This window comes from Chrysochloris asiatica, unplaced genomic scaffold (assembly GCF_000296735.1).
Source record: "Chrysochloris asiatica unplaced genomic scaffold, ChrAsi1.0 scaffold00116, whole genome shotgun sequence".
Classification (NCBI taxonomy): Eukaryota; Metazoa; Chordata; class Mammalia; order Afrosoricida; family Chrysochloridae; genus Chrysochloris; species Chrysochloris asiatica.
Genome location: NW_006408634.1, coordinates 4,522,047 through 4,593,193, shown reverse-complemented (window position 1 = coordinate 4,593,193; position 71,147 = coordinate 4,522,047). Strand labels below are relative to the sequence as shown.

Here is a 71,147-nt window from a genome sequence, read left to right as displayed (position 1 = left end):
AGAAAGCTGCTCCTTGATACTAGTGCCATGACAGAAAGTCGCATTGGTACGCGATGACCAGATGTGATAACCGACACCCTGCATTGTTCTCTCTTGAAACCCACTCATGCATCCCTGAATTATAGTCTTGTTTGTCTCTCCCCTAAGAACATTTCCTTAATCTGTATAATGTCAAAAGACCTCTTTGATATCAGTGATGGACGGCATCCTGGAGGGATGAAAAGGCTGGAGGGTAATAAATACGGAGTGCCGCCATGTCTCGGGGCTCTTGATCCCAGAGATCATGAGTTCTGCTGGGCTCTTGATCCTAGAGGTCATGAGTCTTGTGGTCTCCCTTAATTCCTAACTTGTGTCTGTGTTTTCTTTCTAAACTGCGTCGTCTCTGCTGCTCTGGTGGTGAGCTGGACTCACACAACCACCAAATCGCCACAGTATGGCAAAGTGACAAAAGAGAGGTGGGGTCTTCCTTAGGTAGCACAATTGGTTAAGTGCTTGACCCCTAGCTGGAAGGTTGGCAGTTTGACCCAACCCGAGGTGTCTCAGAAGAAAAGCCTGGCAGGGTGCTTCTAAAAGGGTCCAGCTAACTACTGCATGACCACCAAGGACCAATGAAGGGGTGTCATCGTTCTATGTGCACACTTCTCTCTAGAATGGGAATAGCTAGGGATTAGGGTGGAAGGGCTCAGACTCAGGGTAAAACTTGATGAGATACATGCATCACTTTATCACTTTTATTTTCACATTCTCCACACGACCCTGTTGACCGGTGTCACTGTGTTAAAACTGTATGGTGGCACCACATCTCATCTAACTTCATGAAGGGCAAGAGAGAATCAGTATCAACATCAGACCAAGGCTGAGCCTTGAAGGGGCTTCAAAAAGTTCATGGAAAAATGGAATTAAAAGATAATGGAATTTTTCCATGAATATTTTGAAACCGTCTCATACCTCTACCCTTCACCATTTTCTTTAACCACCATAAAGAACCAACAGATCTGTGTTGGAAGAAGTGCAGCCAGAGTGCTCCTTGGAGACCAGGATGGCCAAACTTCGTCTCTCATACTTCAGACATATTGTCAGGAAGGACCAGTTGCTGGAGAAGGATATCATGTTTGGTAAGTTGGAGGGTCAGCGAAAAAGAGGAAGATCCCCAGCGAGATGGATTGGGAAAAAGTATGGCAACAATTATGAGGTTGGCCCAGGATCGGGCAGTGCTTCCTTCTGTTGTACATAGGATCGCTATGAGTCAGCACCGTCTCGATGGCCCCTAACAACAACAACAACCTTCAGACATCCCTTCCTTGGCACTCTCTACTCTCCACTGGGTTTGATACTTTGTTGCAATGGCCACACAGAACAACCTGCAGATCTATACCATGTCCCCCGACCCCATCACTTACTGTATCTATCTAGTCTGTCTATAATGGGCTCCCCCCGCTCCAGATGAAAATTCAGTCACTGACAGTACTGACCTTTAGAAAACCCTAAGGAATGGACCACAAGATTGCCAGAGGATTCTGAAATATTGTCCCCCACTCACTGGCATGATACAGTGTTCTAGGGGGTGCTGTTAGCCACTTTCCACAGGTCCCCAAAGCATCAAGTAATGCACTGTAACTGGAAAACCATCACTGATCTACTCAACTGTCAATCACTACGTCCCACACAGAACCAGACAGTGGCCAACCCAGACTGCAACACTCCCTCACCACCCAGAAAGCAGTGCGGTCGGACTCACGATTCTCCTCCATCACTGATTCCCTAGGCCTAGAGGTAAAGTCGGAGCGCTGTTGAGGCACTGGACAATCAGCACTGGGCTGCTAACCAACCACAAGGCATCTAGCTTTCACAAGGACGCCAAAATACGTATGCAGTTGTTGTTAACGTGCCATGGAGTCTGTACTGACTCATAGCGACCCCATACACAACGAAGGAAACACCGCCCAGTCCTGGGCCGACCTCACATAAAACACACAAAGGGGACGCTGAGGAGTCATGAATCAAAACATCAATTTAATTTTGAAAATACCACTCATCCTATAGTCCAGACCTTCTATTACCCACACCCCACAACCGTACCATCACTGACCTTGCCAGCTGCCATAACTCAGCCAAAGACCTAATCACTCCCTGGATCTAGAGACTTCCCAAGTCATCCCACCGTTGTTGTTGTTAAGCGTTATCGAGTCGATTCCGACCCATTGTCGTTGTTGTTATGTGCTGTGGAGTCGGTTCCGACCCATAGGGACCCTGCTCAGGGTTTCCGAGTCTGTAAATCTTTACGGGAGCAGAAAGCCTCATCTTTCTCCCATGGAACAGCTGGTAGTTTCGAACTGCTGACCGTGAGATTAACAGCCCGATTCGTAATCACTGTGCTGCCAGAGCTCCTTATTCCGACCCATAGAGACCCTGTATAGGGTATCCGAGGAGCAGCTGGTGAGCTTGAACCACTGACGTTGCAGTTCAAACGGCTTTGCATCTGGTGCATTAACCCACAGCGCCACATCAGGATTCCAAGTAATCCCACATTGTTGTTAAGTGTCATCGAGTCGGTTCGGACCCACAGCGACCCTGAACAGGGTTTCCGAGGCTGTAAATCTTTACGGCAGCAGAAAGCCTCATCTTTCTCCCGCGGAGCAGCTGGTGGTTTAGAACTGCTGACCTTTCGGTTCGCAGCCCGATTCGTAACCACTACGCTACCAAAGCTCCTTAGTCATCCCATAGATGTCTCTAAATCTCACTCTACATAGCCCCCTACTCACCCACGAGCCCCTATCACTACTCATCCCAGACACCTTCATCATTCATCACACAGATGTCCCTCCACTCGCCCCCCAGACCACCCCCTTCATTCATCCCAGAGCCCCTACACACCCCACGAACATTCCACTAAGCCCACTGATCCCATCATTCACGCCACAGATACCGCTAGATGCCCTGATGCTTACCCCCATAGACTCCTGGTCACGCATCCCCCATCATCCACCCCACAGAGCGCCAAGGACGCCCTGAATGCTCTCCCACAGACCCCCACGACTCACCCTACAAATGTCCTCTCACTCATCCCGGGATCTCATCACGCACACCCCAAACCGCCCACCACTTACCCCATAGAGCACAAACTCACCCCAAAGACGTCCTACTCACCCTCGGACTTACCATCACTAAATCAACAGACCACCCCACAGACATCTCACAGTCCTTATCGTTCACCTCAAGCCGACAACTTTCACCAGTACCACCCCCAAATCATTTCAGCATTCCTCAAACCCTACATGGGCTACAAACTGGCCACATTAATGAAACGGTCGCTATGGCCACTTAAGCTTTGACTCATTTCCTGTCATGCCTTCTTGAGCGGAGTGATTTTTTTTTAGCGCATGCTCACTATCATTTTTGACGCTATAATGGCCAACAGTTGTCATGGCGCATAATGAGATTGCGCTATTCTCGTTCTTCGGCTGCTTTGTCAGTAGAGCGGCATGGCCGCGCCCAGATAGAGCTAATTATTGGAGGCCGCCATCTTCAAATAACTTACATTCCGTACAACCGAGGGAGGCGTAGCCCGTCTCAGAGAACATAGCCTGTGAGCTGTCACACGTTTGGCAGAGGATTCATTCAACGCTGTACTTGCATATATGTTTTCATAGAACAAACTGGCATTGCATATTCTAAAAAAAATCCTTGTTCTATAATTTTACACTTCTTTAAGTGCTTCCTTTTTTCTGAACTACGAGAGATTTCACTATAACTAATAAGTGTTTTTTAATTTTTAGCTTCTTAAGAAATGTCATCTTTGCGATTTTTGCACAGTTGAAGTTGTTTATTAACACACAACTGGAAGAAAGCATTTGGGGCTTTCGGACATGTTATTAAAAGTTACAGGAAATTTCTGAGAGTCCAACTCTGAATTTTTCTAATTTAAGACAGATCTGTTGAAAAATAAAAACATCTCCAGTTGAGGAGGCAGTAAATTTTATGAGCCGCCCCACTGAGGCACGGAGTGACAAGAGACTGGTGGTGGTGGTTATGTGCCATGGAGTCGGTTCCGACCCATAGCGACCCTGTACAGAGTTTCCGAGGCTGTACATCTTTACAGGAGCAGAAAGCCCCATCTTTCTCCCGCGGAACAGCTGGTAGTTTCGAACTGCTGATCTTGAGGTTCGCAGCCTGATTCATAGCCACTATGCTCGCTACCAGAGCTCCTTGACCAGGATTTATAAAGGCACAAAACACAGGCCCCTGGGGTACAGCTGAAACACTCTTCATTGGTAGATGAACAATTAGGAAACTAAAGGTGGGCTATGCCAGAAATGAGACTTGGATAAGTACACTATAGGTACCTGGGCTGGCAAGAATTCGTTCAGGTGAGGAAGTTGGGGTGCTTTTCTGAGAATCACTGACCACTATCTATTTGTGGCTGCAGCTGTTTCCTGGAACATATGAAAAAAAAAAAAAAAAAGTGAACGAATGTGCCCAGAAATAGATGAAGAAGGAACCACTCTTGTTCCCTTGGCATGAGTCTGAACAACAGGAAAAGAAAAACAGCAAACCTACTGTGGTTCTGACGCATAGCACCTCTATAGCAGCAGAACTATTGCCATAAGATTTCCAGGATGGTAAATCTATAAAATCAGACTGTCTTATCTTTCTCCCATGAGTGACTGGTGGGTCCAAACTGCCAACTTTTGGCTAGCAACGCTATGCTTAACGAGGTCCTTGACATGAGTCTACGCTGGGTCAAAAGCTTGTTTTGAATTATTTCCATCTCAGAGAGAATACCATTCATTACTCAGTACGATGCCAGGGGCTAGGAATCTGGACTATATGAAGACGAATGTGGCATCGGGATTGGAGGAGAGTTTAATAATAACCTGCAGTATGGAGACGACACAACCTTGCTAACTGAAAACAAAGAGGACTTGAAGCACTCATTGAGGAAAATCGAAGACTACAGTATGAATTGCAACTCATTGCAAAGAAAACAGAAATTCACATAACTGGACCAATAAATAAAATCCTGATAATTTGAGAAAAGATTGAAGTTGTCAAAGATTTCATTTTTTTTTAGATCCACAATCAATGCCCATGAAAGAAGCAGTCAATAAATTTAAAGATGTATTACACTGGACAGGTCTCTCCTGGAAAAGATCTCTTTTAAAGTGTTAATGACAAAGATGTCACCTTGAGAACTAAGGTGCACCTTACCTAAGCCATGGTATTTTAAATCATCTCATATGCATGTGAATGCAGAACAATGAATAAGGAAGACCAGAAAAGAATTGATGCATTTGAATTATGATGTTGGTGAAGAACATTTAATATACTATGGACTGCTAGAAGAATGAACAAATTATCCTTGAATAAGTATAGCCAGAATGTTCCTTATACCAAGGAGAATGAGACTTTTTCTCACATGCTTTGGACATGTTAAAAGGAGGGACCAAAATGGTCGGAGGGAGGCCTACAAAGGCAAGAAGTGACTGGCTTACAAGCTTTCAGGAGGGAGCCTAGTTCTGGAGAGGGTTGGGGAAGGTAGAATTTCCACTGACTAGTATCCGATCTGGTAGCGTAGTGGTTACAAATCGGGCTGCGAACCTTAAGGCCAGCAGTTCGAAACTACCAGCTGCTCCGTGGGAGAAAGATGAGGCTTTCTGCTCCCGTAAAGATTTACAGCCTCGGAAACCCTGTACAGGGTCGCTATGGGTCGGAAAGGACTTAACAACAACAACAGTATCCGATCTGTCTGGGTGGGGCTGATGAAAGGAGATGGGGATAGGAATCTTGTGGTGCAATAGTGACTAATTGCTATCAGGACTGACTGTGCGGGTCAGATATGTAAAAGCAGATGTAACAAAAAGAGGGGAATGGTTGATTTTGCAGTCCGGGAGTGGAGGTCCCTGGGACCATCAAAGGAGAAGAACAGAGTGTGGGACCCTACCCAGAGAAACAGTGATGCCAGGATAATGTGGAAAGATGGAGCAGCTGGGGACTCTGGGCCCAGGGAGGAAGAGGGGCTGTGTGCTGACAGCCGGAGGGTGGGGGCGGGCAGGCAGACTTGTGGGGTATAGCCTTTGGTTGTTTGATAATGCATGGAGAGGATTGTAATCATTGCAGTGAAATGAAATACGATAGGATGAATGTAAAGCTGGTGTTCTCCCATGTAAAGTATCACATAATTCACACTAAAAACTTGAAAAAAAGGAGAGACCAGTACCTGGAAAAGAACATCATGCTTGGTTAAAAAAAAAGAGAGAGAGAAATCAACAAAAAAGAGGAAGACCCTCAGTGAGATGATTAGCACAGTGTCTGCAACAATGAATTGCAACATAGCAGCAATTATGGGGTTGGTGCAGGACCACACAGTCGTGTACAAGGGTCACTATGAGCTGGAACCAGTTGATGACACCAAAGAACCTAGCAACAGAGCTGCAGAGAGCTCTCTCTGGAGAAGACAGACAAGGCCACTCTCTCCTTGGAAACTGGGGGCTTGGTTATTGGGTCCTTCATTTGAGGAAGAGGCTACTCATCTAGTATAGTAGAGCCAAGTGAGTCCATTTGTTGTTGTTAGGTGCCATTGAGTCAGTACTGACTCATAGAGAGCTTATGCACAACAGAATGAAACACTGCCCGGTCCTGGGCCAACCTCACTACTGTTGTCACATTTGAGCTCGCTGATGCTGCCACTTGGCCAATCCATCTCGCTGGGGGTCTTCCTCTTTTTCTCTAACCCTCCACCTTATCAAACATGATATCCTTCTCCAGTGACTGGTTCCTCCTGACAAGATGTTTGAAGTATGAGAGATGAAGTTTGGCCATCCTGGCCTCTAAGGAGCACTCTGGCTGCACTTCTTCCAACACAGATCTGTTGGTTCTTTTGGCAGCCCATGGTACTTTCAATATTCTCCTCCAATACCATAACTCAAATGCGTCAATTCTTCTACAGTCTTCCTTATGAGTGCATAGGTGAGTGCAAAGACCACAAAGATTCAAAGCCCAGCGGGTGCAGAGCACATTGTTGTATAGAGTTAATACAGTCACCTGAGGTTGAGGAGAGAATCAAGTTTGTCTCCCAGACCTCATTATGCCCACAGCCCCACCTTCAGAATTGTGATCTTTCCTCCACCTAGGATTCACTCTGCATAGAAGGACTCATGAAGATGTGGGATCCCAAAGAATGCTGAGCTCAGCAGAGGAATTCTCCTCCATCTCCAGCCTCTAATTATGGTCATTCCAGGATCCTGGGGCTCTGAAGAATGAGAGCGACTCAGGGCTTTTCCCTCCTGGGTCCACCTCAGCCTGGCAGGGGGAGTGCTATTAGTAGACAGATCAGACACAGAGACTGTTCCACCAGGAGGAGACATTCTCCAGGGCTGGAAGTAAGAGAGGAGCAGGGGAGAGAAGGGGAAAGGAAGAGGGGAGGGGAGGAGAGGGGAGGAGATAGGAAAGAGAGACAAAGTCAGGCTTAGTGTTCAATAGGGCACTTTGTCTGAATGGTTACCGATGTAGGGTGAGATGATGGGGTAGCTGGGCAGACCCTCGCCACTGATGTCCACAGGGTGCACCTAGCTGAGGTTGGAGTAGATGTCCTCGTAGGGGATTCCTGGAGAGGAGACTTGAACCCAAAAGGGCAGCTCTTCTTCCCCCTCTGACCTGTCTTGTATTAGAAGGCACAGAAAGGAGATGAAGCCATGTAAGAAATCGTTTTGGTAGAAGAAGAGCTCCACCAGCAGTAGTTGCACCCCTAGTAATAATAACAGGAGCCCCCTCTTCCTTTACAGTCTGGAAAAGGAAACAGAGGTTCATTCCTTCCCTTCTATAAACTCTGCACTTCTGCCCATAGTCCTATGTGCTGACCTCCTGTGCCCACCCTTCCCTGAAGGACTTCCTGCAGAATCTACAGAGGGGAGACCCATGTGAGAGACTGACCAAGACCACTCAATGCCACACCACCTGTGGAAAGAAGCTAACTGTCCAGGCTCCTTTCTTTCAGCTTGCTCCCCTCTGACATTAGCTGTCCTTCTCCCAGGGCGATTGACTTTATCTCTCTAAGTTCCAATGTCCTTGTCTGTAAAATGGATCTTATAACTGAATCAGCCTCATTGTGTGGATGTGCTAAGGTTTGGATTGGGTATATAATTCAGGGAGTGACATAGGATCAGTATTATCCCAGGGCTAGGACATGTTCCCTCCAGATGGGACCTGCCCCAAACTTGTTTATCATTCTGGATAACCCACAAGCATCAAGTAGCCCGTTGGGGGCTTCCACAATCCATGTAACTCCTTCTACCACAACCTGATGGTCCTGGATTGTGACTGTGCATGCCAGTCTCCCCCATCAGACTGGAAGCTTGCTGAGGGCAGGTCCTAGAATAGATTAGACTTTGGGTGTCTGGCATTTCCCAATATAGGGGCTGGTACAGAGTCCCAGGAAATGGATGGTGAGTGAGTGAATGAATGAGTGGTAGTTAGATGCTCCAGACAGAACACAGATTAAAAAACTTGGAGAAGACTCCCCTAAGACAAGGAGAAGTTGAGGGGTGTACAGGAGCTTAACAGAAGGACATCTTGAAGAGAAGCATGCTGTTTACAATGAAAATTTACAATCTTATAACAGAGAATGGGATGGAACCAGAACTCTGTTCTCCAGGTATTCATCCCAGGGGATGCTTTTGGGCTGAAAGGAAATGGGTCCCGAGGATAGAAATGAGTAGGATCTGTGCTGATCTATGCTGATCTCCGGGAGTCCTGGTATGGCGCTATGGGCTAATGCGTCAGACTGCAAAGTGGTTTGAATGGCTAGGTCGGTGGTTCAAGCTCATCAGCCACTCCTTGGAAACCCTATACAGGGTCACTATGGGTTGAAACTGACTCAAAGGCACTTCACAACAACAACAATGCTGATCTCAATTGTTATACTGGAGTCCAAGCTGGAGACTACGAATAGATGCATAATGAGCTTGTCAAAAGACAACTGGAGAGTTACCAACTGTTGTCCTTGTAATTAAAGCCCTGATTATTTTTAGATGAACTAGAAAATGCTCTCATCACAGTTGCAGCGTTGGGACTAAATCTCAAATCTGGGGCAAGACAGTGCAATCAGGGATAGAACATCTTTAAATGTGGGGTCAGTTGAAACACTGAAACAGCAAAAATCCAGGTTCACCAGCAAATTCTGTTGTGGTGTGGGCACAAGGAAGAGTTAACTGCCAGTGGAATTTCTCCTGGCTTTTCAGCTTCAAACACAGCTTACGAAGGTACACTCTTTACGGAATATCCTTCAGACTTTTGATTGGCAATCCCAGATTCAGACACCATTCCTTTAAGTGAAACAAGAAGAAAACTACACCCCAGATGAGGTGGGCAAGCGCCTCATTCCCACTCAGAAGACAACCAAGGGTCAAGGAGAACTGCTCAGGAATTTGGATTAGATTTGATCATCAGTGACACCAAGACCAGTTCTTGAAATATCCTGGCGGCCAATGGTGTTTTCTAGATGAGGTTGCTGGACTGGAAATAGTGAGGATTATAATGGTCCTGCAGCTGTGAATCTGCAGGTTGAGGCCTGAATCTGAGTCACGCTTTGCTGGCCAGGTGCTCAGCTGTTCTAACAGCACAAGTTACCAATGATGGATCTACTTCCGTTTCCTGTACAGGGCGGTGTGCAGTCCTTGGTTGATGCAGTTAAAGTGCTTGACTTCTAACCAAAATGTTGGAGACTAGAATCCACTCAGAGAATCCTCCGAAGAAATGCTTGAACATCTGTGTTAAAAACGTCAGTCATTGAGAAATCCTACAGAGCGCTGTTCTGCCTTCACACACATGGGATGGTCATGCATCAGAGCTGACTCAGTGACAACTGGTGGAAGGAGCAGTGATTTTGGAGGAGTGACACTATGGCTCTTCATGAGGAAGTCAGATGCTTTCAGTGGTTTCCATGGAAACATCAACCAAGAGGAGGTGTGTGGGCTGCATGTCACCTGACTCATACTTAACTGACTTCCTGGTGGTGTTAGCATAGGAAAGGCTGATGTTCTCAAAGTGTGCTTCTGCCTACTAGAGAGTCCGTTGAAAAGGACCTCTCTGATTCTGCAGCTAACTTATGAGAAGTATGTTAGAACCCGAGATTCTTGCAGTGTCTGAATAAATGCTAGTTTATTTATTCTTAGGTTTCTGTTTCCTATTGGAGTCCTGGTATGGTGCTGTGGGTTAATGCACTGGACTGCAAGGTTGGCGGTTCAAGCTCACCATCTGCTTCTGGGAAACAGATGGGTCTGAACCAACTCGATGGCACTTAACAGCAACCACATTGTAATCATAGGCATTATGACTTAAGACACAGGTTTACTATATGTGAGATTTGCCTTAGGCTGGGTTCTCTAGGAAAGCAAAACCAGTGAATCCTATACATGTGTGTAGATAGATAGATAGACAGACAGACAGATAGATAGTTCCCAGTTCTCACCATACTTCAGACCAACCAGACCTTTCTCTTCTCTCTCTCATCTCTAAGTCAACAGGAGTCTATGGAACGTGGTCAAATTCAGCCCATGTCTTCATTGCTGCCTTTCCCCCACGTCCACTCACAGGAGACCAACGTGGTCATCAGCAAGCTTACATGCCTGCTCCTATGTTCCCTTTGAAGCCATGATATATTCAATTGCTTCATATGCATATGGAAGTTGGATGACAAATATGGAAGACCGTAGACGAATTGATGCATTTGAATTATGATGTTAGAGAAGATTATTCAAAGTACCATGGACTACCAGAAGAACAAACATATCTGTCTTGACAGAAGTACAACCAGAGTGTCCTTTAGAAGTGGGGAAGGTGAGATCACCTCTTGTTCTTTGTTGTCAGGAGGGGACAGTTCCCTTTAGCAGTCATGCTTGGTAAAGTGGAGGGTGGGCAAAAATTAAAAGACCTCCAAATGAGATGGATTGGCATAGTGGCAGCCACAATGGACTCAAATATACCAACTGTGAGGCTGGCACAGGACTGGGCAGTGTTTCGTCCTGTTGTATTTGGGGTCGCTATGAATCAGAACCGACTCGATAGCACCTAACAACAACAATGGAAACAACAAAACTCATTTAAACTTGTGTTGAAACTTTTCAGATTACAACCTAAAATGAGTGAGTTGGTGCCATTTTTCACAAGTGTTTTTGGGCTTCATAAGCAAAAACATTTTCAGTTCACTAGGAGTCCTGGCGATCCTGTAGGATAGGCACTAGACTGCTAACCACACATCAGTGGTTCAAACCCACCAGCTGCTCCTTAGGGGAAAAGATGAAACTGTCTATTCCCGTAAACAGTTCCACTCTAGGAAATTCTACACAGGATTTGCGAAGTCAAAATAGAATTGGCTAAGTAATATACATACACACACATTCAAACCATAAACATCCCTACCCGAAAGACACATATTCAGCACTCTTGATTCTTACTTATCTACTTTCTAGACCAGTGAAGCACTGTTTTTATATTCCTCTAAATTATATAACAGAGGCTCGTGAGAAATTTTGGATTCGATGAAAAGCTAATTTACTAAGCTTATTTGTTGAAGTTTCCTTGTCAAAGCAAGGCACGGTAACGTCACTATTTGCTGAGACTTGCATGTGATCTACAGCAATGCTTTCCAACAGAAATCTAACATATATATAATTAAAATGTTTCTAGTTGTTGCTGGCGAGTTGATTCTGACTCTTGGCGACCACACGTGTAGAAACCCACCAGCTGCTTTTCAAGGTTGTGACCTTTAGAAACAGATGGTCTATTTTCTGAGGTGCTTCTGCTGTGCTTGGCCAGCCAACCTTTGGACCCGTGGTCAAAAACTCAACTGTTTGGACCTCGATGTTAAGTGCCATCAAGTCAGTTCCGACTCATAGTAACCCTGTATAGGATTTCTGAGGAGCTGCTGATGGGTTTGAAAGGCTAACTTTGTGGTTCAAACCGACTTATGGTTGATTGCTTATCCTACAGCGCCACACTAGGGCTCCTTGTGGTTAATAGCCTCGTGCTTATCCTACAGTGTCAGACCATAGTTTATAACAAAAAAAAGGTGTAATTAATTTCAATATTTCATTTAATCCAATAGATCAAGAATATGATCATTTCAACATGCAATCAGCATAAAAACTCGTGAGATAACTCACGTTCTTTATATAATACCAAGTCTGGAGAGAGACAGCTGTCCCCAGAAGACACAGCCTAGCACACCTGTTGTTCTTAAGTGTCCCCAAGTCATTTCTGACTCATAGAGAACCTGTTTGCTGAGTTTGAACCGGTGACCTTACGATCGAATGCTTATCTTACAGCGCCACACCCGGACTCCTAGCGACCCTGTATAGGGTTTCCGAGAAGCAGCCGGTGAGCTTGAACCGCCGACCTTGTACAGTTCAAACGGCTTTGCAGTCTGGCCCATTAACCTACAGCGCCAACCAGGACTCCCTAGCATACAGTATGCCCCATTGGAAGGCTGTGTCCCATCAACCTGCATCATCAACCCTCCCTATCAAAGACCTCACAGGGGTAGCGACGGAGGCTCTCAGAATGTGCAGAAGGGAATCGTTTGGAGAGACGGGATGTGGCAAGCACGTTCTATTCCTTCATCTTTGGAGCATGTGATCCCTGCAACCCTGTTTCACTTTCTCTAGATCTACAGCTCTACCTTCACCACCACCCGGCAGGTGTGCCCCAGTCACTGTCCGATGCCTGCAGTTAATTAAACACAAAGCCTCAGCCATACCGCCCCTTAGCGCCTCTGCCTTTTGCTGCAGGCGCGTGCACAAGTTCCACGCCTGCAGCAGGCATGCGCACAAGCCCACCCTCGCACAGCTTGATACATGCTGGTCGTGAGTGCAACGAACGTGCTCTCTCCTAACGTGGCGCTGTAGGATGAACTAACCACAAAGTCAGCAGTTTCACCCACTAGCCGCTCCTTGGAAACCCTATGCTGTTGATAAGTGCCGACTCCTAGCGACTTTGTATAGGAACGGCTGGTGAACTTGAACCGCCAATCTTGCGGCCCAGTGCATTATCCTGCAGCGCCACACCAGGACTCCCAGAAGCCCTGTACAGGGTCGCTATGAGTTGGAACCGATTCCACGGGGCACTTAGCGTGATGAGTTGAAGTCCGACTGACTACGTTTTACAACTACAGCAGCGCCTCTATGCAGCCGGAAGCAGAGAAAAAGATTCTCAAGCTACACGTGTTGGCGCGCAGACGCAGACCGGAAATAGGGAGTGCAGCTCAGGACACTCTGGGAGTTGTGGGCGGAGGGCGTGGCGTCACCGAAAAGTTCGCAGGGAATTGTAGGCCCAGCTTGTCCCCAAACAGCAAATGCTTTAGGCCAAACAGCCGCGTGGACTCCTGGGAGTCGTAGGCAGGTAGCCCCATAACCTTCTGGGAGTCGTAGTCCTCTCACACGTTTCCGCGTTTTCCTGGATCCTGGACCTCCCCGCGCGGTGTTTTGTCCAAGTGAGTATTCCCTCTCGAGGTGGGCCGGTGCTCGATCTTTATCAAATTGCCACTTAGGAATCGAGGGGTCTCCATTGTTTCTCTCCCACGCAGTCCAGCAGGCATCTCTGGAGAGGTGACACGCGTCTCCGGATTCCCCAACGTCAGTTTCCCCATGGCTTTCCGGGCTGTAATGGCCTAGGCAGGTGCTGACCGCACTGCAGCCACCTCTGACTCCTCGCTCCCGCCCCTCCAAACTTAGTTCGGTCCGAGAGCACCCTTCTGGGTCTAGTTAGAATCCAAGAAGGTCAAGGCTCGCCTGGGGGCGGGGAGGGGGCACTTAGGCGCCTGTGTAATCCCAGGACAGGGATCATTTCACTTTCCAGAGCACAGGACCTCAAATCTAACATACCCAAACGAAATTCCAGATTCTCTGATTCTCACAACTCTTTGCCCTCTTACCCCCAAGTGGTTCCAGTTTCTTCTTAGACGTCTGACCACAACTTGAAGGTGACCCGAGCCCTTGGTTTTGTTCATCCACACTTCTCCCCTATATTTTTGCCTCATGTGTTCAAACTGCAGACTAGACCTCAGAATTCTATTTCTCACCACTTCCATTTTTCTAAACCCCCATTATGCTCACCTGGATCATTTCAAACCCAGATGGTGCAAATATTTTTTGCTCTAGTACGCAGTGGCTAAAGCGCTCAGAGGTTCGAACCCACCATCTGCTCATTGGGAGACTGATGTGGCAATCTGCTTCCATAAAGATTAACAGCCTTGAGACCTCCACGGGGCAGCTCTGTTCTGTCCTTTAATGTCATTATGTGTCAGAATTAACTTGACCGCAGTGGATTTGGTTTCTTTTTGCGCTAATCTAAAGGTTAGTGATTCAAGCGCACCCAATGGAGCTGCAGATGAAAGTCTTGGTGATGTTTCTTTAGAGCATAAAGCCAAGAAAGCTACACGCTGGGGGCAGTTCTACTCATGGGGTTACCACGAATCAGAATTTCCTAACTTATTCAGTGCCAAAGGCTTTGGTTTGGATCACTACAGCGGTCTTTCTCTGTCTTTGCCACCACCCCACCCCTCTACCAGTGTGGCGCTGTAGGATAAATACTGGACTGCTAACCAAAAAGTCGGTAATCCAAACTTACCAGCTTCTCCTTGGAAACCCTATACAGGGTTGCTGTGAGTCAGACCTGACTTGACCCCACGTAACAACAAATCACTCCAACGCCAGTCATGTTCACACACAGCTGGAGGAACCCGGTTAGACTATAAACCAGATCCAGTCACCCATAGCTTAAAACCTTCCAGTGGTCCCCAGCTCATTCAGAAAAAAATACAAACTCCTCACTCTCCCAAACTAAATGCTTCTGAGGTCTTGAGCCATACACTTTCCAAATGAATACTGCCAAACCCTGTTCTTCAAGTACTTTTGCATTTCTTATGGGACAGTCTTTACACTCTTGGTCCAATACTGGTTCCTTCTCCTTTTGATGGCTTCAGCCTCCCCATTCCCTTGCAGTTACTCAGTGACCCTGTGTGACGAAAATAGGAATTGCCACATAAGGTTTGCTATGCTGTAAAGGTGACACTGTAGGATAACCACAAGGTTGTCAGTTCAAACCCACTAGCTGTTCCTAATAAACCCTATACAGCATTACTACGAATCAGAAGCAACTTGATGGCACTTAAGATGACCGCGTCTTTCTCTTCTGGGTGGGCTGAAACCACCAGCATATCTGTTAGCAGCCAAGCGCTTAACTGTTGCACCACCAGTAATATCATCTAGGATAATTGCTTTATGATGGTGGTGGTGGTGGTGGTGTGCCGTGGAGTTGGCTCTGACTCATAGCTATCCTGCATAGGGTTTCCGAGGTTATACATGTTTACAGGAGCACAAAGCCTCATCTTTCTCCCACTGAATGGCTGGTAATTTCAAACTGCTGACCTTGAGGTTAGCAGTCCCACTCGTAACCACCACCATGCTACCAAAGCTTCTTAATTCCTCCATATTACTCCCCATATTTGGAAGCAGTCTTGGTTGTTTACTTATCTATGGCTGGTCTACCTCCTCCACGAAAATACTAGTGCCCTGAATGCTGCATACTTTCCTGTCTCCTTCACAGCTGTGTCCCTAGTGCTTAGAGCATTTTGGCTACAGAGGAGGTGGTGGTAGTGGTTATTTGCCGAGGAATCGGTTCCGACTCATAGCGACCCTGTACAGGGTTTCCAAGATTGTAAATCTTTACGGGAGCAGAAAGCCTCATCTTTCTCCCGCGGAACAGCTGGTAGTTTCGAACTGCTGACATTGCAGTTTACAGCCTGATTCGTAACCATTACGCTACCAGAGGTACTCAGTGATCATTGGCTGAATGGATCAAGAGTTCAGGCTGTGACGTGAACTGCCCAACATCCGAGGCTGAGTGTTCCACACAATGGAAACGGCTGGGCAAAGTGAAACATTGGAGGATCTGAAAAGTCCACCCAATTGATCCTGCAGGGCGAGTTTCTAGCAGAAGTGCACTAAGTCCAGCGGTGGGTGATGAGTCCCAAGTCACTGTGTCCAGTCCTGTGAAGGAGCTGGGTGGAGGTGATGGTATACATTTGTGTAACACAGCCTGTCTCCAAAAGAAGCCTGCTTCTCCCACACCCACCTCTCATGGATTTATTCATGCCGGGGACGCTATCGGGGTGGTCTCTCTGGATGTGGCGAATCTACGTGTAACCTACCTCCCTTCTTCCTGTCCAGGAGAAGCAGATCTTGGGGACCCCGCAATGCCAGCCCCGCCATGCGCCGTCTGCCACGCTGCACGTGCCGCCCTCCGCCGCCCGCGTTCGGGACAAGCGCTGTGCGGTCCCTGTTTCTGTGCCGCCTTCGAGGCCGAAGTGCTGCACACAGTGCTGGCGGGCAGTCTGCTGCCCCCCGGGGCCGTGGTGGCCGTAGGCGCCTCGGGCGGCAAAGACTCCACAGTGCTGGCGCACGTGCTGCGGGAGCTGGCGCCACGCCTGGGCATCTCGCTGCAACTTGTGGCTGTGGATGAGGGCATCGGCGGCTACCGGGACGCAGCGCTGGCGGCTGTGCGGCGCCAGGCGGCGCGCTGGGAGCTCCCGCTCACTGTCGTGGCCTATGCTGACCTCTTCGGGGGCTGGACAATGGACGCCGTGGCGCGCAGCACGGCGGGTTCGGGCCGAAGCCGAGCCTGCTGTACCTTCTGTGGAGTGCTGCGACGCAGGGCGCTGGAGGAAGGAGCACGCCTCGTTAGGGCCACGCACATCGTGACAGGTGAGTGCGCATGTGTGGAGAGTTGAGCGCATGTCCAAGAAGTCAAGGAAACCCTGGCATATCCTAAGGGGAGGAGCCAATAAGAAACCAGGTATACATACAAGCCAGCGCCAGTATTGGTCCTGTTCCCTTGAAGGTTCAGGTATTCAGCTTGTGTGCATCCCTGGGGTGGGGCAGGGCGGGGCAGGCTTTACAAGCTTTTGAATCCCCATCCTCTTATTGGTGCACACCTTGGCAGAGGGACAGAGGGGCCTAGGACTGTGGTTCTCTGCATCTGTAAAAAAATGACATTCTTTGTGCCTGATTTCATAAAGGGAGGAAGTGAGGGCTGCCTCCCTTCAGAATCCATTTCTAGTTTGAAATGCAACTGTTTCTCCTAACTCCTTTTCTCTACCAGTTTTCCTCTCTGGCAACGCTTTAATTCTCTCCCAATGATCATTTCAGCACGTATTTGTTGTGGCTGTTAGGTATCATCCAGTCAGTACCGGCTCATAGCGAGCGACCCTGTGTACAACAGAACAAAACACCGCCGGATCCTGGGCCAACCTCACAATCGTTGCTCCGTTTGAGCCCATTGATGCTGCCACTGTGCCAATCCATCTCGTTTTCTCCGACCCTCCATTTTACCAAACATGTTATCTTTCTCCAGTGATTGGTCCCTCTTGACAATATGTCCAAAGTATGAAAAACAAAGTCTAGACATCCCGGCTTCCAAGGAGCACTCTGGCTGTAATACGTACCACTTATAAAGTCGTTTGAACTGCAAAGTTGGTGGTTCAAGCTCACCAGCTGTTCCTTGGAAACCCTATACAGGGTCGCTATGGTTCGGATTCGGCTCTATGGCACTTAACAACAACAACAATTATATATTTTGGAGTCCTGGTGTGGTACTAGAGTAATGCACTGGTCTTCAAGGTCAGGTTGAGACATAAGGTTGGCGGTTCAAACCCACCAGCCACACCTCGGAAACAAGGTCTCTGTGAGTTGGAATTAACTCTACGGCTCTTAACAACATTATGTATTTTGGAGTGTGGTGGCTAAGAAAAGCACTGGGCTACGAACCACATGTCAGCAGTTTGAGCTCACTGGTCGCTCCAAGGGTAAAAAATGAGACTTTCTGCTCCCGAAAAGATTTACAGCCTCAGAAACCCTGTTCAGGGATGCTAGGAGTCCTGTGTGTGATGCTATACAATAAGTACTGGACTGGAAGGTCTGTTTGAACCTCAAGGTCAACTGTTCAATTCTACCAGCTGCTCCTTGGAAACCCTATGCAGGGTCACTGTGAGTCGGAACCTACTCAATGGCACTTAACAACCATGAGTCGGTACTGACTCCAAGGCACTTAACAGTAACAACATAGCCTGATAAAGGAGCTGGAGAAAGGTGCGCGTCTCGTCACAGCCACACACATCGTGAAGAGTAGCGCGGTGTTTACATGCTGGGCTGCTAACTGAAAGGTCAGCTGTTCAAGTCTACCAACCACTCCATGGAAGAAAATGAGGCTTTCTGCTCCTGTAAAGATTATTTACAGCCTTGGAGACCCTATACAATGTTACTATGTGTCAGTGATGTACTACCATACCCTGATACACCACAGAAAGCCATTCCACAGGAGAAAGATGTGGCAGTGTGCTTCTGTAAAGATCACAGCTTTGGAAACCGCGCAGGGCAGTTCTACTCTGACCCATCGGGTCGCTCTGAGTCGAAGTCAACAGTGACAAGTGTTGGATTTATACCAGTGGTGTCCTGGTGAGGCAGTAGCTAAGAACTAGGTAGTGGTTCAGACCAACCCAGTATCTTCTCAGGAGAAAATACCCAACAATCTGCGCCAATAAAGTTTGTTGTTATCTGCCGTTGAACAGATTCCAACTCCTAGGAAACTCTGTGTCCTATATGGTCGTTATGAATTGGAAGCAACTTAAGAACACACCATAACAACATTGTGTTCTAGCTGTGTGGCCTAGAACAAACTAACTAACCTCTCTGTGCCTCCACTTCTTTTCTTTAAAATGAGTATATTGATCTTATTGAGTTCCTAGAGAGGTAGATGCATGTTTCTTAGAAGCGAGGATGACAGGACTTCATCTCATGCACTTTGGACATGTTATCAGATGGGACCAGTCCCCAGAGAAGACATCATCTCCTAGAAGTTGAGGATCAGAGAAAAAGAGGAAGAGTTTCAATACGTTGCTGTCACGGTGTGCTCAAACAAAGCCGTGACTGGGATGATGATACATCACTGGATGGTATTTCCTTCTGTTACAAGTGTGGTTGCTGTGAGTCAGAACTGACATGATGGCACCTAACAACAACAGGTGGATTATTATGTATAAAACACTTAGAGTTTGGAGAACTGGAAACACTACATAAATGTCCTTCTAATGACACACATGACAGACACGATCTATGCTCTTGCTTGAGTTTCACACGCTGCACTACACAAGGCTTGTGAAAAGTAAAGTCACATGATTTTTGCAAACCAAGCAGCCCCCTCAAGGGTTAGTTCTCTCTGTGTGCTATGTGGGTTGTATGCATTTGCCCATTACTTACTTGGGCGCGTTATATGCGAAAAACACACTCTAACCAACAGTTGGCAGTTTGAACCCACCCAACCTTCTGAGGCTCCAGGAAACCTGCTTCTGAAAGGCTACTGCCATTGAAAACCCAATGGACCAAAGTTCTACTCGGCACACATGGGGTCGCCATGAGGAAGAGAGCATCCTGGGAAGAGGAAACAGCTGTGCCAAGGCCCTAATGAGGGGATAGATCATCAAGCTGAGAAACTTGAAGAAGACCAGTAAGAGGAGCCCTGGTAGACCAATGGGTTAAGCATTGGACTGCAAGGCAAAAAGGCAGTGGTTCAAATCCACCGCCTGCTCCTTGAGAGAAAGATGAGACCATTTGCTTCTGTAAAGATTTACAGCCTTGGAAACCATATGGGGCAGTGGTACTCTATAGTATCCTATGTTGTTGTTAAGCGCCATTGAGTCACTTCCGACCCATAGCGACCCTGGATAGGGTTTCCAAGGAGCAGCTGGTGAGCTTGAACTGCCAACCTAGCAGTTCAAAGGACTTTGCAGTCTGGCGCATTAACTCACAGTGCCACACCAGGGCTCTGTAGTGTCCTATAGGGTCATTGTAAGTCCGAATCAACTTGAAAGCCGTCAGGCTGTTGTGTTTTAAGAAGAGCAGTATTTCATTATGTGGGCTCAACTGTACAATGACAAGATTCAGAGTTAAGTGTAGGTTTAACTTAAATATATGGAACTGGGGTGTACATGGAGCCCAGGTAGGGTAGTGGGTTACTCGGTGGGGTGCTAACTGAAAGGTCAGAAGTTCGAGTCTACCAGCTGTTCTGCGAGAGAAGGATGAAGCTTTCTGCTCCCGTAAATATTTACTCTCTCAAAAACCCCAGATAGGGTCACTAGGAATTGTAACTGACATGATGGCACACAGCCACCACCAGTGTGTAAATAACTCACTTCCCGATCTTTTTAAATCTCTCTGAGCCACATACTCTTGGGCACTCAACTCCAAAGCCCTCTTGAGCATCTCCATTAAAGACCATTTTGACTTATGCACAGTTTGAACTATAGTTTGAACTGAGACCACAATGGTATTTTCAGCACAAAGCACATCTACTGTCTACATGAAAGGACACCTAGCTCAGGATTTGGTCTGCAGTAGGTGGGCAGCCCCCAAGATGATCCATGGGAGGCTGTGTGCGTGCTCTGGTCTCATGTCGAGAAGCCCAGTTCACCTCCAGCCTCCACTTGGTTTCCCTACGTGCTAGAGGATCTCCATGACTCCAACCCCCACTCATCTCCACCTGTACTCCGTCTGTGTGTCCTGATTGTCCCAGGTGGGGGTGCATAGAAAGGGGTTCTCCATGTATGACCCATGCCCCCCACCAACCACCTGCTCCCTATCTATGTGTTGGCTGCCTCAGATGCCCAGAGATCTCCATGACACGCCTCCATCATCCCACCTGTGCCCCCTCTTGTGTCCTGGTCACCCCAAGTGCTGGGTACAGTGAGGTGAGAAAGGAAGGAGGTCTCCATGACCCATGCCCCCCACCTCCTCACCATCTCTATGCGCCCTGGTGTGCGTAGGGGGGGAGGAGTAAGCAGGGGTCTCCATGACCTCCTGATGCATCCACCTTATGTGATCCGTCTCTCCCCCCAGGCCACAACGCTGACGACATGGCGGAGACCGTGCTCATGAACTTCCTGCGGGGCGATACCGGGCGGCTGGCACGCGGCGGAGGCCTGGGCTCTCCGGGCGAGGGGGGCGCGCTGCCCCGCTGCCGCCCCCTACAGCTGGCCTCGCAGAAGGAGGTGGTGCTGTACGCGCACTTTCGCCGCCTGGACTACTTTTCGGAGGAGTGTGTGTACGCGCCCGAGGCCTTCCGCGCCCACGCCCGAGACCTGCTCAAGAGCCTGGAGGCTGCACGGCCATCGGTGGTGCTGGACCTCGTGCACTCGGCCGAGCACCTGGCACTGGCCCCCACCGCGCAGCCCCCGCCCCCCGGCGCCTGCACCCGCTGCGGGGCGCTGGCCAGCCGCTCCCTCTGCCAGGCCTGCGCGCTGCTGGACGGGCTGGACCGGGGCCGGCCGCGCCTGGCCATCGGCAAGGGCCGCCGAGGGCTGGACGAAGGGGCACCACGAGCCCGGGCCCAGCCTCCTCCAGCTGCTGTTCTGCCTGACTTCTAGCGCTTGGGGTGCTCCGGCCGGGGTCCTCACTTCTCTGGAGGGTGAAGACTGCCCTTGAGAGCTGCAAATAAATCCGGGTTCTCTTTGTCCCACTTCTGTGGTGATGGGAGGGGAAGAGCCAGTTCCTATAACCTTATAGAAGCTGGGACCCCAACATCTGGGCCAGAGCGAGGGACAAGGGACCCCTTAAACTCCTGGGTCTGAGGGAAGAGGGGCCTGGTTTCTGGACTCCTGGGTCTTAGGAAGGAGCGCCTGGGGGTCTGGACTCTCGGGTCTGAAGGATGAGGTGGCTGGGGGTCAGGACTTTTGGGTCTGAGGGAGGAGGAGGCTGGGGACCAGAGTCCTAGGTCTCAGGACGAGGCGTTAACCCTGGATTCTTGAGTGAGGGGATTTGAGAGCAGCTGCTTGCCCAGTGCCTCTGCTGGGATCCAGGGTCGCGCATGATGATCCTCCCATTTCTTATGCACTTACAACCTGCCGGGTGTGTCCTATCTGCCTGTGGTTGTTGTTAAAGTGCCATCGAGTCGATACCAACCCATAGTGACCCTGTATAGGGTCTGAGGAGCAGCTGGTCAGTCTGAACTGCCTGTAGGAGGAGGATCAAAATCACCGCTTCATAGCCACGCCCCCTTTGCAGTCATCACCTAGACAGCTTATCAAAAGCTCCAGTAACAGGCGCTGAGTTGCGCATGTGCCATGCACCATCCCTGCTGCGACCTGCGTCACGGAGCTGCAGCCAGTAAACCAGGGCTTAGACAGATGTGGTTAACTGATTCTAGGTGACTCAGCTGCACCGCCCCGCCCTCAACCCTACCTTCTTCCACATCAGCTGACTCTTCTGTGTTTCTTGTGATGGTCAAGGAGCAGCTGGGTCCCTGACCTCGGGCTTTGGAGGCTGACCTGGTAAGCCTGGGTCATTGACTTAACCTTTCTTGTCTTCCGTTTCCTCCTGGAATAGACGAAACTGGTGATAAAGTGCTCAGTAAATGGTGGCTACGTTAACCAAATCTGTCTTGGAAGAAGTACAGACAGAATGCTCGTTAGAAACAACCATGGCAAAACTTCTCCCGGGTATCTTGGACAAGTTATGAAGAGGGGCCAGCCCCTGGAGAAGAACATCATGCTTGGTAAACTAGAGGGTCAGCAAGAAAGAAGACAGCCAATGAGATGGATTGGCATAGTGGCTGCAACAATTGTCTCAAATGTACCATCAGTTGTGAGGATGACGGAAGACCAAGCAGCATCTCGCTCTAATATATAGGATGATACTTAAGCAGTCTTGGTTGTTAAGGGTTACCAGGGGTTCTGAGGCTGCAAGAAGGTGTGAGATCCCGAAGCTTCCCGCTTGACTTGGGGAGGCTTGGTTTTTCAATTCCATCTCCAGGCTCTTGCTGGGCTGCACCCTTATCAGGGGTCCCCCCGCACCCTCTCCCATCTTCCTGCTCCAGTCTTCCCAGGTTTCCTTTCCCACCCTACCACTGCTCTCAGGACAGACAGCCATCAATCTTACATCTTCACAGCCACAGCAGAGATGGCTGTGAACTCGGTGGGGGACCCCTGACATTACCTGATCTACTGCTTCCAACTTGGGGTCAGGGCAGCCACAGAAGCCGGAGGAGCGGACAGCTAGAGACTCACTGTGGATTGGGCTGCCCCAAACCCTTCTCAATCCTGAGCTTCAGTTCTCAGGTACTTCATCCTGCTGTATCAGACATAACCACAGTGGGTGGTTACAGAAATTCACTCCCTCACAATTTAGGAGACTAGGATTCCAAATTCAGGGTGTCAACTCTAGGGGAAAGAGTTATGTGCCTGTTGGCTCTGGGAGCAAGTCCTTGTCTCATTTCACCATCAGATCCTCAGTTGTATACCCTGAATCTCCCCCTCTGTGATTCCTCTCTTTGTCTAAGTTTCTTTTACATGTCAAAAATGCATGAACTTCACAAACACCCTCCATTTGTAAGACCTCTAACATAACAAGAAAACTCTATTCCCAGATGGGATTATATCATGTTTGGTATAATGGAGGACCAGTGAAAAAGAGGAAGACCCCCAATGAGATGGATTGGCACAGTGGCAGCAGCAGTGGGCTCAAATGTAGCAACGATCGTTAGGAAGGTGCAGGACCAGGCAGTGTTTCCTTCTGTTGTGCATAGAGTCACTTGGAGTCAGTACCAACTCGATGGCACCTAACAACAACAGGGGGTTAAGATAGAGAAAACATTCGGGGGATACACAATGCAATCCCTAACACCTTCCCCTTCACCTAAACAATTACCAGGGAAGTAAGAGGCTATGACTCCAGGTCTAGTGATAACCTATCAGAGTTGTTAAGTGTCATCAGGTTGGTTCCAACTCATAGCAACCCTGTAGAGGGACCAATTGCTGGAGAAGGATATCATGTTTGGTGGGGTGGAGGCTCCGAGAAAAAGAGGAAGACCCACAGCGAGATGGATTGACAAAGTGGCAGGATCAATGGGCTCAAGCATGGCAACAATTGTGAGGTTGGCCCAGGATCAGGCAGTGTTCTGTTCTGTTTCGTTCTATAAGTCAGTACTGACTCAATGGCACCTAAGAACAACATAGGGCATCTGAGGAGCAGCTGGTGAGCTTGAGCCATTGACCTTGCAGTTCAAACCAACCTTTATGGCTGAGTGCTTATCCTACAGTGCCACACCAGGACTCCCTCCACTTGCAAGGCGATACCTCCCATTTAACTCCTCCCTGTGATGCTGCCTCCCCCAGAGTTCTACCCTCTGGCCCCTAGGAAATGAGTAGAGTTTTGGTTCCTCTCTGTTCACTTTAAAGTCTTATGATTTCTGGGGCAGGAATATCTGGGAGTCAGGATCTACCTGAAAGAAAATTATTTATTCTGGTCCTCAGCCCAGACACAAGAAGGGATGGCTGATTGAGGCAAGTGGTCAGGTCCCCTCAGGGCAAGCCCCCTTTCATGACTAAGACTCAAGGGGAATAAACAATCAGGCATATGGTCTTGCTGGTGACCATGTTGGTCACCAGTAAGAGGAAGTGGGGGAAAAACAGCAATGAAGTTGTGAGCTAAGTCCAACCATGTTCAATAGACTCCTATCAACCCGGGTTGAGACCTAGTTGGCCAGCAGTGTGGCAAGACCTGGGGACTCCTAGACCCAGAGACAGGGACATGGCCATAGAGGACTAGAGTGGAGAGTGAAGCGTCCAGCTGATAGGAAGTGAGGGGAGATGCACAAGAACACCCTTACTTGCAGATTGTACCCACTTGACCTGGCTTCAATGGCTGGATGATCAGAACTCTACTAGAAGAAAGAAGAGGGAAAAAAGAGTAATCCATTACAATTTGATGAACTTGACCTACACTTATGGATGTAGTAGCTCACAAGAGGGAACAAATCTTTACAGTGAGGATCATTTCCACCCCCTCAGTACACAGGTTGACAGGGATGGGACACTTAGACATTGCTACCCAAAATGGGTACAAAGGCAAGAAGTGACTGTCTTACAAGCTTTCAAGAGGGAGCCTAGTTCCAGAGGGTGCCAGGCAGGTAGAATCTCCACTGAGTGGTTTCCAACCTGTCTGGAAGGAGCTGATGGAAAGAGATGGGATACAACTCTTGTGGCTCAATAGTGAATAATTGCTATCAGGACTGATTGTGAGGGTTGGAAGTGTAAAGGTAGACATTTTGTAACAAAAGGAGAGGAATGGTTGATTTTGCAGTCCAGGGGCAGAGGTACCTGGCACCATCAAGGGAGAAGAGCAGAGTGTGGGACCCTATCCAGAGAAGCAGTAACACCAGAGATGGAGGCAGAGACAATGACATGAAGAGATGGAGCAGCTGGGGACTCTGGACCCAGTGTGTGAGGGGCTGTGCGCTGACAACCAGGGGGCAGGCTTGCAGGGTATACCCTTTGGTTGTTTGATGATGTGTGGAGGGGATTGTAACCATGGCAGTGAAACAACAGACAATAGGATGAATGTAAAGCTAATGTTCTCCCATGTAAAAGATCACATAATTCACAATAAAAACGTAAAAATAACAATAATAATAAAAGAAAAGGAAAAATAAAAGAAGGGATGGCTGAAGTTGAATTTATCTCCAAAAGGTGACTGTATGGTTAGATACTTTCCCCAAATTTTTATCCTGGCAGTCCCCCAATTTTTTTTAGGTTGTCTATAGTCTTTAAAATGAAGTGGGAGTTTTTTTTCCTATTCATTTTATCAACAAAGGTTCTATTGTTTTCAGTTTGAGACTTGACAAGACTCTGTGGCTACCAAAGTGATGTCGTGACTGGACTTCTGGCTTTGGTACTAAAATGGGATTTGAGGAATGGATGTTCGAGACTAGTGTTCTACCAGTATGGGGATCATTCACTGATTTCCTGATGACTGCTTTCTACAATGGTTGTAGTAATATGGTAGTTTTTCTAGGTTTAGGTCCTGCTGGAGAACTTTTGACTTTTCTTAAGTGCTTTTCTTTCCTTTCCACTAGCTCAGCTTTAGAGGAGGAAGAGGATGAACTCTTTCTTCAGTCTACCTTCTCAATTCAAGTCTTCCTATGAACTCAGACAGGTTTGAAGAACAAGATGGTGTAAGGCAGGTGAAAGAAAGGTGGCCTGACCTCCTGAGGAGGATCTCAAAGTGCAAAGCCAGTGAAGCATGAGCCCACGTGGAAGTTTAAGGAAGGATGTACCAAGAGGTAAGGATAGAGGAGGAGATAGCAGATAGGTCATGAAGGACTTTAAATGGGCGAGGGGAGATGCTTGTCTAAGGCCAAGAAGCCATGACTGGGCTTTGGACAGAAGAGAGTCAGGGCCAACTCTCTAGATTTTGGAAAGATCCCTTTTGGAACCCATATTTGAAATGGGGGAGGAACTAGAAGCCAAACAGTGAGAGAATATTCTGGAAGGATTGACAGAGGTAGATGACCCTGGGAGGTAATGAGATGCCATATCCTGAACAGAATGCCAAGCTGAAGAGGCTTTGAAGTGTTCTGACAAAGGGACCGTCACCAATATGTTGTTGCCCTGTTCTTTGTGCTTGGTCATCTCCAACTTCAGAAGAACTTGCTGGTGGAACTTTCTACTCAAGGACTGTGTTGCAGAACCTCTGTTAGTTGACCTTCGTATGGTAACTTCTTTAATCTTCACAATAGCCTTTGTTTAAAGTACTTTTTATTCACAATAACTTTTGAGGTAGTACACATAATCTCTGGTTTACAGAGAGGGATCCAAGGCACAGAATGATGAAGTGAATTCTTGATACCAATGCCTTAGAAAGTGGTGGAGCCGAGATTTGTGCCTGAATCTAACTCCTCCATCACCTAAATCCTTTATGCTTCACCTGGGGACACTCATACATCTATGGTTGTGGTTAGTTGCGGTCAAGTCAGCTGTAACTATTGGTGATTGTGTGTATGAGAGAATGAAAGGTTGCCTGGTTCTACACCACCTTCCGATGGTTGCTATGGTTGAGTCCATTGTTCAGACCATGGTGTCAATTCATCTCATCAAAGACCTCCCTTGCCTTCACCACCACACTACCAACCACGATGTCCTCATACAGCGGTCCCATTAAGATTATATTTAGGGTGCCCGAGTTTTTCATCAATTAAAACCCTGACTTTTCCTTTCTCCCAGACAGGCTGTGATTTCTCAAGCCAGGGCTGGGCTCTGAATGAATCCTCATTTGCTTGTCTTGATCTCTGAGTATTCAGTGGTGCTGGTGGCTGTCTGGTCTTTAGGCTCCTGTGGCATTGTTCCATGAAAGGTAAGGGAGGCATAATGGAGCTCCAGTTCCTCTGGCAAGGGAGGAGTAACCCCAGAGGGGGATTCTTGCTCAGGGGGGTTCTCTGGCCATGACTTTTGCCTGTGACTCTGAGTAAAAAAAGAGAAAAGAGAGTCAGAGAATGTTCTCCAAGGGAGAATAAGGGCTTTACCTTATTCATTATTCTATTCTCCACATGTTTTCTGCAGACTCAACTATTCACTCATTCATTTTAAAACCTGCAATACTATTTACACATTTTTATTAGATTAATATACACAAACAGTACAAATGAGACACAAAAGCACACTAAACTTCTGTTTTGTTAGGTGAAAGGTAGAGACCTGGAGCTAGAAAACCAAAAGGGGAGAGCACAGTTGACATTTTTCAAGCTGAAAGAACTGAAGAAAAAAAACAATCTAAACCTCAAATTGAAAAATTGAAGGATTTTATGGGCAAATATCAAAGGATGAAGGAAGCAACAAAACAAAGGGGGAGGGGAAAGGAATACACAGAACCACTATACCCAAAAGAATTGGTCACCATTCAACAATTTCAGGAATTAGCATATTATCAAGAGTTGTTCATTCTGAGAGAAGAAATCCAGGATGCACTGAAGTCATTGTAGAAAAACAAGGTTCTAGGCATTGACAGATGGAATACCAATTGAGATGGTTCAACCAAAGGAGGCAACACTGGAAGGCCTCACTCATCTATGCCAAGAAAATTGGAAAGCAGCTACCTCATCAACTAACCTTGAAGGGATTCCTATTTGTGCGCATTCCAAAGAAAGATGATCCAACAGAATGTAGACATTATCTAATAATATCATTACTATTACATGCAAGTGAAGTTTTGATGTTGTTGTTAGGTGCCATCAAGTTGGTACTGACTAATAACAGCCTTATGCACAACAGAACAAAATACTGCCTGACCCTGGGTCAACCTCACAATCACTGCTATGCCTGAGCCCATCACTGTTGCCCCTGTGCCAATCCATCTCATTAGGGGGTCTTCCTCTTTCACTTCGACCCTCTACTTTACCAACAGTGACTGGTCCCTCCTGATAATATATCCAAAGCATGAGAGACAAAGTCTGGTCATCCTGGCTTCCGAGGAGCACTCTGGCTGTACTTATTCCAGCACTGAACTGTTTGTTCTTTTGGCAGTCCATTGTACTTTCAATATTCTCCTCCAACACCATAACTCAAATGCATCAATTCTGCTATGGTCTTCCTATTCACTGTCCAACTTTCACACACATGAGGTTATTGAAAATACCATGGCTTGGGCTCAGGCACACCTTAGTCTTCAAACTGACATCTTTGCTCTTCAACACTTTAAAAGGTCTTGTGCAGCAGATTTGCCTAATGCAATACATTGTTTGGTTTCTTGACTGCTGCTTCCGTGCGTGTTGATGGTTGGTCCAAGCAAAATGAAGTCTTTGACAACGTCAATCTTTTCACCACTTATATGTATGTTATTTATTGGCCCAGTGGTGAGAATTTTTGTTTTCTTTACATTGAGATGCAACCCATACCGAAGGTTGTGGTCTTTGATCTTCATCAGTAAATATTTTAAGTCCTTTTCACATTCAGCAAGTAAGGTTGTATCGTCTGCATATCACCGGTTGTTGATGAGTCTTCCTCCAATCCTGATGCCATATTTTTCTTCATATAATTTTCTTCTCAGATTATTTGCTCAGCATACATATTAAATAAGTATGGTGAAAGAATACAACCCTGATGCACACCTTACCTAATTTTAAACCATTCGGTGTACCTGAGTTCTATTTGAACAATTGCCTGTTGATCTATGTACAGGTTCCTCATGAGCACAATTGAGTGTTCCAGAATACTCATACTTCTCAATGTTGTCCATAGCGTGTCATGATCCACACAATAGAAAGCCTTTACGCAGTCAATAAAGCATAGGTAAACATCTTTCTTGTAACCTCTGCTTTCAGCCAAGATCCATCTGACATCAGCAATGATATCCATTATGATGAAGATCATTTTAAAAGGGCTTCAGCAATATATCAGCAGGAAACTGCCAAAAATTCAAGCTGAATTTAGAAGATGTGGAGCAAAGGATACCTTTGCTCATGTCAGATGGATCTTGGCTGAAAACAAAGAATTCCAGAAAGATGTCTACCTGTGTTTTATTGACTATGCAAAGGCATTTGACTGTGTGAATCATGACAAATTATGGACAGCATTGTAAAGAATGGAAATTCCAGAACAGTAAATTGTGCTCGTAAAGAACCTGGCTGGACACAGACCAACGGGAAGTTGTTTGACCAGAACGAGGGAATGTGAAATTATTTTAAATCCGGGACAGTGTTTATCAGGGTTGTATCTCTTCACCATATTTATTCAATCTGTTTGTTGAGAAAATAATCTGAGAAGCTGGACTATATATAAAGAAGATCGTGGCTTCAGGATTGGAGGACGACTTATTACCAACCTATGATATACAGTTGACACAACCTAGCTGGCTGAAAGTGTAGAGGACTTGAAGCATTTACTGATGAAGATCAAAGTCTTCAACATAAAAACAAAAATCCTCACAACTGGACCAATGACCAATATAATGATAAACAGAGAAGAAGATTAAAGTTGTCAAAGATTTCATTTTACTTGGATCCACAATATACAGCCATAGAAACAATAGTCAAGAAATCAAAGGACATGTATTGGGCAAATCTATTGCAAATGACCACTTTAAACTCTTATAAAGCAACAATGTCACCTTAAGGACTGAGGTATGCCTGACCTGAGCCTTGGTATTTTCACTCATCTCATGTGAACAATGAATAAAGAAGAATTGATGATTTTGAATTACGGTGGTTAAGACTATTGACTATGCCATAAACTACCTAAAGAACAAACAAATCTGCCTTGGAAGAGTACAGCTAGCGTGTTCCTTAGAAGCCAGGATGGTGAGACTTAGTCACACTTACTTTGATCATGTGATCAGAAGGGAGTCATCCGTGGAGAAGGACATCATGCTTGGTGAGGTAAGGGGTCAGAGAAAAAGAGGAAGACCCTCAATGACATGGATCGACACAGTAAGTACAACAATGGGCTTTGACAACAGGCCTATTCTGTTGTATGTGGGGTCACTATTAGTTTGGAACTGACTCAACAGGTTGTTGTTGTTAGGTGCCATTGAGGCGATTCTGACCAATAGCTACCCTATTACATACAACTCAATGAAACATCGCCCAGACCTGCACCATCTTCATAATTGCTGCTACACTTGAGCCCATAGCTGCTGCCACAGTGCCAATCCATCTCACTGGGGGTCTCCTTATTTTTCACTGACCCTTCACTTTACCAGGCATGGTTTCCTTCTCCAGTGACTTGTCCCTCATGATAATATGTGAAATCTGGCCATCTGGACTTTTAAGGAGCATTCTGGTTGTACTTCTAACACAGATTTGTTTGTTTTTCTAGCAGTTCATAGCACCTTTAATATTCTTCTCCAGCACCACCATGCAAACGAATCAATTCTTCTATGGTCTTACTTATTAACAACAACATAGAGATGTCAATTTTTAAATAAGAAATGAGAAAAATTAAATATTGGAAACGTGAAACCAAGTGAAAGTAAAAGATAAAATGGTAGGAACAAATTTACATCTATCAACAAACACAAATAGAATAAACTGAACAGTAAGAGACATACTGTCAAACTAGAGTTTTGGCAACCTACTAAGGAGCTCTGGTAGCGTAATGGTTATGAATCAGGCTGCGAACCGCAAGGTCAGCAGTTCGAAACTACCAGCTGCTCTGTGGGAAAACGATGAGGCTTTCTGCTCCCGTAAAGATTTACAGCCTCGGAGACCCTGTTCAGGGTCGCTATGGGTCGGAACTGACTCGACGGCACTTAACAACAACAACAACAACTTATAGACTGGTTTACAAAAATCACTGCTAAAACATAAACCCAAAACCAAGCCACTGCTATCAAGTTAATTCTGACACATAGTGACCCTAAAGGATTAAGTAGAACTGCTTCTTGGATTCCCAAGACTGTAAATCTTCATGGGAATGGACAGCCTCATCTTTCTCCAGAGGTGTAGCTGGGTGGGTGAGCCACTTATTGAACTGCTGAATAGAACATGAAAATTGTTAAAAAGAAATAGTGGGCAAATATCAGTCATTTGCTGCTGTTACTGTTTGCCATTAAAACAATTTTCATATACGGTGACGTCGTACAGAGTAGAACTGAGTTCCATACTTTTCTTGGAGTCTTGGTGTTGCACTGCAGGTTAAGCACTGGACTGCAAGGCCATTTGAACCGCAAAGTCGGCAGTTCAAATTCACCAGTTGCTCCTCAGAAAGCCTATGTAGGGTCACTATGAGTAGGAATCGACTCGACCGCACTTAACAACCATCTCTATGGGGGCAGATGTCCAGGCTTTTCCTTCAGGAAACTGCTATATGGGTTTGAACTATTAACCTTTAAGTTACTAGCTGATCACAAACCACTGTCACACTTTCACCACCAGGGGTCCTTAGACATCTGCTGTTGTCCACTCCCAACTCTTAGTGGCCCCATGTGACAGAATTTCCTATATGCATGTGAAAGCTGGACAGTGAATAAGGAAGACCGTAGAAGAATTGATGCCTTTGAGTTATGGTGTTGGAGGAGAATATTGAAAGTGCCATGGGCTGCCAAAAGAACCAACAGATCTGTGTTGGAAGAAGTGCAGCCAGAGTACTCCTTGGAGGCCAGGATGGCCAGATTTCGTCTCTCATACTTCAGACATATTGTCAGGAAAGACCAATCACTGGAGAAGGATATCATGTTTGGTAAGATGGAGGGTCAGAGAAGAAGAGGAAGACCCCAACAAGATGGATTGACCAAGTAGCAGCATCAATGGACTCAAGCGTGGCAACAGTAGTGAGGTTGGTCCAGGATCGGGCAGGGTTTTGTTCTGCTGTGCATAAAAGGTTGCTATGGGTTGGTACGGACTCAATGGCACCTAGCAACAACAATCTTTACATAGGAGTCCTGGTGTGGCACTGTGGGCTAATGGGTCAGACCATAAAGTCGTTTGAACTGCAAGGCTGCAGTTCAAGCTCACTAACTGCTCCTTCTTACAGATCAGCTGGTAGGCTTGAACTGCCAACCTTCAGGCTATCAGTTGAGAGCTTAACCACTATGCCACCAGGGTTGCTTAGATGGTTAATGTACCTGGGTGCCTATCTACAGTGTAGCAAAGCTACACTTGGCATTCTAGCAAATAGACTTTAAAACAAAGAGTTATCAGTAATGACAGAGAAGATCACTATGTGTGGTGAGTTCCGTTCCTTGAGAAGGTATCGATTTCTAAAACATGTAGTTGTAACTTAAAAGTATGTCAAAGATTAGAAAAATAATTTATAGAATAACACAGAGAAAGTGGCAAATACACTATAATAGTGTAAGAGTTTAGCACATCTCTTTCAAATATTGATAGGCCAGGAAGCCTATCAGTAAAGATATAAATTTGAACAATAAAACAACACACTGGCCTGTTAATTGTATATAAACCTTACATCTAGTAAATGCAAAATATACTTTCTTCATCAACACACAGGAAATATTCACAAAAATTAATCACTTTTTGGAACACAGATCAAGTCTCAACCTATCTGAAATTTGTTGTGGTTGTTAAGTGCCGCCTAGTCAGTTCTGATCCATAGTGACCCTGTATAGGGTTTCTGAGGAAATATAAGTATCATAAAAATTGTGTATTATGACCAGATTATGTGGACTCCTGGTAGGGTGCTGTAGGGTAAGCACTGGACTACTAACCACAAGGTTGGTGGTTCAAACCCACCAGCTGCTCCTCAGAAATGCTATACAGGATCATTATGAATTGAACCAACTCAATGACACTTGACAACCAAAACATGACCAAAATACAATTGAGTTAGAATTTAATTATGAAAAGGTTTTAAAATCTCATTCATTTTGAAGTTTAAAAAAAAAAAATCCTAAACAACATAAGATTTAAAAAATTATGGGGGTTTAACAACATTAAGAACTGAATGATATTAAAATGACACATCAAAATATGTGGGATGGAGTAAAACAATGTTCTTAGAGAAATTTATGCATAACTATTTTTCTAAAGCAAGAAGAGTTCTGTGCATTGATAAGTATCCTGCTTCAAAGATTAGCCAAAGGAAATCAGAATAAACCAATAAACAAACCAAGAAGTAAAGTGCTAATAAAATGAGAATTAAAACATGAGAGCAAAAGAAACAAAGATAAAGGAAGAAATTCAACAATCCCCAAAGCTGTTTCTTTGAAGCTAGTAGACAATTAATAAGATTTATCTTGAAATAAGAAGTGTCTCTGTGGTTTAAATGGTTCAACACTTAGCTGATTATCAAATTCACCCAGCGGCCCCTCGGGAGAAAGGTTTGAGGATCTGTTTCTGCAAAGTTTACAACCAAGACAACTTTATGGGGAAGTTTAGCTCTATCACATGGGGTAACTATGAGCCAGAACTAGCTTGATGGCACCCTACAACCACAACACAACATCTAGAAATAGGAATCACTCAACTGCTAACTGAAGATTCCAATTCACCCAGAGTCACCTTGGAAGAAAGTTGGAAGCATATATGATTGATTAAAACTGTAACCATTAAGATAAAGTTTAAAAAAAAAAACAAAAACCGTAACCATTTGATTTAAAAAAAAATTTTTTTTTTTTGCTGCATCTTCTGAGAGAACAAAGACCATTCCTAGCAGCCACACAGTTAACACCCCCCAAAATAGGTGAATGCCACTCAGAAGATAATTTGTTATTGTAAAGACATTAGGGGGACCCAGTGGAAGGATGTAACCCCATCAATACAGGGCAGAAAAAAAGAGAAGCTCTATTTTAGTATATGGTGAAGAATAAGAAGGAACTGGTTAAAGTTAAATTTGTAATCACATATTACACACAATGAGGTGTTACACAAACTTCCCTTACAAGATAAGATTTGTGGGTGCTTAGTTCCCCATAATGGGATTGTTTAGGAGAGTGAGTCATTTGTTGATATCTGAGTTCTCTTAGGGAAAAAAATATCCACCTTCAGCATTTGCATGAGGCCAGATATTTCTTGTCTAGTTAAGTACCTGAAGCTTGGCGCTGTGGGCTAATGAGTCAGACTGTAAATCCTTTTGAACTGCAAGGTCAGCAGAGTTCAAGCTCACCAGCTGTTCTTTGGAAACTCCATACAAGGTTGCTATGGGTCAAAACTGACTCGACGGCACTTAACAACCAAACCAACTACCTGAAGCTTAAAAGGGTAAGCTAATTCCTGAAGGAAATTACAGGAAAAGAACAGTCCATTAAGCTTATAAATGAAAATCCAATATCAAATTTGTTTCAGAGCAACCCTATAGAACAGAGCAGAATTGGGTCATGTGGTTTCCAAGGCTGTAAATCTTTCCAGAAGCAGACTGCTATGGCTTTCACCTGCAGAGCAGCTGGAGGGTCCAGAAATCAGCAATGGAGAGTTTAATCAGTAAGCTACAAGGATTCTTTTGGTTTCTGAAGAAGATGTAGGAATTCCTCAGTAGCCATAATAAAAGGATTCTGATGACACTCAAAATGAATTTGTGATTTCCCCCACCCATTGGAAAAGATCTATTAAAATATTCTAATTTCTACATACCATCAATAAACAATCAGAAAGGAGAGCATTTATAACAGTAACAAAGAGTCCTTGAGCAGTGCAATCTGTTAAGCACTCAACTACTAGTGAAGAAGTGAGTGGTTCAAACCCACCTAGAACACCTTGGAAGACAGGTCTGGAACTCTGCTTCAAGGTGATCTGCTCCTTGAAAACCCCTATGGAGCAGTTCTACTCTTTACACATGGGGTGACCATGAGTTAGACTCGACTCTACAGCAACAATACAATGAGACTTGAATAAGATTGTTCATAATCACAAAATCTGTAAACAACAGGAGCATTCATCAGTGCAAGTTTAGGTAAACACTCTGTGATGTAATCATGCAATGAAACATTGGACAGTGGGGAAAATGAATGAACTACAGTTTGGGGCAGCAACATGGCTGTGTCTTCACAAGATAAGGCAGAGTGCAAAAGCAAATCCAAGAAAAGTGTATGGAGAATACTATCCTTTGGAAAGGCAGAAGGATAAGCTAAGCACTGAACTGCTAACCACCAGCTCAGTGACTCCACCAGCCGCTCCTGAGGAGAAAGATGAGGCTTTCTGCTCCTGTAAAGATTTAGTCTTGGAAATACTGTACTGTTCACTATCAAATGCAAATAATCCAAGAAGTTGAATTATATGAAGAAGAGCATGTGTGGCATCCAGATTGGAGGAAGACTCATTAACAACCTGTAATATGCACAGACGATACAATCTTGCTTACTGAGGACTTGAAAGACAACAAAGATCAAAGATCACAGTCTCCACTATGGATTGTACCTAACATAAACATGGTACCTTGAATTGACTTGATATGGCTTGTCTATCCAGTGTCTTAATTCCCACCAAGTGATTGGATGAGACCATGCAAATAAGGTATACAGGACTCTAAGGCTGGGATTGGTTAGTTTTGCCATCCAGCTAGGTTTAAAAGGAGTCATCTCAGAAGCAGGAACAGAAGATCCCAGGACCATCAGGAAGGAAGAGAGTGAGTGGATCATGAGAAAAATGATGGCAGACATGGTGGCATGGAGAGACAGAGCAGCTGTGGGCTTCAGGCCCATGGAGTGAGGCAGAAGCCAAGGGGTCACATGGCTGAAAGGCCAAAGACATAAGCCTGGTTAATGTACAGCAAGTACATTACATGTACAGGTTGTAGAGATCATCAGGTGAGACTCCAACATCGAGCCAAGAAATGTGGTCTTTATTCTCCAAGCAACAGGAGCAAAACAACCATGAAACTCGAGACTGGCTAGAAAGCAATAATTTTGAGGAGATGATTCTGGCAGCCCATGTGGGGATAAGAGATAGAGAAGGTGAGGTGAGCACAGTGGGCTACAACTCAGTGGTCACCATCTTTCATTAGGGCCAGTTCCAGATGGGGAGCAGAGGGTCAGCATTAGCCTTACTTAGGTTGGAAGAGGATTGGAGTATTTTGTTGGCTTTGGGAGATGAAGGGTGAGCAGAAAGGAGGATTACTCTCAGGTGTCCGCTCAGGTAACTAGAGAGACAACAGTGCCAACAGGAAGATGGAACACCAGCAAGAGAAGTAGATTGGTTGAAACATAAAACAACTTGCTCTGAACTCACCTCATGGATAGACATCAAAAGACACCCATGTCACTCACCCAGGTGACTGTATCCATGACAGGATCTTCATCATCAGTGATGCCTGACTTCTCTGCTGCTTGCTTCCTGCGGACTTTGACGCTAAGGGAAGAGACCAGCAGTTTGCAGCTGGGATGGCTAGGGCACAGGTAGGGAGGCTACCCCTGCTCCCTGTAATATACCGAGAATGGTAACTGAAGGACCAAGCCCTAGAACTCATCTTGGAGCCCAGGCTCACATGGAGTGAGTTCTCTTCCTTCCTGGTTGACCAGGACCTGAAAAAGACCACACTCCTGGCCAAGGTAGCTGTATTTCCATCTCTGAAGACTTTGTACACTCTTATGTGCACAATCATTATAACAGCATTAGTCACAATAGCTCAAAATTGAAAGTGATGTGAATGTCCATCTACAGATAAATGGATAAACAGAATGTCACATATCCATACAATGGAAATGTGCTCAAAAATACAAAGAATTGAAGCCCTGATATATAGTACAACGTAGTTGAACCTGGACATCACCATGCTAAGAGAAAAAGGCACGTGTTGAGGGATTCCACTGACATGACATTTCCAGAATCGATACATCCGCAGAGACAGAAATCAATGAGTGCTAATTGTCTAGGGCTTCAAGGGATGGGAGCACAGGAAAGGGATTGTTATAGGGGGCAGCGTTGTTTTTCCGTTTTATATTTTGAGGCCAATGAAAAAGGTTCTAGAACTGATGGTGGTAAAAGTTACACAACTCTGTGGATATCCTAAAAGCCATGGAATGAAATGCACACTGTAAATGGTTTGATTTTGTGCCAGGGAATTGGATCTCAGTAAAATAAACAAACAAAAAAAAGACATTCTGGATCCGCTAAGGTCTTTTTTTTTTTTTTTTTTTCAATCAGGGCTGCCCTGATCTCTCTGCCCACTCCATGCTGCATACCTCCCTGTCCCTCCCCAGGACCAAGACTTACATGAAAAAGACGCCAAGACACAGACACAGGGAGAGCAGGGCCATAGTACCAGCACCTCCAAGGGCGCCCAGAACCACTTCTGCCCTGGATGCGGATTTCACTGCAGAGAAGAGGGATGTAAGGAGACTCGCTCAAGGATCCAGCTTCTCATCCTCCCACCTCCTTGGAGACTCCTGGTGTGGCACTGTTGGATAAGCACTGGCCTGCTAGCTGCTAACCCACCAGCCACTCCTCAGAAACCCTATGCAAGGTCACTGTGAGTCGGCACCAATTCAGTAACACTTAGCAACAGCGCCTCCTGGGGAACTTTCTCCAGGTGGCTACTTAGCTTAGCACGCTGTTCTCTAATCACCATCCCTTCTTCCCTTAAGCCTCTCCCCCACAAGAGACCCCTCACCTGGCAGAAGCAGGACAGTGATCCTCTTGTGCTCATGGTCATTCTGGGCCTCACAGCAGAGTCTGAGGACAGAGCTGAGCTCCGTGTGGAGGCTCAGGGAGCTGTTGATCCACGGTCTGGTGAAGCTGGTGGTGACCATGAGGGAATCATTGCTACTGTTTCCCTTGATCAGCCTATCCCCAATCCACCAGTTCAAGGAGGAAGCTGGCCAGGCTTGGACAGAGCAGTTGCAGTGCAGAATCTTGGCATCCCAGGAGCAAGAGGGCCCCAGTAGCTGTAGGGGGTCTGTGGAGGGGAAAGAGAAGGTTCAGAAAGTGCCTGTGTCCTCCCCAGGACCCGGGTGTCCTGCCCTCAGGAGTCACCACACTCACAGAGTACAGAAAGGCTCAGAGACACATTTTGCGAGCCCAGTCTGTTCTTGGCTCTGCAGGTGAACTCTCCTTCATTTTCAATTCTCACTTGATGCAGCTCCAAGTCCACCTTGTTTAAGAAGGAGGAGGCATTCAGGGCTCGGGATCCCTGAAACCAGATCAGCTCTGCAGGAGGTTGGCTCTCAGCAACACACATCAGACGCAGGGACTGGCCCTCCAGGATGGAAAGGGACGAGGTGTTTCCCATGACTTCAAGATCTTTAGAAAGAGGGACTGAGAGAGAGAGACAGAGAGAGATGAAAAATGGAAAGAGATGAATGGAGGAAGAAAGATGGAGAACAAGAGATGGAGAAAGACAGAGAAAGGCATACAGAGAAAGGGATAGAGAAAGAGCGATTGTAGCCTGTGGATGGAGGAAAGTTGGCAGTACCATCCCTTCCTCTTGGTTGAACACTTCCTCCCCTTCCCTAGCCCACACCAGGTTCAGCATGTGTTCCAAGGTTGGAGCCTTCGCGCTCTAAAGAGGGTGACCATAAGTGTTGGACATCATACGTTCACAGCAGACTGGTCATCTCAATGGATCGTGCATGCCTATACTTTTTAACAGAGGGAGAACAGACTGGCCCAGATGACTTTGGGAAATAGAATTTGTTAATGCAGCAGGAAGTAGGGCTTAGGGGTCCAAGTTGGAGAGGTAGGAGGAAACCCACAGAGCACTGTCAAAGTAAAATGGGATTGGCATGGACCACCTCTTGGATTTGGCAACAAAGAGATCTTTGGTGACTGTGGTAAGATCTGGACCACAGGATGGATGGAGACATGGGAGGGTCCAAGGTCTGACTCACGTCTTTGAAGAGAGTGTGTGTGGCAGGTAGCGCAGGGAGGGTGATGATTCCCATCCTGGCTCTGCTCATATCTGATCCCATTGGAGCTCTGATCCCCACCTCTGCTCTGAGTTCCCAGCCCTGGAGAGGAGAGGTTCTTTCCTACCTGTGCCATTTTGGAAGAAGACGGTGAGGTTCTTTGGAGCATCTGGGATAGAAAGATAAGACCCGTACTTCAGAGGTGAGGAGTGTGATCAGTGTTGGCTCTGAACCCAAGATCCCAAGGAAAGAGGAAGGTGAGCGCTGCCCTCCTTGCCTACTCTCCACTCAGACACCCAGGGCATGAGTTTCCCAAGGTTAGTGCATGTTGGTGTCTCGCTCCCTCCTTCCTGCCCTGCCTTCTGCTCCTTCCTCTTTCATTTCCACCTTCTCCTGGACTCTCTCTCATCTTCTCCCCCTACACCCACACCCACACACACACCCCACTCCCATGTCCTCAGAGTCCAAGCCATCCCAGCCACACTCACAGGAGACATTGAGCTGGATGGTCGTCTTTGTGACCAACCAAGGTCTTTGATGTTTCACCAGACAGGTGAGGTAGGTGCCATGGTCCTGGGGCCTCGGTATGAGGGTGAGCACTGAGGACTGCAGGGTGCTAGGGTCCTGCCTACTAAGGGCACCCCCTGTCCAGGAGAAGGTGAGTGGTCTCCCTCCATCACAGTATCCTGGTAGGCTGCAGGTTAGGTTTGTGGGGCGGCCAGATTCCAGAAGTTCCGGGATGTAGATGTTGGGTTTCTCTCTGAAGTCTGAGGAGGAGAGAGAGGTGTCTGGGCCCCTGGAGGATGGGGACCCAGAGTGTGGCCCTGACACTGGCCAGTGTCTCAGGATATGAACTGGTCTTGATCCTGTACTTCCTCTGACCACCCAGGCTCCGTGAACAGGAGCAGGGACCATCCTTTCCCTGGGCTGTCCCCTCATCCCAGCTTCCTCTCCTGGGGCCCCTGACATACCTGTCACCCGCAAATGCAGCTTATCTTTGTAGTTGTATCTTACTTTCAGTCCTCTCTCCACTCGCAAAAAGTAGATCCCCGTATCACTCTTCCTGGCATCTGTGATGCTCAGGGAACAGTCATTAGTGCTGGGATCACCGAGGAAGCGGAATCGCCTCCGTGTCTCTGTCTTCACTGTTTGCTCTTGCTTATTTGTGGCCACCGGAGGATCTCTGTATATGTTGGCCCCATCCTCAAACCAGAAGATGTAGAGTTTACCAGATGGAAATGAATCTTCCCAGGGGTAGGAGAAATTGCAGGGAACAGTGACACACAGGCCTTCCTGGACCCTCACCGATGTCAGAACCTGCAGCTTGTACTCTTTATCCTGCAGGGACCCTGAGGGACACAGAGACACCGCTGCACCTGCAGTCTGGACCCCATCTGCTTCCCTCATCCCTCAGCCCACTCACCCCTCCACAGCAGGGCCAATAGCAGCAGGACCAGCATGCCTGTATCCACAGCAGGGACCAGGTCCTTCTATCTGGGAAATATATGCTCTGAATGTAGGGAGAGGCTGACAAAACCCCAACAGGAAGAAGCCTGTGGGTAACAGACAGCTGTGGCCACCACTGAAGGGGAACTTGGGAACCTCATGTGTGGGGGTGGATGGGACTGATTGATCCTCCAGTTCCATCCTCCATGTTACAGGGGGGGGACACTGAGGACCAAGTAGGGTCCTGAGGGCCTCTGGAGACCTGAATCTGGAAGTCATCCCTACAAATCTACTGCTGAAACACAAGAGCCAGAAGGAGATCACAGAGTGAGAACTGAGAGCAAAAGAAATCAGGGCTCTTTCTGGTTGTTTGGTGGACTGAGTATCAGATCCATCTTTCTGCTGAGAGACGCACATGTTCCTGAAAAAAGTGATTTAATATTTTTGTAAAGCCATTGAAGGTTGTCACTGAATTGAAATTATTAAGTGTGTGTGTGTTTTGTTATTTATATTTTCAGCATGCTGGGTAACACCAACAGCAATCATTGAAGAACTACTAATCAGTCAATCAAGACAATTTCAGAATAAATCTAGGGTAGGGTGGGAACCCAGACAGAGAAGTAGAGTCCCGAAGCATCTATGCCTTGAAGAGATTTAGTGACCATCAAATAATCAAATTTTGGATTCCTTGGACTAAAACCATGGACTTAAGGTACAAAGATGTCGCACAGGCCTACCATAAGGCAGGATGCTTACAGGAGAATCTCACCTACTGAGCAGGTCTCCAAAAGGGTAAACACAGTTTTCCAAGCAGAGACTAGAGAATGAGAACCGTTCTGAACACCAGCCCTACTTTGCCTTGATGTGCAACACGGACTGACATCATTTGTCTAGTCCAGCAAATGTCTTGTGGTACAGGTGGCTTGAATACCTCAAGAGCTAAACCCATTGCTGTGGAGTTGATTCTGACTCGCAGCCACAGATTAGAACCGCCCCTGAGGATTTCCAAAGCTGCCAATCTTTATAGAAGCTGACTGCCTCATCTTTCTCCATTGGAGCAATGGGTGCATTCAAACCACCAAACTTTTGGTTAGCAGTAGAATGCTTAACCCCTACACCACTGGAGCTCCTTGAAGACCCAAATTGGAGAGACAAGAAGATACGATAGCAAGCTATTACCATGAACTTGAGATAAGGGAAGCTCTCTGGACAAACATAAATAGCTCTGGCTTTCAAGGAAATTAACGAATCAGTTGTCGTTGGCTCCACTTCAACTTATGGAGATCACACGTGTGTGATACAAACTGTACTCCGTGGGATTTTCAATGGCTGGTTTTTCTGACACAGATCAATCACTAAGCCTTCTTCTATGGTACTTCTGAATAAACTCAAACTTCTAACCTTTGAGATATCAGATGAGGGTATTAACCATCTCTTCTATCCAGGACTCCAATGAGTTACTCACAGTGGTAGATTTCTTGACTCTGAGAAGAGTCTGTAGCAACAATATGGAGTCGGAGTCTGACCCCGTAAGAATTAAACTCAGCATCAGACTAAGGCCAACTCCTATGAGGCAGAGGTCAGATATGCCTTCACCTTCCAACCTTCTTTACCAATTCTGACACCATCTACTTGGTAACAACATCTGACACTGCTTCTCTGTTGGGTTATGTAATTCACTGCAGTGACCACACAAAACTCACAGACAATACTCAGGACTATGGAGTGTATTAGGAAACTTAACAGTTTAAGGTTCAGAATGAAAAAAAAAAAAAAAATGCCCAGGATGCAGTTCTTCAGTTAGAAGAACCTCTTCTCAACCATGCCCACAAACACACCTTGGTCTCTCAGTCAGGTGGCCTCTTGTCCTCTGTCCTGCTCAGGCAAGAGTAGTTCTAATGATTAAGCACCCACCCCACCAATGAGCCTTGGGCCAGAAGGAGCACATCTCTAGGTCTGTGGGTTGGAAAACTCAGCTCCCCTGCCCCAGTTAAGAGTCAGAGGCAACTCATTTCACCAGCAAACCACCTGTCCAAATGCAGCTTTCTGGTCCATGGTCTGGGAAGCCCACCACTGTGTCTTGTGTTAGTTCTGCTGTCTGCCTGTCTGTCATCTCTCACCATCTCTGTCTCCTGGATCTAAGAGGTTCAACGTAGGGATCTTGGGTCCAAAGTAGACACTCCATTCCTGGCTCTTCTTTCTTGATGGTTGATTTCCACCTCTGCTTCTAAGATGGCTCATTTTAAACCTAGCAGAATGGCAAAGCTAACCAACCCCCACATTAGAGTTTCATATATCATGTTTATATGTCCCCACGCCAGCAGGGTGCCACATATCTTATTTACATGATTAGAAAGCTATCCAATCTCTTTTGTGGGCTACAAGCATGTCACATTGGCCTAGTCTTGCACATTCATTAAATAGGAATTACAAAGACTATGGTTGTAGTTGTTGTTATCAAGTGCTGTTGAGATGGTCCCAATTCATAGTGACCTTGTACAGGGTTTCCAAGGAGCAGCTGGTGAACTTGAACCACCAACCTTGAAGTTCAAATGAATTTGCAGTCTGACGCATTAGCCCACAACACCACACCAGGACTCCCAAAGACTATGATTGTTGTTGTTGTTGTTGTTAAGTGCCGTCGAGTCGGTTCCGACCCATAGCAACCCTGTACAGGGTTTCCAAGGGTGTAAATCTTTATGGGAGTAGAAAGCCTCATCTTTCTCCTGTGGAACAGCTGGTAGTTTCAAACTGCTGACCTTAGAAGGGTCATATTAAGTCATTTACCACCCCACAGAGACCCAGGTTTGATTCCTGGCCCAATATACATCATGGACAACCACCATCCTTTGGTGATTGTATGTTGCTATGATGCTGGACAAGTTTCAGCAGAGTGTCCAAAACTAAGATGGACTAGGAAGAGGCGGGTGGTGATCTACTTCCAAAAAAACCAGCCAATGAAAGCCCATTGGATCACAATTCACAGAGATGATGAGGAGCCAGGCAACAGTTTATTCTGTTATACCGGGTGTCGCCATGAGGTGGGACCAACAGCTGCTAATAACAACAAAATCCAAGATTTAAATTGTAGATATTAAAGTATCTGATAACACCAAATGCCATTGAGAATATGGAACACAGGTTGTTAGAATGCTAGTTGTTAGAATCACCGTATGGGAAAGTAACATTATCTACTCAACTGAGGATGTGTTTGTGCTATTAACCAGTTATTGCACTCGCAGTTTAATGTGCTGGAGCTGCAAAAGAGTAGCCATTGTCTCCTGTGGCTACTGACCACTGGAAATGTGGGTATAAGAGTATGTACTACAAGATATTGTCATCCTGCTGTGGCGCTGTGGGTTAATGCACCAGACTACAAAACCATTTGAACTGCAAGGTTGGTGGTTCAAGCTCACCAGTCATGCCTAAGAAACCTTACACAGGGTCACTATGGGTCATATCCGACTCTACATCACTTAACAACAACAAAGGTAGAGCACACATTAGGTTTCAAGGACTTAATAGAAAACAAATGTATGCAAACTATCTCCTTAACCACTTTATAATGATTGTGGCTGTTGTCACTGGGCACTGTAAAGACTCTTCTGACTCACAGCAACTCCATAGGACAGAGTTCTTGCTGTTGTGAAGTCTCATGGAGTCGGTTTCGACGCATAGCAGCCCTGTATAGAGTTCCCAAGGAGTAGTCGATGGGCTTGAACTTGTGGTTCCACAGTCTCGTGCTGATCCTACGGTGCCACACCGGAAGTTAGAGTATGCCAGACAGAATAGAAGTTACACTATGACTAAGTTGGACTGTCCAATGGGGTTTTCCAAGCTGTAATCTTTATGGGAGGAGATAAGATGGTCTTTCTCCTGAGGAGCCCCCTGGGTGGTTTCGAACCCTTGACCTTCCAGGTACTAGCTGACTGCATAATTGTTTTTTTACCACCTAGTCTCCTTTTTTTATAATGCTCATCTCTTGAAATAATAACATTTGTACATATTGATTAAATGCACTAAGAGGAACTTCAAAAATCTCAATGGAAAAATTCCATCCCATTTTCCGTGAACTTCATGAGTCTCCTTCATATATTACTGAAACTAACTTCATTTATTATTGTTATTTTATTTTTTTACTTTTAAAATATGACCATCACCATATTTGAGTTGAGTAGATTCTGACTCACTCTGAGTGGAACTGCCCATAGGATTTCTGAGGCTGTGAATCCTTCCCAAAGCTGATGGTCTCATTTTTCTCTTGTGGAATGGCTGGTGGGTTTGAACCACTGACCTTTCAGTTAGCAGCCAAACACTTAAACCACTGCACCACCAGGACTCCTTCTATGGCAATTAGAGAATTTTAAACTGTATAGATGGCTCACATTATTTCTTTCTGACAGTGTTACTCTAGAGAATGTCTTGCTTAAGTCAGCAGGACACATAGTCAAGACTCTTCACAGGAACCTTGTTTATAATAACCCCACAGGAAATGCATCAGACATCTGCCAGTGGTAGAAATTACCAAGTCAATTACATTTATACAATTATTCACAATATGCCAATAAAAGCAAAGACACCCGTTGCCCTGTTGAATGAAATAAGCAAAATTGTACTTCGGCACAATTCCATTCATGCCAAGTTTGAAAACATGAAAAAAATGTTCTTTTTGCTTGGTGATACACTTATAAGCTAAAATGATAAAGCCAAAAAAGAAACATAGTATTGGAAGTATTGGAAGAACATAGTATTGGAAAAGAGTCCAAAGAAGATGACTGTGGCTACTTGCAACGTTCCATTTCTTAACACGAGTGGGGATTCCATGGTGGGCCACTCTATAATTATTCCTTCAATAAAACACAGAGGGTTCAGGCATGCTTTTGGATGTTTGCTAGATCTCAAAATAGAAACAAAAAATAAACCCACGTTCAAAAAATTGGGAACACAATGACCAAAGAGATAAAATAACTACCTCAGACTTAAGGTAAACTTTAAGCATAAAAATGAATAATAATTTAGAATTCAGAATTAATTTGTTGGTGGTGATGATTAATGCCACCAAGTTGGTTCTGACTAATAGCAACCTTGTATAGGGTTTCTGAAGAGCAGCTGGTGGAGTTGAACTGCCAACTTTGCAGTTCAAAGTGACCTTGTGGTAGGGCACTTATCCTACAGTGACATACCAGGACTCCCAGAATTAATTAACAAGTGTCTTAAACAACTTTTCTTAGTGTACTAAAAAAAAAAAAATCTGATATATGGACTAATAATGAGTTCACTAATATCTGATGGGAGTCCTGGTGTGGTGCTCTGGGTTAATGCGCCAGACTGCAAGGTCAATTTGAACCGCAAGTTCAGAGGTTCAAGCTCACCAGCCACTCCTCAGAAACCCTGTACCAGGTTACTATGAATTGGCTCCAACTTGATGGCACTTAACAACACTCTCATATGTGCTTTCCAGGAATTGAGCTACGAGAGAAAGACAAGTATAAGTCTTCTAAAAATGTTGTTTTTTTTAGTTGTCATTGAATTGATTCTAACTCATGGTGACCCCATGTGCACAGAGTAGAACTGCTTCACAGGATTTTCAAGACAGTGGCCTTCTGGAAGCAGATGGATAGGTCTGTCTTGTGAGGCGCCTCTGACTGGGTTCAGAATGCCAGCCTTAATCACTTGTACCACCCAGGGACTTCTCTTCTCTAAATATGCATTGTTTAGCATGGTGCTGTAGGATAAGCCCTGGACCACAAGCTCAGTTTAAATGGCAAGGTCGGCAGTTCAAGTCCACCAGCCACTTCTTGGAAAACCCTATACAGGGTTACTATGAGTTAGAACCAACTCCACGGCATTTAACAACAATATCAAGTGTGATGCTGTAAGATAAACACTAGACTATTAACTGCAGAGTCAGCAGTTCAAACCCACCAGCCATTCCTTAGAAATCCTATACGAGGTTGCTATGAGTCAGAATCAACGTGACAGCAGGAACGAAGAACTCAAAATGAAGTCATACGTGGACGATGGAGTGGCTGGGGACTCTGGAATCAGGGAGGAAGAGGGGCTGTGTGCTGATGGCCGGGGGGGTGGGCATATGGGATGTACACTTGATTATTTGTGATGAAAGGAGGGGATTTGTAATCATTTCAATAAAATGAAATACAATAGGATGACTGTAAAGCTGGTGTTCTCCCATGTAACCTCACATAATTCACAATAAAAACTTAAAAAAAGAAGTCGTAGAAATAAGTTACAAGATGCAGAAACTATTTCTGAAAATAAGATGAAAAATATAAAAGAGATGGCTCCCCAAAAGCTAGAAGTCAATAATGGCCCTGGGTCTTATATTTTGTACCTCTTCCTTCTGCTCATGTTAGCCACTGAAGTACAGTGGTCAGGTACCTGTCTATAGTGACTCGGAAGATTCTGAGATCTCAAGTCTACAAGGTGCCAAACATCACAGCATATAGGCTGTTCCTCTGGCTCCTTGGGTATGAGACAGAGAACCCTGATGTGCCCGCACCATTCCCAACCTGGGCACCTCCGGCTCCATCTCAAGAGACATCTCTAAAGTTGGAGAGTCCAGATCTTGCCTTGGGACCACCTCATCCCTAATCTCCATGCTCTGCCCCATCTGCTAGGAGGGAGAACCAGATTAGATGGATGAGGGGAAAGGAAGTTGCAACGGGAAGCCACAAGGTTCAGACAGAAAGACTGAAGAGGAAATTTCCCCATAATCTCTGCCAGGAAAGCTTGGCCCCAAGGGCAGGGAAGAGGCCATGTTAGCCCCACCTCAAGAGCACACAGACCAAGAAAAGGGAAGTAAAATAATCCAAAGTGCTGAAGTGAGGGAAGGGAGGTGAGAAACAACCACACCCACCTTCCAGAAGAACTGCAAAACAGTGGGGGGATGATTTAGAAAAGAATGAGGAGTGGTCACACAGCCTGAGGAATACCATTGATATCATTGCATTGTGCAGTAGCAATTGTTGAGTTGACCTATGCTTTGTTATGTAGAGTTCCACCACAAGAAAATAAAATTTAAAAATAAGAACTACAGTCCCCTACTCAAAGAGAGAAATGTATGCATGCCTATCCCTCTGTGTGTTTGCACACACATACATACAAATACTAAGATGAGCTGATGATCATTTCCATTGAAATGATACTTCTATACAACATAACTATTGATAAATTTAGACACACAAACTTTGACAGGATGATGTGAAGAGGAAGTTAAAATGACAATAGGCAGGAAAGGGACATGAAGTTCCTCTTTGTGGCAGAGAGAAAGCATGGTTGAAATCACTAGTTCAGGGACAAGGGGAGGAGAACTTGGGAGATACCCTCTTGGCCCTGTAGGCATGGTGACAGGAGAGGGACAGCCAGTGGTGAGGATAAATGGTGGGTTTTTGTAACAGGCTGTCTAATAACCAGTGTAAAATGTATGTTGTAACACAAACAAAGGGAATGAACTCAAATAATGGAATTTCTCTGTTCTCACAGTCCAGGAAAGAAGAAGTTCAAATTCAAAACACAGCTCTAAAGGGAAGTCCCTTCATGTCTATCTCAGCTTCTAAAATACTTACGAATGAAGATCAAAAACCATAACCTTTAGTCTGGGTTGCACCTCAATGTAAAGAAAACAAAAATCCTTACCATTGGACCAGTAAATAACATCATGATAAATAGAGAAAAGATTGAAGTTGTCAAAGACTTCATTTTAATTGGATCCACCATCAACACACATGGAAGCAGCATTCAAGAAATCAAACAACGCATTGCATTGACCGAATCTGCTGCACAAGACCTCCTTAAAATATAAAAGAGCCAATTATGTCACTTTGAAGACTAATGGACCGTATCCAAGCCATGGTATTTTCCATAGCCTCATAGGCATATGAAAGCTGTACAATGAATAAGGAAGATCGTAGAATTGATGCATTTGAACTTATGGTGTTGGAAAAGAATATTAAAAGTTCTGGACTGCTAGAAGAACAAACAAATCTGTCTTGGAAGAAATACAGCCAGAATATTCCTTAGAAACAGATGATGAAACTCCGTCTCTATACTTTGGCATATTATCAGGAGGGAGAAGGACATCCCTGGAGAAGGACAGCATGTTTGGTAATGTGGAGGGTCAATGAAAAAAGAGGAAGACCACGAAGAAGATGAGTTGACACAGTGACAGCCACAGTCGGTTCAAACATAACAACAATTGTGAGGATGGCTCAGTACCAGGCAGTATTTTGTTCTGGTGTGCATAGAGTCTCTCTGAGTCAGAGCCAACTCAACAGCATCTAACAACAAGAGCTTCCAGCTATCGGCCAGAAATAATCATGACCAGTTTAGACTAGCCCCAGCTTTTCCATGCTGTGAGTTGCCATTGATGGTCCATCATGGTGACACACACTCCATGTGTGCAAAGTAGACCTTCTCCATAGGGGTTTCAAGTCTGTGATTTTTCAGAAGCAGATTGCGAGACCTGGCTTCTAACACACTTCTGGCAGAGTTTAAACTGCCAGCCTTTCAGCTAGTAGTCAATTGCTTGATCATCTGTGCCACCACTTGTTGTTGTTGGTAGGTGCCATGGCATCTGTTCGGACTCACAGCCACCCTATCATAACAGAATGAAACACTGCCCGGTTCTGCACCAGCCAGAGCATGCTTGCTACTCTTGAGCCCATACTGCTGCCACTGTGCCAATCCATTTCGTGGGAGGGTCTTCCTCTGTTTCCACAGACCCTCCACTTTACCAAGCATAATGTCCTTCTCCAGGGATGGGTTCCTCCTGACAACACGTCCAAAGTACCAGAGACAAAGTCTCACCCTCCTGAGTTCTAAGGAACATTCTGCGGGTACTTCTTCCAAGATAGATTTGTTTGTTCGTCTGGCAGTCCATGGTACTTTTAATATTCTTCACCAACACTGTAATTAATATGCATCAATTCTTCTATTTTCCAAACCTTCCTTCTCTTGAAAGGATCTCTGGTAGTGTAGTTGTTACGAGTCGGGCTGCTAACCTCAAGGTCAGCAGTTCTAAACTACCACTGTTTCCAAAGGAGAATGAGGTTTTCTGCTCCCGTAAAGATTTACAGCCTCGGAAACCCTGTACAGGGTCTCTATGAGTCGGAACCGACTCCACGGCACTTACAAACAACAACAACAAACTTCTCTTGAGACTTCATCATATTAAAGCCAAGAACCCTTGCACTTACTACAAATTAGAGGAAGGAGACTTGACCCAATCACTTGGAATGTACCTGCCTTTGCTTAAATGACAGCTTTCCCGGACCTATTCTTCTCCCAGCCCCCTCCGCTCAACTAACTTTCACAAAGCTTCCTATAAATGGAAACCACTATCTTTCTCAAGTTAAGTCTTCTAGTATCTCCAGGTACTCTTGCTACAGCAATTTAATTTACTCACAAATAAAATCTTTGTTAAAATATTTCTAAGATTTGTGACCTTTAATCTAAGTAAGATAAATTTCAAGGAGCTCTGGTAGCACGGTGGTTATGAATTGGGCTGCTAACGGCAAGGTCAGCAGTTCGAAACTACCAGTTGTTCCACAGGAGAAAGAGGAGGCTTTCTGCTCCAGTAAAGATTTACAGCCTCGGAAACCCTGTACAGGGTCACTAAGAGTCAGAACTGATTCCCCAGCACATAACCACCACCAGCAGCTAAATTTCAATAATAGTGAATAAGTACAAAAGAGTTAGCTAAAACATACATAAAAGAAAGCAAATATTGCTCTAAAAAAGTGCCACATAGATAAAAAGCAAGCTTTGTTTATCATCTTTTATATGACATTGTGTTTAATAAAACTTTTCACAATGATTATATATTGTAGCATTTTATAATAGTTATGATGAGACAGGGGTCTTCTACACAGAAACTTGACAGGAGAGTTGGAGAATGAGAAGTCCAGGACTAACAAAGGCAGTATTTAGGAATTGGTAGGGGAGTCCTGGTGTGGTGCTGTGGGCTAATGCGTCAGACTGCAAAGTTGTTTGAACTGCAAGGTCGGTGGTTCAAGCTCACCAGCTGCTCCTTGGAAACCCTATACAGGGTCGCTATAGGTCACCACGGGTCAGAATCGACTTGACAGCACTTAACAACAACAAGTTCCCAATGGTTAGTCCTTCAACCACAGATCTGAAGGTCAGGAGGGAGTAGGGACAGGTGGGGTCCAATAGATGGGAAGTGAGTTGAAGTGGGGGACAAGAAAGATGAACAGTACATGGATAGTGGGGCAGGCAGAAAACTCAAAGGGACAGTGGGTAGGGGTGTGAATCACGTGTTTCCATGGAGATAGTGACAGTGATGACCCCCTTGTCTGTGAGTCTGGTCTCCATGTCCACACCTCAGTCTGTCTTGAGAAGGAAGGGGGCTCAGTCAGCCCTGCTACTCTGGGGGCCTCCACACCTGCAGAGCAAACCCAGGTCTCAGATCAGAGTGGGTCACTTCAATTCTAACTCCAGGCTGGACAGGACAGCTCAGCCCCACCCTAGAACTCAGGACCAATCACTGGTCTTCCCTTAGAAGGGCAGGTGTGTTCACCTGGTGTAGTAGAGCTAGGTGAGGCCATAGGTGAGGAGGAAGCCAGCCCCCATGAGGACCCCTCTGACCAGGGTGTGGATCAGAGGCCCAGAGCCTTCTTCCACCTTACTGAAACAGGGGCAGCAAAGGTCGCTTCCTGTGGGAGGGAGAAGGCAGTGAGGCTCTGTCCCCTGCCCTCTGCCTCTCCAGCAGCCAGCACCTGACCAGACTGCCTGTCCCCACAACCTCTCCTGCAACTCACTCAGCCCTCAGGAAACGTGCTGTGAGCCCAGTGAGGCTGAGCTTCAAGGGTGAACTCCCCGCTACCTCCGGGCCCTGATATTGCGGGACAGCTATAGTATGCTGAGGACTGAGAGGGGCTCAGGGCTTTTCCGTCTGGAGCCCAGCTCAACGTGGCAGTGGAGTAGCTGTCAGCCACGCAGACCTGGACAGGGGCCGTCCCTCCAGGACACGTCTTAGGAGCTGGGAGAACAAATGACTGAAAGATAGGAGAGAGTGGATAGGGGCGGGGCGTAAGGGAGCTCACCAAGTGGGCGGAGCCTGGGGAAAGGCGAAGGATTGGACGATTGGTAAATGGGCGGGGCCAGGAGTGAGGCTGACTGGGCTGAGAGAGTAATTGGGGAGCAAGCCCTAGTATCACATTGTAGAGTAAGTGGATAGGGGCGGTGCATCTATACGCAGAGCAAATAATCCAAGAAGCTAGATTGTATGAAGAAGAACAAAGCGTCAGGGTTGGAGTAAGACTCATTAACAGCCTGCAATATGCCGATGATACAACTTTGCTTCCTGGATGAGAAAAAGACATAAAATGCTTACTGATGAAGATCAAAGATTTCAGGATGGATTGCATCCCAATGTAAAGATTACAAAAATCCTCACGCTGGACCAAAAAATAACATCCTGATAAACATAGAAAAGATTGAAGTTGTCAAAGACTTCCTTTTGCTCGGATCCCTAGTCAACACTCCTGGAAGTAGGAATCAACAAATGTAACAACATATTTCATTAGGCAAATCTGCTGCAAAAGGCCTCTTTAAAGTGTTCAAGAGCAAAAATGTAAAACTGAAGACTATCGTGCACCTAACACAAGCCATGGTATTTTCCATAGCCTCATATGCATGTGAAAGTTGGACAATAAATACGTAAAACCATAGAAGAATCGATGCATTTGAATTATGGTGTTGGAGAAGAATATGAGAGGTACTATGGACTGCCAGAAAAGCAAAAACCAACCTGGAAGAGATGCAACCAGAATACGTCTTGAAACCCAGATGGCAAGACTTCATTTTTTACATTTCTGACATGTTATCAGAACGACCAGTGCCTGAAGAAAGGCATCATGGTTGGTAAAGTGGAGCAGAGTCAGCGAAAAAGAGGAAGACCCCCAATGAGACGGGTTGGCACAGTTGTAGCAGCAATGGGCTCAAACTTAACAATTGGGAGGCGGGCACAAGGCAGGTCAGTGTTTCCTTCTGTTGTGCATAGACTCACCATGACTCAGAGCTGACTTGAGGGTATCCAACAACAAAGCTGAGAGGGAGTCCTGGTGGTGTGGACCTATAAAACAAGCACTGGACTGCTTAACCACAAGGTCGACAGTTCAAACTCACCAGTCATTGCTAAGAAACCCAATACAGGGTCACTATGAGTGAGAACACACTCAAGAGTACTTCCCAACAACAAGACCGATAGAGACATACAAAGAGACTGAGAACCAAAGAGACAGGGGAAGGAGGGTAGACCTGCAAGGAACCTGGTGGTTGGCTCAGTGTGGGAAAGAAGGGGGCTGAGAGGAGACTTGGAAGGAAGACGGGGAGTTCTGTATTATGAGTCTTGTGCGAGCATCTCAGGTGGAGCTGTGACTATTACTGGGCTAGCCTGGCAGATGCAGGAAATGTACCCAATTCTACAACCAGGCATAGAGGGCCAGGTGCACTTCAGGCACAAAGATGGTGGAAAAGAAGGCAGGGTCAGGTCATGGGAAGCCTCCGGGACAAGGCTAAGAGTCCTGAGCTTCATCCTGGGAGTATGGAAGTGTACTGTGCTTTCAGCTGGGGATAACGAAATAGCCTCTGGTTGCAGAAGGTCTCTGCTGGTGCCATTAGACAGGAAGGAAGCAGGCTTCAGGGGCTGAGCCTGTGGCAATGACCTGGGTAAGATATCATATTTGAATTAGGACTGGAGGAAAAAGAGAGAAGTGATTTGAGAGCAAAGTTTGCAAAACTCAGTGATTCATGGCATCTAGCTGGTGAGAAGGGGCTTTGTGTAGAGTGACTTCTTGGGGAAAGGAGTTGTTACGGTGGCATCTTCATGAGGGATTCAAAGCAGATCTGAGATCAGATAAATGACTGTGTCTAAGGGGGTGGGAGGAATAAGCACAGGAATGGGATGGAGATGGAGCCATGGGATGAAGCTCAGTGTAGCGAGAAACAGAGTCCAGGACGGAGCTAGAGGACTGTGTTCATTTGAGGTGCCTACAAAAAATGATCAGACAAGAAATGAAACAGGCATGTGTTATTTCAGAAACTCTGAACAGTGGGGCAGTCAAATGTGATATACTTGGTCGATCAGTGGGAGACTTTCATGAGAAGGGATGGTTGGGGGAAGACTCCACCACGAGTCTGAGGACAGAAGACTGGGTTCCTCTTCAAGTTCAACCTTCTCTCCTTTTATGCTCTGAGACACCAGCTGAACCCTAAACAGGCAGAGATCTGACTCCAGGGCAGCCCTCAAGAGGAACAGGGTCTTTCCTACCTGTGAATTTTCTGGAAAATGGTGGTGGCCACAGACTGCATGGTGTCTGAATGGGAAGATGTGGTGAGGGTGGACTTTTGCCCTTTCCCCAAAAAGGCACCAACATGGGAAGAGGTAGGGTTTGGGGACCGTCCCCTAAGAGAACTTCTGGGGAAAGGAACTCTGCCCCCACTATACTCCTGGTCCCAGCCATCTCACCCAACTCATTGGACATGTGGAACTGGACTATCATCTCCGTGGGCACCTGAGATCTTGGGTGTTTCACCTGACAGGTGATGTAGGTACCATGGGGCCTCGATATGAGGGTGAGCACTGAGGACTGCAGGGTGCTAGGGTCCTGTCTGTTAAGGGGACCCCCTGTCCAAGAGAAGGTGAATGGTCTCCACCCATCATGGAAGCCCAGCAGGCTGCAGATGACATCACGTTTGTGGGGCAACCAGATTCCATAGGTTCCAGAACGCAGATGTTGGGTTTCTCTCTCAGGTGTGAGGAGGAGAGAGGGAGATTCTTTGCCTCTGTGGGATAGGACCCCAGAATGTGGTCCTTATAGTGACCACTGTGTCAGGTCCATGATCAGAAGCACAGTGTCCTTTCCCTGTGGAAACATTTAGTTCCTCTCATCCAAACATGTTGAAGAGCAAAGATGTCAGCTTGAGGGCTAAGGTGCGCCTGACCCAAGCCATGGTATTTTCAATAACCTCATATGCATATGAAAGCTGGAGATCATAGAAGAATTGATGCATTTGAGTTATGGTGTTGGAAAATATTGAAAATGCCATGGGCTGCCAGAAGAACCAACAGATCTGTTTTGGAAGAAGTGCAGCCAGAGTACTCCTTGGAGGCCAAGATGGCCAAACTTTGTCTCTCATACTTCAGACATATTGTCAGGAGACATAGTCTCTGGAGAAGGATATCATGTTTGATAAGGTGGAGGGTTAGAGAAAAAGAGAAAGACCCCCAGTGAGATGGATTGGCCAAGTGGCAGCATCAATGGGCTCAAGCATGGCAACAATTGTGAGGTTGGCCCAGGACCGGGCAATGTTTCATTCTGTTGGGCATATAGGGTCACTATAAGTCAGTACTGACTCCACGGCACCTAACAACAACAACAACAACATCCAAACATCCTCTCCTGGAGCCCCTGCCATACCTGTCACCTGAAAATTCAGCCCCTTTCCTAGACAGTTACATGTTACATGCCGTCCTCGCTCCACTCGGAAAAAGTAGGTTCCTGTGTTGCTCTTCCTGGCATCTGAGATGCTCAGGGACCCGTCATTGGTGCTGGGAAACCTGAGGAAGTGGGATTGATTGACCCTCCGTCTCCTTCTTCACTGCTTGGTCTGGCTTGTTTGTGACCACAAGGGAATCACAATATATTTTGTCCTCACCCTAAAACCAGAAGATGTAGAGTGGGTTAGAGCGAAACCAGGGTTCCCAGCAGTATAGGAGAATTTGCCCAGAACAATGACAAACACTTGTGACTCCTACTCTCTTTCATCCCAAGGGGATGCTGAAGGACACAGAGACCCAGCTGCAGCCCCAGCCAGAACTCTTGTCCCTGAACCTACTTACCTCCCCACAGAAGGGATCTCAGCACCAAGTCAGCGTGCCCACCTACACTCACAGAGCCAGGAGCAAACCCAGGATAGGGAATGCTCTGAATATGGGAGAAGTCAAAGAAGTGCCCACAGAAATCTGGTAGGAGAGACAGGTGAAGCTGTGGTCACCATCACCATGAAAAGGGAACTTAGGAACCTGAGTTGTCAGCATGGGGGTGACTCTGTAGGTGTGGACACTAAGGTTCTGAGAGAGTGGGGGCCTTTTGAGAACTGAATCTGAAGTCATCACCATGCAAATGACTCTGAAATCCAAGAGGCAGAATTGGTCCACCAAGAAGTGAGTCCAGAGATCAAAGAGAAACATCCTTTCTGATAATTAGATGAGTCGCTTGTCAGACCCACCCTCCTTGAGTTTTGAGTTTCATGAACTCTAGAATCTTGTGGTACAAAGATGAAGCCCAGACCCACTGTAGTGAATTGAAGTATTTAATACGACCCTTCTGACCATATTCTAGCCATTTGAGTTCACTGAAAGTGAGAGGGTGCTCTTAGGCTATTGTAACATGTTTCCATTTCCCAAGCCCTTAGGCTGTTAAGTTTCATGTTCCCCCAACAGAAAGCTATCACCCTGTCTACCCAGAAGCCTTCTCACCACTGCTCAGCAGCCTATCCAAGACAACCACCACCTCCCCCTACCCCCCTTACCCATGCTACAGGATAAAAGCACCTAACCTGCACAGGAAGGGGGCTTCTGACTCATGTCAGGAGCCCATCCCAGGTTTATCCAATAAACCTGCCATTGCAGTTAAGCCACTTTCTATCTTTCTGCCTCTTTCTTTAATAACTATTTCAGCCTTTATTCTGGCAAAAAGAATATTGAAAGTACCATGGACTGCCAGAAGAACGAATAGATCTCTCTTGGAAGAGATACAGTCAGAATGCTCCTTGGAAGTCAGGATAGCAAGGCTTTGTCTCCATACTTAGGTTGTGTTATCAAGAAGGACAAGTCCCTGGACAAGGACATGCATCATGCTTGGTACAGTGGAGGGTCAGTGAAAAAGAGGGAGACCCCCAACGAAATGGTGGCAGCAGCAATGGGCTCAAGTATAGCAACAATTGTGAGGTTGGCGCAGGACTGGGCAGGGTTTCATTCTGTTGTGCAAAGGGTCACCATGGGTCGGAACCTACTTGGAAGCACCTAACAAAAACCAGCAAGAGATAGTCTTTGTGGTGGTGACTCTGTGCCATGGAGTCAGTTCCGACTCATAGCGACCCTGTACAGGGTTTCCAAGGCTGTAAATCTTTACAGGAGCAGAAAGATAGTCTTTGTAACTCCCACCAAATGACTGGGTTGGACTATGGAAATGAGGTGCTTGTAACCCTCTAAGGGGATTGGACAGCTTGCTAATAATGTAAATAAGGTGCATGATGTGGGAGTGGCATCTGACCTTTTCTAGGACCTCTTCTAACTGCCAGCCATCAGCCATCCAAGGCTGAAACCTATGAGACAGAGATCAGACTTGCCTTGACTTTCCAACGTCTTGTTGCTGTTTTAACAATACTGACACCAAACAGCCTTCCAACAGTACTCTCCACTTCTCTGCTGGGTTTGATCACTGACAGCTCACAGACCTTACTCACAGTGATGGGTTCTTAGGGATGTAAAGTGTTGCAATCAGTTTCCTGTTGGCATTTCCTTCGCCCCTCCCCACATTCAGGGCGTTCACTTGACTGACAGAAGGACCTGGACTTGTTCACGGCCCTGTGGACGCAGCTATGCTGCCCCTGGTGCTGCTATCCCTCCTGTGGGGAGGTAAGTAGGCGCAGGAACAATGGGCCCCCACAGAGGCCGGGCTGGGGCTGCAGTGGTGTCTCTGTGTCCCTCAGGGTCCCTGCAGGATAAAGAGTACAAGCTGCAGGTTCTGATATCGGTGAGGGTCCAGGAAGGCCTGTGTGTCACTGTTCCCTGCAATTTCTCCTACCCCTGGGAAGATTCATTTCCATCTGGTAAACTCTACATCTTCTGGTTTGAGGATGGGGCCGACATATACAGAGATCCTCCGGTGGCCACAAACAAGCCAGGGAGAGCAGTGAAGACAGAGACGTGGGGGCGATTCCGCTTCCTCGGTGATCCCAGCACTAATGACTGTTCCCTGAGCATCACAGATGCCAGGAAGAATGATACGGGGACCTACTTTTTGCGAGTGGAGAGAGGACTGAAAGTAAGATACACCTACAAAGATAAGCTGCATTTGCGGGTGACAGGTATGTCAGGGGCCCCAGGAGAGGAAGCTGGGATGAGGGGACAGCCCAGAGAAAGGATGGTTTCTGCTCCTGTTCACGGAGCCTGGGTGGTCAGAGGAAGTACAGGATCAAGACCAGTTCATATCCTGAGACACTGGCCAGTGTCAGGGCCACACTCTGGGTCCCCATCCTCCAGGGGCCCAGACACCTCTCTCTCCTCCTCAGACTTCAGAGAGAAACCCAACATCTACATCCCGGAACTTCTGGAATCTGGCCACCCCACAAACCTAACCTGCAGCCTACCAGGATCCTGTGATGGGGGGAGACCACTCACCTTCTCCTGGACAGGGGATGCCCTTAATAGGCAGGACCCTAGCACCCTGCAGTCCTCAGTGCTCACCCTCATACTGAGGCCCCAGGACCATGGCACCTACCTCACCTGTCAGGTGAAACGTCAAAGAACTTGGTTGGTCACAAAGACGACCATCCAGCTCAATGTCTCCTGTGAGTGTGGCTGGGATGGCTTGGACTCTGAGGACGTGGGAGTGGGGTGTGTGTGTGGGTGTGGGTGTAGGGGGAGAAGATGAGAGAGAGTCCAGGAGAAGGTGGAAATGAAAGAGGAAGGAGCAGAAGGCAGGGCAGGAAGGAGGGAGAGAGACACCAACATGCACTAACCTTGGGAAACTCATGCCCTGGGTGTCTGAGTGGAGAGTAGGCAAGGAGGCAGCGCTCACCTTCCTCTTTCCTTGGGATCTTGGGTTCAGAGCCAACACTGATCACACTCCTCACCTCTGAAGTAGGGGTCTTATCTTTCTATCCCAGATGCTCCAGAGAACCTCACCGTCTTCTTCCAAAATGGCACAGGTGGGAAAGAACCTCTCCTCTCCAGGGCTGGGAACTCAGAGCAGAGGTGGGGATCAGAGCTCCAATGGGATCAGATATGGGCAGAGCCAGGATGGGAATCATCACCCTCCCTGCGCTACCTGCCACACACACTCTCTTCAAAGACGTGAGTCAGACCTTGGACCCTCCCATGTCTCCATCCATCCTGTGGTCCAGATCTTACCACAGTCACCAAAGACCTCTTTGTTGCCACATCCAAGAGGTAGTCCATGCCAATCCCATTTCACTTTGACAGTGCTCTGTGGGTTTCCTCCTACCTCTCCAACTTGGACCCCTGAGCCGTACTTCCTGATGCATTAACAAATTCTATTTCCCAAAGTCATCTGGGGCAGTCTGTGCTCCCTCTGCCAAACAGTACTGAGCCCAGCATGGGCTAGGGGAGGAGAGACAGTGGTAAAACAGAGCCTGGGAAGGGGGGAGAGATAGAAAGTATTATCAACTTTCCTCCTTTCAAGGTCATAATCTTTCTCTCCTTCTCTCTTCCATCATCTCTCTCTCCATCTTTCATTGCATTTCTCTGTCCCGGCATCTCTTTCCACCTCTCTCTGCATCTTTCTCTGCTTCCACATGCATCTTTCTCTCTTTCTCCATCTTTCTCCCCAAAGCCCTCAAGGTCATAAGAAACAGCTCACCCCTTTCCATACTGGAGGGCCAGTCTCTTCACCTCATCTGTGTAGCTGACAGCAACCCTCCTTCAGAGTTAACCTGGTTTCAGGGATCCCGAGCCCTGAATGTCTCCTCCATCTTCAACATGGGGTACCTGGAACTGCATCAAGTCAGAACTAGAAATGAAGGAGTGTTCACCTGCAGAGCCAAGAACAGACTAGGCTCACAAAATATATCTCTGAGCCTCTCTGTGACCTGTGAGTGTGGTGACTCCTGAGGGCAGGACACCCAGGTCCTGGGGAGGGTACAGGTACCTTCTGAAGCTTCTCCTTCCCCTCCACAGACCCCCCACGGCTGCTGTGGTCCTCCTGCTCCTGGAAGGCTATGGGTCTGCAGTGCAGTTGTTCTGCCCAAGCCTGGCCAGCCCCGTCCCTGCACTGGTGGGTTGGGGACAGGTTGGTGGAGGAGAAAAGCAGCAATGCCTCCTTCTCTGTCACCTCCAGCTGCACTGGGCCTTGGGCCAATAGCTCCTTCAGCCTCCTAACGGGACTCAGCCCCATCCTCAGACTCCGCTGTGAAGCCCGGAATGACCATGGGAACCAGACTGTAGCTGTTCAGATGTTGCCAGGTTGGGGTCTCTTGTGGGCTGAGACCTAAGGGGATAGGGAATGGGGCTTGAACGTAAGGTGAACAAAAGAACAGATTGCTCCATCCCCTGTCTAAACTGCCACCTGGCACAATTTTCCCAAGGAGGTGGGAAGATAAGAAACCAAGTTCTTGAGTTAGTAGCCTTGAGGATGTCACCTTAGCATCTCCATCTTCCAGATTTTACTCTATACAACTCCTCTTCTCACCAGCTGCACCCCATGAGTCACTGAGTCATTTGCAAAAACTCAAATCGCTTCTCTCTTTCTCCTCCCCTGAGTCCCAGTCCTAGCTCAGATCTATCCTCTGACCCAGATCATTGACTCAGGCTTTGCCATGCTTCCTTCCAGTCTAATGGCTCCAGTGATGCTCTTCTACACACAGAGCCTATTGCATTATCCCCAGCTAATAGTCCCCAGTACTCCCAGGACAAAACCCTGGGCTCTGCACGCTCTGACCCTGCCTTCCTTTCCATCATCATTGTGCCTGCAGCGCAGGGCCTCCATGTCCCGTCGCAGAACTAAGTGCATTTCCTGCACCTGCCAGGTTAGCTCATTGTTTTGCACAGTCCACCTGAAATGCCAGGGCACTACTCCCTAACACAGAACTGCCCCTCTTTCTTCTAATCTCCGCTCAACCCCCTTCTTGACCATGCTGATTCAATCATCAGGTTCCTAGCAGTTCCACTCTTCCATTCCTGACTCTCTGTCCTTTTTTCTCTCACTCTATCTGTGTCTGTCTCAGCCTTGGTCCCCCAAGTGTTTTCTCAACGTCGCCTCCTCACTGCCTTCGTTTCTGCCCAGCCCCCTCTCAGGCCCTTCGCGGATCTCTCCCATCTCCACCCTCCTCCTTTCTAGTCGTCTTGCTCTCCCAGCTCCCAAGAACTTGAGCTAATATGCCACCTCGCAGTGTGTCCTAGATGAACAGCCCCTGTCCTGGTCTGCGTGGCTGACAGCAACTCACTGCCCCGCTGAGCTGGGCGCGGAGGGGAAAGCCTTGAGAGCCCCTTCCACCCACTCCCAGTCCTCAGCATCTGAGGGGCTGGAATTGCCCCCTAATATTAGCGGCTGGATGGAGGTGGAGGTAAGTAAGTTTCCTGGAAGGTCCAGAGAGACGCAGGAGAGGTTGTGGGGACAGGCAGTCTGGTCAGGTGCTGGCTGGGGGAGGGGCAGAGGCCAGGGGACAGAGCCTCACTGCCTTCTCCCTCCCACAGGAAGGGACCTTTGCTGCCCCTGTTTCAGTAAGGTGGAAGAGGGCTCTGGGTCTCTGATCCGCACCCTGGTCAGAGGGGTCCTCATGGGGGCTGGCTTCCTCCTCACCTATGGCCTCACCTGGCTCTACTACACCAGGTGAGCTCACCTGCCCTTCTCAGGGAAGACCAGTGATTGGTCCTGAGTTCTAGGGTGGGGCTGAGCTGTCCTGTCCAGCCTGGACTTAAAATTGAAGTGACCCACTCTGATCTGAGACCTGGGTTTGCTCTGCAGGTGTGAAGGCCCCCAGAGGAACAGGGCTGACTGAGCCCCCTTCCTTCTCAAGACAGACTGAGGTGTGGACATGGAGACCAGACTCACAGACAAGGGGGACATCACTGTCACTGTCTCCATGGAAACACGTGATTCCCACCCACTGTCCCTTTGAGTTTTCTGCCTGCCCCACTATCCATGTACTGTTCATCTTTCTTGTCCCCCACTTCAACTCACTTCCCATCTATTGGACCCCACCTGTCCCTACTCCCTCCTGACCTTCAGATCTGTGGTTGAAGGACTAGCCATTGGGAATTTGCCCTTCTTGTTGTTGTTAAGTGCTGTCAAGTCGATTCTGACCCGTGGTGACCTATAGCGACCCTGTATAGGGTTTCCAAGGAGCAGCTGGTGAGCTTGAACCACCGACCTTGCAGTTCAAACAACTTTGCAGTCTGACGCATTAGCCCACAGCGCCACACCAGGACTCCCCTACCAATTCCTAAATACTGCCTTTGTTAGTCCTGGACTTCTCATTCTCCAACTCTCCTGTCAAGTTTCTGTGTAGAAGACCCCTGTCTCATCATAACTATTATAAAATGCTACAAAATATAATTATTGTGAAAAGTTTTATTAAACACACTATCATATAAAAGATGATAAACAAAGCTTGCTTTTTATCTATGTGGCACTTTTTAGAGCAAATTTTTCTTTCTTTTATGTATGTTTTAGCTAACTCTTTTGTACTTATTCACTATTATTGAAATTTAGCTGGTGGTGGTGGTTATGTGCCATGGAGTTGGTTCCAACTCATAGCGACCCTGTACAGGGTTTCCAAGGCTGTAAATCTTTACAGGAGCAGAAAGCCTCATCTATCTCCCGCAGAACAGCTGGTAGTTTCGAACTGCTGACCTTGCCGTTAGCAGCCCAATTCGTAACCACTGCACTACTAGAGGTCCTTGAAATTTATCTTACTTAGATTAAAGGTCACAAATCTTAGATGAACTTTTAAAAAGTCTATATCCATAAAGGAGCTCTGGTAGTGCAGTGGTTACGAATCCAGCTGCAAACCGCAAGGTCAGCAGTTTGAAACTACCAGCTGTTCCGCGGGAGAAAGATGAGCCTTTCTGCTCCTGTAAAGATTTATAGCCTCAGAAACCCTGTGCAGGGTCACTGTGAGTCGGAACTGACTCCACAGCACATAACAACAACGTATCCATAAAGGAGTCCTGGTGTGGTGCTGTGGGTTAATGCACTGTACTGAAAAGTTGTTTGAATAGCAAGGTTAGTGGTTTAAGCTCATCAGCTGCTCCTTGGAAACCTTGTACAAGGTCGCTATGGGTTGGAACCTACTGGACAGCAGTCAACAATAACAACAGCAACATACTCATGAAGGGCACTACCAAAATCAAGATACAATATCATTCCTGCACCATGAAGACTCCCAGACGATACACTACCATGTGTAACAATTATACTTCCCTTTATAAACATACATCAGAGGTGTCCATTTAAAAAACAATAAATTTTCAAGAGTCAGTTATTATTGTTTAACTTAAACGTTTAAGTCTATATTTCCAATTTCATTTTGTGTGTGGTGTGAGGTAGGGATCAAGTTCCCCACCACCACCGATTGCTGTGTTTTTGTTAATGTATCGAGCTGGTTCTCACTCATAGTGACCCTATATAGGGTTTCTAAGGAGCAGCTGGTGGGCTTGAATCAACTTTCTGATTACCAGCCCAGTGCTCATCTTATAGCACCACACTAGGACTCCCTGTTGTTGCTGTTGCTGTAAAGTGTTGTTGTTGATTCTGATCCTAGAGACCTTGTATAGGATTTCCGAGGAGTGGCTGGTGGGTTTGAACTACTGATCTTGTGGTTCAAATTGACATATCTAATTGACTTGGGCCCTTTGCTTTAAAGATCATCTATTACGTTCTGAATTAATTAGGCAACTTTGTTTTAGAAGCATTTTGATTTGTTTGTCAGAGTTAAAATGTGGAGATATCTCACAATAATTGAATGTCTAATGTCTGATGGAGCTCTGGTAGTGTAGTGGTTACGAATCGGGCTGTGACCCTCAAGGTCAGCATTTCTAAACTACCAGCTGTTCGGTGGGAGAAAGATGAAACTTTCTGCTCCTGTAAAGATTTACAGCCTCGGAAACCCTGTTCAGGGTCGCTATGGGTTGGAACTGACTCGACGGCACTTAACAACACCAACAACAATGTCTCATGGGAAATGGAAAGATCTGGAAATCCCACATGACAGCAATCAGTCAGAGCTCATTTTGCATATTTCTCGCTGCAAACCTGGCATGGAGGCCATGTCTGGTCTCCCCCTGCTTCACAAGAGGGGGCGCAGAGAATCACCGCCCAAGGCGGATTCCTGTGAGGCAGAGGTCAGATGGGCCTCCACCCTCCAGCCTTCTTTGTCCTATTCTGACACCAATCACCCCTCCCATGGGTACATTACTCTTCTGGGTTCGATCATTTGTTGCAATGACCACACAGAACTCCAAAACAATACTCACAATTATGGGTTTATTAAGGAAGTTGTTGCGCTTGCTGTTAAGTGCTATAGAATCGATTCCAACTCATAGCAACCCTGGATAGGGTTTCCAAGAAACAGCTGGTGAACTTGAATTGCCAACCTTGCAGTTCAAACTGACTTTGAAGTCCAGCACACACCAGAATTCAGGAATGCCTCTTCACATGTCTCTCTCATCCTCTGCCTATCAGCGATGCCCCTTGGGCTCTGCCATCCTCAGGCAAGTGTCACAAACTCTGTTGGCCCTGTGAATAAACACCCAAAGGGAATCCCATTCTGCAAGCTAGCCTCCTTCTGGAAGGCACTGGACTTTACTTAGAGCATAGGCTGGGATCCCCCTACTCAGCCCATTCTGCTGCCTCTTGAAGGTCTTAGAGACCCAGTGGTTCCTAGGACATGCTCTGCTCATGTTTTTTTTTCTTTCTTGATGACCTTGAGATGCTCTGTTCCTGCTTCTGAGATGGCTCCTTTTAAACCTAGTGTTGTGGCAAAACTAACCAATCCCCAAGTTAGAGTCCTGTACACCCTTTCTGCATGGTCCCACCCAATCATTTGTTGGGACTTATGAAAACTAAGAATAGAATAGTCATATTACATAAATTCACTGGACTACACTCACCATGACCTCTGGCTGCCCCTGTGTTGTTTTTTTAAGTGCCATGGAGTAGGTTCCGACTCATAAGGATCCTGTATAGGGTTTCCGAGGAGCTGTTGGTAAGTTTGAACTGTCGACCTTGTGGTTCAAACTTACCTTGAGGTCAAGTGCTTATCCTATGGGGCCACTCCAGGACTTCAACCTCCCCTGTATTGAAGGCAAAACTTAGGTACCATATGCTAAAACACTGACCCCATTGTTTTTTCATTCCAGGCCTACACCACTTATTTTCTATATCCTCTTTGTTATTATTTTTAAACTCCTGGAGACATAAATGCACTGACCCATCAAACAAAAAAATTCTGTAACTGAGAGTTACTCTCTAACTTGATTTTTCAACAGTAACTGCAGTTCTAACCTGAGACAGGGAAACCAACTGAAGCCCATGTGTGTCCCCTGCTGGCCAAGATGCACAAAGCATTCTTAATCTGTTCAGAAATCAACCAATGAAGAAACAAGAATCGATGCCTTTTAGTTATGGTTTTGGCGAAGAATCTCAAATATGCTGTGAACTGTCAAAGAATGAATAAATCTGTGTTGGAACAAGCGCAGCCAGAACGCTCCTTAGAATTGATGATGCTGAGACTTGGGCTCACGTATTTTGGACGTGTTATCAGAAAGGACCAGTTCCTGGAGAAGGACATCATGCTTGGTAAAGCAGAGGGTCAGGGAAGGAAAAAAAAAAAAAGGAGGAAAATCCTCAATGAGATGGGTTGACACATTGGCTGAAACAGCAGGCTCAAACATAGTCCTAACTGTGAGAATGGTGCATGATGGGGCAGTGTTTCATTCTGTTGTTCATAATAGGGTCATTATGAGTGAGAACTGGCTTGATGCCACCTAACAACAAAAACCATGGGTAAAACTGTCCAATTTAGATGCCCACCATCCAGCTTCTTCTTCCAGAACAATTTTGACCAATTACAATGTAGAGATGTAACATAGCATGATAAAATATTTAGAAAGAATATTTTAATGAACTGTATGAAACAAATTATGGTAGAGTACTGCAGATTTCCACCTGGAAGGACACTAATGAAAATATGCTTATAAAACATAAGCAATGATAAGACAGCAGAACATAAGTGGAACTGGACAATTTAGGAGAAATGATTAAGGATGGAAATATGACAATCCAGAAGTAAAATTGAATTGGAAGCAAAAAAAAACACCCCACAGTCCTTGACACACAGAAAACAAAAAACAGTGGTTTGGGTCCCAGGATCAGAAAAATTTAACAAGATTCAGAGAAAAGGGTCAGATAACAGGAGATTACATATATTACTTTGTTAGATGCTGATAGAGCATCTCTTAAAATTCATCCCACAAAATTCCCCTATTATAATATTATTTCCTTAACCAAGAGTTCTATGCCAAGTCATTTTACTATGTGAGTCATAACCAGCTATGGATAATATTGTTAAGAATGGGTATTCCAGAACAATTAATTGTGCTCATGAGGAACCTGTACATAGACTAAGAGGCAGTTGTTCGAACAGAACAAAAGAATACTGAATGGTTAAAAATCAGGAAAACTGTGTGTCAGGGTTGTATTCTTTCACCATACTCATTGAATCTGTATGCTGAGCAAATAATCCAAGAAACTGAACTATACTGGAGAAGAATGTGGCATCAGGATTGGCAGAAGACTCATTAACAACCTGAGATATGCAGATGACAGTCTTGCTGGTTTAAAGCAAAGAGGACTTGAAATACTTACTGATAAAGATAAAAAACTTCAATATGGATTGTAGCTCTATGTAAAGTAAACAAAACTCCTCACAAAGGGACTAACAAATAACATCATAATAAACGGAGAAAAAAAGGAAATTATCAAAGACTTCAATTAGCTCATATGCATGTGGAAATTGGACAATGAATAAAGGAAACTATGGAAGAATCATGAATTTGAATTACAGTGTTAGAGAAGAATATTGAAAATGCCATGGACTGCCAGAAGAACAAACAAATCTGTCTTGGAAGAAAAACAGTCAGAATGCTCCCTCGAAGTGAGGACAGAAAGACGTGTCTTTCATTGTTGCTGTTAGCTGTCGCGTCAAGTCGGCTCTGACTCATCGTGATTCTGTGCACAACAGAGTGAAATATTGCTGGGTTCTTCATCATCCTCACAATCATTGCCACACTTGAGCTCATTGCTACTGCCACTGTGTTAATTCATCTTGTTGGGGACTTCCTTATTTTTGCTGACCCTCCACTTTACCACGCATATTATCAGGAGGGACTGGCCCTCCTAATAATATGCCCCAAGTATAAGAGATGAAGTCTTCCATACTAGCTTCTAAGGCAAATTCTGGCTGTACTTCTTCCAATATAGATTTGTCTGTTTTTCTGGCCATCCATGGTACTTGTAACATACTTCTCCGACATCATAACTCAAATGCATCAATTCTTCTATGGCCTTCCTTATTCATGTCCCAACTTTCACATGCATATGAGGCTATTGAAAATGTCATAGCTTGGATCAGGCACACCTTAGTTCTCAAGCTGACATCTTTGCTCTTGAATACTTTAAAGGGGTCTTGTGCAACAGATTTGCCTAATGCAATACATCGTTTGATTTCTTGACTGCTGCTTCCATAATTGTTGATAGTGAATCCAAGCAAAATGAAGTCTTTGACAACTTCAATCTTTTCTCTACGTATCACAATGTTATTTATTGATCCAAAGGTGGATTATTCTTTTATTTACATTGAGGTGCAACCCATACTGAAGGCTGTATGCATCAGTATTTTAAGTCCTCTTCACTTTCAACAAGCAAGGTTGCACGATCTGCATATTGGAGGTTGTTAATGAGTCTTCCTCTAATCCTGATGCCGTGTTCTTCTTTATATAATCCAGTTTTTCAGGTTATTTGCTCAGTGTATCAATTGAATAAGTATGTGAAAGGATACAACCCTGGCACACACCTTTCCTGATTTTAAATCATTCAGTATCTCCTTGATCTATTCGAACAACTGCCTCTTGGTTTGTGTATAGGTTCCTTATGAGCACAACTAAATGTTCTGGAATATCCATTCTTCACAATGTTATCCATAGCTTGTAATGATCCACACAGTCAAAAGCCTTTGCATAGTCAATAAAGCACAGGTAAACATGTTTCTGGTATTCAGCAAAGACTTATCTGACGTCTGCAATGATATCCCTCACTTCACATCCTTGTCTGAATCCTGCTTGAACTCTGGCAGTTCCTTATCAACGTACTGTTGCAACCATTGTTGAATTATCTTTAACAAAGTTTTACTTGAGTGTGATATTAATGATATTGTCCATAATTTGGACATATTATCAGATGGATCCGTTCCTGGAGCAGGGCATTGTGCTTGAAAAAGTGGGGCCAGGTGGTCAATGAAACAGAAGACGATCCCCAACAAGATGGATTGACATAGTGGCAGCGACAGTGAGCTCAAACATGGCAGCAGTTGTAAGGGTGGTGCAGGACTCCGCAGTATTTCATTCTTTTGTACAGAGGGTCAGTATGAGTCAGAATGGACTTGGTAGCACCTAACAACAGCAGTATTCTAACTAGCCACACAAAACCAATAACAAGTTAACTGCTTTTTTCTAACAATACTGTCTACTTCAAGACTTACCCTTGGATAGCTTTGGTCTTCGCCATTTTATTCATCTCCAAAGCAATCTCATCCCGTCCAAAAGCTTTCTTGTTATTTTTGTGGTTGCCCTTGTATTAGGTCTGACTCATTTCAATCTTATGTTTAGGAGATCAAAACATTTTCTAGTCCTGCATGGTTACGTAGTGTTGCTGTAACAGAAATACCTTAAATAGATGGCTTTAACAAACAAAATTCATTCTCTAACAGTTTAGGAGGCTGGAAGTTCAAATTCAGAGTGTTGGCTGTAGGGGAAAGCTTTTTCTATGTCAGCTCTGGGGAAAGGTCCTTGTCTCTTTTCATCATCTGTAGGCCTGGAATTCCTTGAAGTTCTCGGTGTGTCCTGGCATCAATCTCTCTCTGGATCTAGGAGCTTCACAGTGCAGGGACCCCCATGTCAAAAGGACTTCACTCCACTCCCGGCTCTTCTTTCTTGGTGTGGTAGGTCTCTTTGATCTCTGCTCACTTCTCTCTTCTTTTATCTCTTGTAAGACAAAAGGTGTTTCTTACCCATGAGAAACTCCCTTACATTGGATCTAGGTCTTGATGGGGTTAAGGATGGAGTCCTGGTGTGCATTGTAAGATAAGCACTGGATGCTAACTTCAAGGTTGGCAGTTCAAACCAACCACCTGCTCCTTGGAAACTCTACAGGGTTGCTATGAGTTGGAACCAGCTCTACAACACTTAGTAACAACAACGAATCCCACTTTTAGCACAGTGGATCTGTAGGACAAACCACAAGATCAGCAGTTGGAGCCCACCAGCTCTTCCATGGAATAAAGATGAGGTTATGCTCCCATAAAGATTTTCAGTCTGAAACCCTATACGGGGTCTCTATGTTACTCGATGGCACAAACAACAACATCCCACATTGATCTTTCTATTCATTTGCCACATCAGATCACATCATGCAGAATCATCACATAACTGCCAATCCACTTAACAGTGCCTTTCTCAAGAGAGGATCATGGCCCAGCCAAGCTGACTCATGTTTTGAAGGGACACAGTTCAATCCATGACATGCGCCATCTTGGTATGTTGAGTTTATTGGTGTGGCTGTTGTGTCAATCCATCGCATTGAGGACTTCCCTCATTTTTACAAAGATGCAAGTCCGTTTTCTAGCCATTAGTCTTTCCTGGTGGCGTGTCCAAAATAAGCAAGATAAAGCCTTACCATCCTCACTTATAAGGAGCATTCTGACTGTTTTCTCCTAAGATTGAGTAAAGGAGCTCTGGTAGCACAGTGGTTATGAGTCAGGCTGCCAATCTCAAGGTAGGCAATTTGAAACTACCAGTGGTTCCTTGGGAGAAAGATGAGGCTTTCTGCTCCCATAAAGGTTTACAGCTTTGGAAATCCTACACAGGGTCACTATGAGTCGGAACCAACTCCACAGTACATCACCACCACCACCATCAAGATTGAGTTGTATAGTCTCTGGTGGTGGTGGTACTAAATGGCTTGAAGTTGGTTCCAACCTTGGTGGTGGTGGTGGTTGTGGTTGTGTGCCAGTGATTCTGTTCCAACTCATCGCAGCCCTGTAGAATGTTTCTGAAGAGCAACTGGTAGGTTTGAACTACCGGCCTTGTGGTTAGCAGTCCAGTGCTTATCCTACAAAGGCAAGCCAGTACTGGTAGCTCATGGTATATTGAATACAACATATTCAATATTCTCCCACATACCACAATTTGAAGATAAATTCAAAGGATTTGAATACCATAAAATACTGATAACTTTATCTTAGACCTCTCCTTGCAGCTCCAGACTCAGAAATCTAACTCCTTGCTTCAGTATCTAATATACAATCTATACTCACCATGTCCAAAACTTAGGTTGGATTTGCACTCCAAATTTGTTCTTCCCACAGTCTTCGCCATCTCAGTAAATATCCACTCCATTGTCCAACTGCTTAGGCTAAAGATTTTGGAGCCAACCCTGACTCCTCTCCTCTTATACATTCAATTAGAAACCTGCTTGGCCCTACATATACAGAATTTGTCCTCTTCTCCTTCCCTCCATTTCTCTTCTGTTCTTTTCCCTTCCTGATCAATAAATACAGTGACAAGTCATTAGGTACAGCAGAGCAAGGTGGATGTCAGCATGGAGAGAGGTGTCTCAAACAGGGTGAGGAAAGTACCCACCCAGAAGACTCCTGGTGTGGCTTTGTAGGATAAACACTGGACTGTGAACCATAAGGTCAGCGGTTCAAACCCACCAGCTGCTCCTTGGAAACCCTGTACCGGGTCACTATGAGTCAGAACCGATTTGACAGCACTTATCAATAACAACAACGTAATGTCAGATAGGAGTGTCAGAACCCAAGCGAGATGAGGATAGCATTGGTATGTGGGGACAGTCCAGGGGGAATTTCAGAGCTGCAAAAGCACAATGAGAGAGTTCTTAAAGACAGAGGCCTCCCAGCAAAGAAAGCAGAGCTAAAGCAGAATAAAGGCGGCATTCCCATTGGGGTGGGATAGTTGTAATGATGGAAGACTGGTTGCACTCAAGGGAATTATGTATTTGAAGTATTATTATATGAATAGTGGGAAACAGGTCCCTCACTCACAGAGAGGGGAATTTCAATTACGGAAAAGTAAACAGGTAAAATGACCTATGAGGTAACAGATTGGAACTCTAGGGGAAAAGATTAGACTCACGGATCTGAGCCGTTGTTTCATGAGTGAATTAATGAATGAATGCAAACTAGCAACTACTTCCCGAAAATCAGGAATGAGCTGATGGCATTTACAATCACAATTAATATTTAACATTCTAATAATGAGGTTCTTGGTAGAAAAGAAAACCAATCTGGGTTAACTTAACTGAAAAAGAAGAAGAAGAAGGAATTTATTCACAGAACATTAGGTAGCCAGCAGATTGAATGAAATCGCTTTAGTACCAAGTTTAGAAAATGGGTCAGAACTCAAAGAAACAATGAAAGGAGAACCAGAGCCAAGTTTGCCTAAGGACAGACTGATTGGAGAGCCAAGGCCATCATACTGAACACTAGGCCCGTCTGTATGTCACTGAATTTTTT

General features: G+C 46.0%; 4 protein-coding genes across 4 annotated transcripts; 2 read left to right on the top strand and 2 right to left on the bottom strand.

Moving 5' to 3' along the window:
* Positions 1-16,246: 16,246 nt before the first annotated feature.
* LOC102815477 (cytoplasmic tRNA 2-thiolation protein 1-like) lies at positions 16,247-21,491 on the top strand. Its single transcript, XM_006868127.1, has 2 exons — positions 16,247-16,754; positions 20,940-21,491. Exons 1-2 carry the CDS (start codon positions 16,247-16,249, stop codon positions 21,464-21,466), a joined length of 1,035 nt encoding a protein of 344 aa, XP_006868189.1. The 3' UTR covers positions 21,467-21,491.
* Positions 21,492-27,142: 5,651 nt separating this feature from the next.
* Positions 27,143-40,561, bottom strand: SIGLEC5 (sialic acid binding Ig-like lectin 5). The gene is made up of 9 exons (XM_006868355.1): positions 40,525-40,561; positions 40,073-40,450; positions 39,590-39,868; positions 39,229-39,270; positions 38,239-38,496; positions 37,868-38,152; positions 37,471-37,570; positions 36,525-36,606; positions 27,143-27,334 (listed from the first exon to the last, which is right to left on the bottom strand). Exons 1-9 carry the CDS (start codon positions 40,559-40,561, stop codon positions 27,143-27,145), a joined length of 1,653 nt encoding a protein of 550 aa, XP_006868417.1.
* Positions 40,562-50,936: 10,375 nt separating this feature from the next.
* On the bottom strand, positions 50,937-56,127 carry SIGLEC14 (sialic acid binding Ig-like lectin 14). The gene is given in 7 exon segments (XM_006878335.1): positions 50,937-50,970; positions 51,106-51,241; positions 51,412-51,567; positions 54,058-54,266; positions 55,060-55,149; positions 55,500-55,554; positions 56,124-56,127. Coding segments are annotated over 7 exon segments (684 nt in total).
* Positions 56,128-57,194: 1,067 nt separating this feature from the next.
* LOC102811533 (sialic acid-binding Ig-like lectin 5-like) lies at positions 57,195-61,334 on the top strand. Its single transcript, XM_006868354.1, has 9 exons — positions 57,195-57,231; positions 57,306-57,683; positions 57,888-58,166; positions 58,485-58,526; positions 59,171-59,428; positions 59,515-59,799; positions 60,772-60,903; positions 61,030-61,165; positions 61,301-61,334. Exons 1-9 carry the CDS (start codon positions 57,195-57,197, stop codon positions 61,332-61,334), a joined length of 1,581 nt encoding a protein of 526 aa, XP_006868416.1.
* Positions 61,335-71,147: the final 9,813 nt, after the last annotated feature.

Bases quoted from the DNA above. Each gene is read 5' to 3' on its own strand.
- LOC102815477 (XM_006868127.1), top strand. From the start codon at position 16,247: ATGCCAGCCCCGCCATGCGCCGTCTGCCACGCTGCACGTGCCGCCCTC. The intron at 16,755-20,939 runs GTGAGTGCGCAT...CTCTCCCCCCAG, and splicing joins GGCCACGCACATCGTGACAG to GCCACAACGCTGACGACATG.
- SIGLEC5 (XM_006868355.1), bottom strand. From the start codon at position 40,561: ATGCTGGTCCTGCTGCTATTGGCCCTGCTGTGGAGGG. The intron at 39,869-40,072 runs GTATGTCAGGGG...TCTCCTCCTCAG, and splicing joins GCTGCATTTGCGGGTGACAG to ACTTCAGAGAGAAACCCAAC. The intron at 39,271-39,589 runs GTGAGTGTGGCT...TTTCTATCCCAG, and splicing joins CATCCAGCTCAATGTCTCCT to ATGCTCCAAAGAACCTCACC.
- LOC102811533 (XM_006868354.1), top strand. From the start codon at position 57,195: ATGCTGCCCCTGGTGCTGCTATCCCTCCTGTGGGGAG. The intron at 57,684-57,887 runs GTATGTCAGGGG...TCTCCTCCTCAG, and splicing joins GCTGCATTTGCGGGTGACAG to ACTTCAGAGAGAAACCCAAC. The intron at 58,527-59,170 runs GTGGGAAAGAAC...TTCTCCCCAAAG, and splicing joins CTTCTTCCAAAATGGCACAG to CCCTCAAGGTCATAAGAAAC.